General features: G+C 32.8%; 8 protein-coding genes and 1 pseudogene across 14 annotated transcripts; 3 read left to right on the top strand and 6 right to left on the bottom strand.

Annotated features, from left to right (window-relative positions):
* Positions 1-256: 256 nt before the first annotated feature.
* Positions 257-3,426, bottom strand: LOC129893865 (CASP-like protein 4A3). Its single transcript, XM_055969286.1, has 3 exons — positions 2,719-3,426; positions 2,441-2,576; positions 257-803 (listed from the first exon to the last, which is right to left on the bottom strand). The coding sequence occupies exons 1-3, from the start codon at positions 3,342-3,344 to the stop codon at positions 609-611; spliced, it is 957 nt and encodes a 318-aa protein (XP_055825261.1). The 5' UTR covers positions 3,345-3,426; the 3' UTR covers positions 257-608.
* Positions 3,427-5,898: 2,472 nt separating this feature from the next.
* LOC129896321 (E3 ubiquitin-protein ligase SIS3-like) lies at positions 5,899-11,307 on the bottom strand. The gene is made up of 10 exons (XM_055972182.1): positions 10,843-11,307; positions 10,713-10,751; positions 10,532-10,598; positions 10,374-10,447; positions 9,893-10,031; positions 9,721-9,813; positions 9,256-9,321; positions 7,670-7,789; positions 7,456-7,569; positions 5,899-6,548 (listed from the first exon to the last, which is right to left on the bottom strand). Exons 1-10 carry the CDS (start codon positions 10,869-10,871, stop codon positions 6,156-6,158), a joined length of 1,134 nt encoding a protein of 377 aa, XP_055828157.1. The 5' UTR covers positions 10,872-11,307; the 3' UTR covers positions 5,899-6,155.
* Positions 11,308-16,830: 5,523 nt separating this feature from the next.
* Positions 16,831-17,727, bottom strand: LOC129895846 (uncharacterized). The gene has a single exon (XM_055971619.1). It carries the CDS (start codon positions 17,648-17,650, stop codon positions 17,042-17,044), a length of 609 nt encoding a protein of 202 aa, XP_055827594.1. The 5' UTR covers positions 17,651-17,727; the 3' UTR covers positions 16,831-17,041.
* Positions 17,728-19,392: 1,665 nt separating this feature from the next.
* Positions 19,393-22,114, bottom strand: LOC129896667 (uncharacterized). 7 transcript variants are annotated; one of them, XR_008768015.1, is made up of 7 exons: positions 21,660-22,114; positions 21,334-21,579; positions 20,870-20,951; positions 20,164-20,378; positions 19,888-20,049; positions 19,693-19,740; positions 19,393-19,615 (listed from the first exon to the last, which is right to left on the bottom strand). XR_008768015.1 is itself a non-coding variant. In XM_055972603.1 (6 exons), exons 1-5 carry the CDS (start codon positions 21,908-21,910, stop codon positions 19,929-19,931), a joined length of 915 nt encoding a protein of 304 aa, XP_055828578.1. In that variant the 5' UTR covers positions 21,911-22,114; the 3' UTR covers positions 19,393-19,615; positions 19,888-19,928. The 7 variants fall into 7 exon arrangements, 2 of the variants coding, with proteins under 2 accessions (XP_055828578.1, XP_055828580.1); XR_008768018.1 differs by having other exon boundaries at positions 19,393-19,618; XR_008768016.1 differs by having other exon boundaries at positions 19,693-19,750.
* A 4,170-nt stretch (positions 22,115-26,284) lies between these two features.
* LOC129895039 (polygalacturonase 1 beta-like protein 3) lies at positions 26,285-28,599 on the top strand. Its single transcript, XM_055970667.1, has 2 exons — positions 26,285-26,399; positions 26,598-28,599. The coding sequence occupies exons 1-2, from the start codon at positions 26,328-26,330 to the stop codon at positions 28,440-28,442; spliced, it is 1,917 nt and encodes a 638-aa protein (XP_055826642.1). The 5' UTR covers positions 26,285-26,327; the 3' UTR covers positions 28,443-28,599.
* Positions 28,600-37,600: 9,001 nt separating this feature from the next.
* Positions 37,601-38,684, top strand: LOC129893991 (transcription factor bHLH168-like). The gene is made up of 3 exons (XM_055969466.1): positions 37,601-37,798; positions 38,001-38,312; positions 38,616-38,684. Exons 1-3 carry the CDS (start codon positions 37,601-37,603, stop codon positions 38,682-38,684), a joined length of 579 nt encoding a protein of 192 aa, XP_055825441.1.
* Positions 38,685-52,305: 13,621 nt separating this feature from the next.
* LOC129896246 (uncharacterized) lies at positions 52,306-56,307 on the bottom strand (annotated as a pseudogene).
* A 1,479-nt stretch (positions 56,308-57,786) lies between these two features.
* LOC129896268 (uncharacterized) lies at positions 57,787-61,396 on the bottom strand. The gene is made up of 2 exons (XM_055972123.1): positions 60,973-61,396; positions 57,787-57,873 (listed from the first exon to the last, which is right to left on the bottom strand). Exons 1-2 carry the CDS (start codon positions 61,213-61,215, stop codon positions 57,799-57,801), a joined length of 318 nt encoding a protein of 105 aa, XP_055828098.1. The 5' UTR covers positions 61,216-61,396; the 3' UTR covers positions 57,787-57,798.
* A 5,208-nt stretch (positions 61,397-66,604) lies between these two features.
* On the top strand, positions 66,605-68,133 carry LOC129896088 (transcription factor bHLH168-like). The gene is made up of 3 exons (XM_055971911.1): positions 66,605-66,832; positions 67,251-67,598; positions 67,927-68,133. The coding sequence occupies exons 1-3, from the start codon at positions 66,686-66,688 to the stop codon at positions 67,993-67,995; spliced, it is 564 nt and encodes a 187-aa protein (XP_055827886.1). The 5' UTR covers positions 66,605-66,685; the 3' UTR covers positions 67,996-68,133.
* Positions 68,134-71,718: the final 3,585 nt, after the last annotated feature.

Consider the following 71,718-nt stretch of genomic DNA (forward strand, 5'->3'; position numbering starts at 1 on the left):
TAACAGTATTATGAAATGTTGCAAGGACCTATATTTTGGATTTATATATATTTCATAAAAAGAATATTAATGTTATCATTTGAGAATAATAAAATATGGATAGTGTTAAATTGAAAGATGAAAAGGTGACAATCAACCAGTCAATTCGTTCATATTTATTGAACTAAATGACGAACCATGTAGAAAAAGGGTTACTAAACCGCTATTTCAATCGTCAAACTAAAAACAAAAAACTTTTACTTGCTAGGTAAGTATATTATAACCTTTATATATATATATATATATGTTCTAGGAATATATATCCGTTTGTTCATTTCACAATTCTGAATAGTGAATACAAAGATATGATCGGCTTCTCATTCTCTGCCAAACAAATACTGACGTTAACTGTGAATCCAGTTTTGGTAATTCCCTCACATTTTATACATACAAGAGAAGCACAGCTAACTACATTTGCACAACTTATTTATATGTAGTAGGGAGAAAAAGTTGTATAGTTCAATCGATTTGCTACTTCTGTACAGAATTTCTCAAGCTAGAAATAGGATGTTATGTGGCGATTCTCAAATATACTCTGACGAATAAATGGATACAAACTCATTGTTGGATCATGAGGCATTTCGGTTGCAGAGGTTGTAACCAGAAATGAGAGAGCTAAAGGCAAAGGCTATAAAAGCCAGGAAGGACACCCCAATAGATGCAGATGCCATCTCTGTAAACTCATCTTTTCCCCAATTTGATATCCAGTCATATGCCCTCGTTGCAGCTGAAGAAGATGCTGACATAATCAGATAAGCCAATATCTGCCAAGGTATATGCAAAAGCAAGAAAATTAAGATCAAACTATACACAGGAACAGTGCAAAGCAGAGTTGCGAACATGGTTAAAAGCTGAGAAAACAATTCTAAAGGCTAAGTGCATATTTTATTTTTGTAGCAGGGTTAGCACATGTATCTCCGTTTTCTTTCATATATGAAGAAAATAGCTTGCCCGTTTCTCCATTAAATCAAAAGTTGTTCAAAAACAATATTCGTCTCTCAAAACCAAAACATGCTAAAACAAGGTTTCTCCTAGTTGGAACAGGGAATATGAGGAATTTTGTTAGCTAGAACGTATGCTGGGAAATTCATACCATTCATAATGTGACACAGGGTTTATGATACGTATATGAAAATCTGAAACTCAACAAAATAAACAAACAAAGATCTGATACCCTGTTTGAAGTCTTTCCGATAATATGTTCACGAACATTCAGACATTTACAATTCCTATGGATAAATACATGCTATTTTGTGTTGGATTAAAACAAAGAACATAAAATGATGTAGGTTAACATAAACAAATTAAAAGGATCATCAATTTCAAGGAAGCAAAATAAGAAAACTGTCATATCTTATGCTTCTAGTTATCACACTCTATTAAGTAGTATAATTTGCTAAAAGTACAAATCTAAGTTAAAATACTGAAAAATTGTGCCCCTAAGCATGATGAGTCATTGATTTTTAAGTAGTTGATTGAAAGAAATCATTGATTTATAAGTACTTAAGGGTCGTTTGGTAGAGTATAAAAATAATGCTAAATAGAGTATATAAATCATTGTCAAAAGAGTCCCTGAAGACTGAAGGCAAACCTATCCTCGTGTACATCAGTGTAAAATCAAACTTCAAAATGAAAACTTCAATCATTAAGACGTGACCTAAATGACATCATTTGTGCTGTAGAGATTGCTCATTGATATATAGCACTCAGTTCATATCAAGATAGTTTCATACTTTAGCATACAACAGAGCTCTCGTGATAACTTAAATTGACCAGTGAATACTTAGGACAGTGAAGCATAGATCATCAGCCCCCCCCCCCCCCTCCCACTCGACAAATAAGGAAGTATAGTAGTTGAATGTCTACTGTTTCTTTCTATTACCATGTTCACGGACCGATGTCTCTTTTTAGCATGACTGGCATACTATGAATTTAAATTGATTGTAGCGCTGATCCCTGATAAAGGGTGGTTCCCCTATGCCATCCTATCTCATATAGTGCAACTGCGCATGGTCTTGATCTCTAATTGCTGACCGAGGTAGTGTAAAGTGTAAATGAGGCTTTGAAAATTTTTGTTCGGAAGTAAGAGCTGAATCTTATCTGCTAGCTCCTAATATCAGAAGTTTTTCTTCAGCAAAGCTACAGACAAAAACCTTGGCGGACAATCTATAATGTACTAAGATGCTCCTAAAAATTTAGACTATTTGAAAGGGTCAAGGAATGCCATACTTCTCCGAACAAGCAGTTTAAGACCTTTAGTAGAGCTTGACTTACACCCTCCTGTCTAGCGGCGTAGTAACAGCCAGTATGAAAAGTAACATCCAACCCAAGAACTAAAAACCAATAATAAAACCAGAAATATGTGTTACAAAAGTAGACAAGTTCAAAAGGCATTACTTGCCTGATCCATTGAGAGATCAAAATGATATCGTGTGTTGTGAGAGAGAAAGTGTTTCCGACTTGCCAAATTGTAAATTAGATCAAACACTTGAAATCCAGAATATGCAAATCCAATAGCATTAACAGCAACGCAATACCTGTGACATAATATAAAAGGTCTAGCATCAGAAGAATTTCAGAAACTAGAATTCATTTTTCCTAAATTCTAAATCAAAGCCATGAATTCAATTCATCCAAACCACACCGGGTATCAGATGCAGATACGAAATAAAATCGAACCTGTACTCTTTGTATCGATCAAAAGAATCACCACTCCAACCTTCAGTTTTATCAGATGCCATAACCGAGAACGAAATCAAGCACAAAACAAACTCACAAACCCTAAACCCTAACGCCGCCCTGGTCAGCGTCAATTCCCTCTTCGAGCGCAAAGTCCTCGGAGGCGTCTCCCTTCCCACTTCTCCACCTTCCACGTCACCACCACGAACCGGTCCCACTTTCATCACTCCGGTAGTTACATCCTCCCTAACCCCCCTACCAAAATACACTCGCGGAGAATTCCGATCCTTGTTTACGGCTTCCGACGGCGGAGTAGGTGTTGGAGGTAAGCTTATATTCTCCCAGGAAAGTTTATGGGGAGACCGAAGTGGAGAGTAGTACTTGTCTACAGAAACAAGGGCTTTTGAAGAGAGCGACTTCGTGGCGTGGTGTTCTGGGAAAGGGTCATCGGAGCGCAACGGCGAGTCGGAACGGAGAGGTGAGTGGAAAGAGTCCATTTGACTCACCTGTGAGTCTGTGTCCGACATTGATATGTGGCTGTTCTGCTTCTGAAAATTCCGGTAGTGATTGCTGTGATTGGAGTTGGAAGTTGAACTTGAATTGGAATTGGAATTTGATTTCTCCATTTTTGAGTTTCCCCGGCAAAACTTTGAGCTTTATTGTATTGACAGAAAAAAGACAAAAAAAAAGTAGGAAAATAATTGAAGTGCTTTTAGCTGTTTACTTTTTTTAAAATACAGTTTACTTCTTTCTGTTATTTTAGAAAATAGAGAGTGGGCGCCAGTTCTCTTCCTCCCAGTGTCTTATTTTATTTTTTAATTCGATTAAAATCAATTGTTTTTACAAATTTTTAATGAGTAGTAAATTTTCACGTAACATATTTAATATTATAAAATCAAATAATAGTTTAATATATTCTATTTTTTTTATAATATATTTTTCATTAAAATTTTGTTATTATTAATATTTTTACTTCTTAAGCTATAAATATGATGATCTTTTCAAAAAAATTATTTGGAATAAAATAAATTTATGGTTTAGATTGGATTTAGGTCTCTAATTTTATTGAACAAACCCTATCATTATGATTCCACATGGTCATATATATCATCCACATGCTAAAATAGATATTGTACGTAATTTTTGTGTGTGCAGATTAAATCACAATATCATTAGATTGCATCTCTTATTAACTTTTGATCTATCCAACAATTTAACTAAAAATAAATAGTTGATCTGATCTATTATAGTAGTATAAAAGATTTTATGTTTTTCTCCAACTTTTCCTGATGAAATCCTCTTTTCGAATAGGAATTGATTCGATCTTATTATTAGAATATTCAGATTCGAGCCGTTTGACCATAACATAGTTGAAGTTGAACCATAAAATTTTAGTTGTATAATTTGACATTGAATTAGAAAATTACGAGAATTAGATTTATTGCTAGTAATACTATCTTGGAACAACAAACTAAGCAGCCAATCATATATTTAAAGTTTTAACGAAACACGTGTGGTAAAGCTTTATTACACAAAGAAAACTACTTGGTTAAGAAACAAAGTTTCCACTTTTTTTACTAGAGTAAAAGAGATGGAGGATAGTGGTGAGTAGGTATATTTTGCCTCATTAAGCATAAAGTGAGAGACTTTACTTTTTTACTTTATAATTATCAACTCCAAACCTCTAATGATCTTTTTGATGAGCCAAAAAGAAAGAAAAACAAAAGCAAAAAGTTGTGTTCATATCCTCCACTTGCTTTAACTCACTTTCATCAAACGTATATTTACTAGTGATCAATTGATTAAAAGAGCTTTTTCAATGTAATAATAGGGAATACATGTACTCTTCTAATTTTTATTAGTAAAGTGCTCAGTAACTAAGTACGCGCATAGCAATAATTTGCTATGGAAATCCAATGTACACGTCTACAATTTAGGGTACGTAAGCTTAAAAATATGTATATATAATCTAGATAAATATTATGAAGATATGATGAAGGGTATGGGGTTTGGGGTGGGTAGGGGCTAAGGGATATGATAAAGATAAGGGGTGTTGAAGGATGGGAGGACACAATCAATATGAAAAGTCAGTTTCAAAACTTATTTTCCCTATGTCAGTCGATGAATACCAAATTCAACAAATTTTAGTATATTTTGTGGCTTACCATATTTCTCAAATGATTTTTTTTATACTAGTAAAGTTATTTGTACCTTAAAAAATACTGAGTTTGCCCATTTTGCTTTGGGATTCAATAACAAAAAGAAATTCCAAAAGCTGCCCTTTTTCTGAGTAGTGGACGTACAAAAAGAGAATGCACTTAAATCAAATAAATTAGTAGTGCCTTTATTAACTTTGAACACAATAACCAACGACCAAATTAAAAGGTGAGCCATTCTTCCTTCAGAAAGATTATTGCGGTGTCGTTTTCCACTTCAGCTATATATATAAAACTCCTGTTTACATGATATTATTGCTCGAGAAAACTCATTCTGACTCTTAATTTGAAGTTATTTGACTCCTTAAATAATTAGTACATCATATCTACCATGTATATCCTAATGTACTGTTATTAGAACTCCTATTCTTCGTTAAGTAAAATGTACACCTTGAAATGTTTTAATGATAGTTTAGGTAGGTAAAAGAAATACTGAGTAGTTAAAGTGTTAAATTCGTGAAAAACTGATGGTTCAAATTTGGTTTTAATCATTTTCATTTCTTTTTTCCATCCATTTTGTTTCTAAATAAAAGCAGTTTAGTGTGATTTGCTTCTGCCTTTACATCCGAACATTGCAGGAGTTTAAGAAACCTCAACCTCTATTTCAGCAAAGATATTCTCTTCTATCCTGAAAGAAAATAATCAGATACCTCAAATGCCGCAAGAGAATTAAATTCCTTAAAAACACAAATATGTGAACTCTCATATTTTCTGTCCGTGCATTACATTGTACAGATTTTATTTATACACAGATTCTGTTACGTTTCTGTTTCTACAAATTCTGTTAATTACTAGTTCCCAACACAGTGAATAGCAGTATCAACCCGTTCATCACTTGTGGTACCGAGATTCGCCGCTAATTACATTGACATTGCACAGACAACAACATACCCAGTATAGTTCGACCAGTGAGGTCGAGAACATTACCCAGACTGAATGCAAGATTCTGTAGGCAAATTAAATATCATCAAAACATTAACAACTATGCATCTAAGAGAGGGGTTAAAGAGATCAATGCCAAATTTACATCAAAACAAAGCAGGCCAAAAACTGATATCGTTGTAGCTGTTTTCTTCCATTCGGCTCACACACTAGTTTTGGCAATCTAATTACAGTTAGAAGCCACCACAACACTCAACATTGGCTAGAGGTTGACAAAAATTATCAGTGCCCGCAAAGTTAGAACATTTGAACCTAGAAAGAACCTCCCAGAACAAATAGTTACAGCTGTCTTGGAGAATGTTCCACCACTGCTTCCCCACACACGACATTTCCATCGCTATCAGGTGCTGATGTCCCCGCTCCGTTCTCAACTCTTGATTGAGCAGCTGCATTTTCCTCGCTGCTTGGACCAGCATCCTCTGTGCGCACAGGACGGAGAAAACCTTGCAATCTCAGAAGATAGCTCTGGCTAGAAGGTTGGGATCTCACATACCGGGCTGCTGTCACGGCGTTGGTTGATGGCCTTTCTAGATCAGCACGGACATTTGACAAAGCACTGAGATCAAGATTTGGAAAAACAGAACAACGGCATCTAGGGCATTTCACGTTTAGGCGAAGCCATTCATCAATGCATGCAACATGGAAGTTGTGAGCACAAGGGAGACCACGGACCTGCATAAAGGTTTTCTAATAAGAAAAATGGCAGCAGAGCCTGAATAAGGGCAGCACCGACAAAACTAGTGTGACGATCGGGGTGTAGGCTTCTAGCAAACCAACCTTCTCCAACATCAAAAGAAGAAGAGGAAAAATAGAGATAACAAATTGCAAACAGGCACAATGTCCTAATCCCGCTTAACTGAAATTAGCATGACTTTGATCTCCCCAACTATCTTTCAATAAGTTAAGAATCTTCAAGGATGCATCAAAAGAAGAAGAAGAAAAATAGAGATAACAAATTGCAAACAGGCACAATGTCCTAATCCCGCTTAACTGGAATTAGCATGACTTTGATCTCCCCAACTATCTTTCAATAAGTTAAGTATCTTCAAGGTTGCCAAGATGTTAAATTATTCTCTTCACTGAGCTGCAGAAACCTGAAGACTATAAAGAGCAACTACAACCTTAAATAGACACCAGAACAAGTTTTTATCATTTCTTTTAACCATCTTCCTCAGAATTTAAGCTCTTAATTTCTCTCGAATTGGGCAAGGATGGGGATCATTGCATGACAATAAATATGTCCACTAGTTAAGCATGCACCTTTAGACAATTATTGCCCCAGCAGTTCCATACTATTACCCTACAAGAACATTGGAAATTAATCTGACTTGCATATAGAAAACCGGCCATAAAAGAAATATTGAATCGTTGCTTGATGTTCACAAATTATTTTGCTGGAAGCTGTGTATAGCAGCATAGATTTGTGTTATTTAAGTAAAGTTGAGAATGGCATAAAAAATGTAATTATTATCTAAGAATGAGTCAAACATTTGAGAGCATCGAGCAAGAAAATGCCAAAGGGGAGTCCTAAATTTTGTCCAATAATACGGAGAAGCAAAGTTAACAACAGAACAAATACCTCATTTCCGACATCAAAGTCTTCCAAACAGATAGGGCACTCACTGCAGTCAGTTGGGACAGCCTTCATCCTGAACATTGGAAGTTCTTGAATGAGTGCCTCCACTGCTTCTCTCTATGTGCCAAAAAGAAATTCACCCGTTAAGAATTAATTGACCAGGTGTAGCAAAGGATTCATATTGAGGAGTGCCTAACAATAAATTTTCAGTCATTACCTGAGCTTGGCTCAAATAAAGTCCTGGATGGTATGAAGTAGCATCTTGCCCCATCCCTCTCATCTCCTGGCCAGCAGCTTCAAATGCCCAATCTGGCACTCTGATCATGTCAACAAACACCTGTAATAAGGAAAATTGTAAGCTTGTGGAGTACACCAAAATATCTTACCATGAAAACCAAATTACACCATACCATGAAGCACAGGACTCTAAAAACTAGAAGTCATGGTGTGTTTTCACATTAGTGGCCCAAGAAAGAACAACTAGTTGACCTTGTACATTAAATGAAGTGGCCATTCAAACCTAAAACCAGACTACTAGTTGAACTTGTACATGACATATTAAAAAAGAAAAATTTGTATATATATATATATATATATATATATATATATATATGTATGTATTTCTTATCAGTTTTATTCACTTGATTAAAACTTCTAGATCTAAAGACAATTTCTCCATAATCAAGGAAAATTATAGCCATCACAATAAAAGGTTAATAGTGGACTATAAGTTGGAAAGGAATGAATAATTCTTCTCTAATTGTAGAAAATAAAAGAAGAGAAATATCATTATGTTTTCTTAAAATCCGAACCAAACCGATTGATATGAATTATATTTGGTTTGGTTTGGTTTAAATAATTAAAAAAGACTAAATTGGTATGGTTTTGGTTTTACCCCAAAACGGAACCATGAACACCCCTATTAGTCAGGCTACATGTGAACTTGGATGTCCTTGACCAGTGCCAAGTATAAGTGGACAATATATGAGCATGAGCTCGTGTATATACACGCCATAAAACACACACATATCAGTGCATATTTGTGTGTCCATTTTTATAGGGTTTATTTCCAGTTATGATATCTTTCTTTAATTTGCACTTACAAGATATGTTTTTTCATGTCAATCAATTTCAGTGCACATTACTGTTTCTTATCTAAACCTAGGGGAGCAACCATGTGGCAGTAGCATCATATCTGTGGTGTGGGAGAATTTTGAGATGGTTCGTGCTACATTGGGCCATGCAGGGCAACATGAAGAATGCACTACTAGGCTGGGCCAGTAAAAGACAGAAAAGATGAAGTCATACGCAGGATACTGCTCCATTAGCACTAATGTGAGTTGTATGTAGGAAGAGAAATAAAAGATCTTTTGAAGAAAAAGAGTATTATTTGTACATCTCTGGAGTAGCTTCATCTTTTAATGTCCTTTTGATGCACACCTGACATTCCTACTTATTTAAAAAGATTGGGTATACTTCACAGAAAACCATATCTTTTTGTAGGATCTCTACCGTTTGATATATTTCTTGTATGTGGAAATTTCTTATTATTAATGAAGCTACACTTTACTTGATCAATAGAAATCTATAAAGAGCAACTTTCTGACTAGCAGTTTGAAAGCATAACTACCTTAACATGGAGTAATAGCAAAGATATCATCAATTTAATTTTTTTATACAATAAAAGGAAATAAAGTCAAAAGGTAAAAGAAATACATATATCAGAAACAACTTAATTCAAACATGTCATATGTGAAAGTCAAAATACATTAAATCGAGTATATTTTGGGTTCTAATGCTTACCCCAAATTCTGAAATGGGAATTCCTTGTTGAGCGTGTACTAAATGGGCTTGCCTTCTAGCTAACCACTGCAATAAGAAATTGAAAACTTAAGGAAAGTTGTAATATTGATGTCAATAAAATTGCATAATTGTCGATTTTTCATTTATTGGATTATATAAATCCATTTACATACAGACAAGACAAGGTAACGCCAAAACGACATCGGTATTTGGAATATTATCCCACCCTCCAAAATAGATAAAATAACATCACACCAGGCAAGAAAAGAATCAGGAGACCGAGATTCTATTTTCTGTCCGTTACAGGTAGGTATCCTTCTTTTAGTTCCTCTTTTCCGGATTTCGTTGCTTTTACTATCTTTTCCCCCTTTTTCAAGATGGGGACAGGATAACTGGGAAACAAAGCTGTCCGAGTTGAACTAGGGCGGTAAGTAGTTGAATATTTGGAAAGGTTTAGAAAATAACCTTCCCTGTCGATATGCAAGCTATGCACAGGAGTCCACAGTAGCTGAACAGCAACCAAATAAGGAAGCCCCATTTTTGGCCTTCTTCTGGAAGCTGAAAGAGTTTCCGCATAATGTCAATTCTAGGCTTTTAAACCAGAACAATGGAAGCAGCAAAGGACTACTAAACTTACACAGTTTCTTGCACTAGTGAACCATAAAGTCCCGATGATGGTCCAAGCCCAAAGAAAGGGGTAGAGAAGCAAGGTAAGAACTGAAAGAACAGCTATTCTTCCACAAAAACGACCATATCTCTGCTGCCAACCAAAATCCCTAAAATGCAATAACACCTAAACTTCAGTCTAGTCATCTAAGAACCCAATCCATATAAAGGCAAAGAAATGACCCTAAAAGAAAGATATCACTAAGAGTTACTAATTCATTCAATCTGTACATTGCTCCTGAAGTTTACCAAAACAATCCGAAAGCAAGAGAAAAGAGTGGAGATATGAACCGCCAAGACAAGATTATTTTTTCGAAGAGCATTACGCCCAATCAAGCAACAACTCGGGGAATCTCATGCAAGCTAGGTAATACAGCTAGCACAATAAATCTAGAAAGAGCACATCTTACACACTAAAATGTTACAAAAAGAAAAGAAGAATGAGGCCTTACAATCCCATTCCAGCGGCAAGTCCATTATCTACAAACATCAACAGCCGAAACACAAACACTGCTGTATAGTCAACCTATATTGAGAAAAGGGTAAAATTGAGATATACAACAACAAAAGAAAAACAGAAAACAACTCAAAAAAAATTGTTTATACCCACCACGATCCAGATATGCAATGGGTATATACAAAGATGGTATCGCTTCCAGTTGATAACCACAATGATTCTGATAAACAAACAGTTAAAGGAACAACCCAACTACACCATACAATTAAATCCGAGTTCATAGTAATCCCAATATGAAAAATGAACTTCCTAAATGGGATCATTTAAAGGATACATACTAGTAGCTAGCATTGACAGGAAGAACCCATCATACCTACAAGAAGAATAAAAAACTCAAAAAGAATTAAAAATTTGATACTCAAATATAAAGAAAAAAAAGAAAGATAAAAGATTTGAAGAGTTACCATTTAAAATCAACTCCTCTCATCGCCATTGAAGAAACTTACAAGAACCCTAGCAGAAAACCAAGAATTCAATTTTCATTCGAAGCAAAATTCTTCAAGTCAAATCTTTCTATTGGCTGATTCTGCTGCACACCCATCAACTAAGAATGTCGTAAGAGTGATATAAGTAGAAAATAGAGCAAGGGTATACTGTATATAAATTTGCTGTAGGGATTTGAAGGGACAAAAAAGAGAAGAAAACCAATGTGTTTTTTTTCCAGAAAGAAGTGGTGAAGCGAAGAAGAAATAAGACTATCTAGTTAGGTGGCGTTTGGCACGCTTTCCTTTTTTTGGTCCCCTGGAAAAATTTATTACTCCTGATTAGTAAAATTGTAACGTATGCATAATCAAATAAAAATAAAGCAGAAGGATAATGACGAAAGATAACGACGTCAAAATCCGTTAAAAGACACGGCGTTTATTTGGGAGAGTTGGACACGCCAAGTAGAGTAGAGTAGATAGGGTCTCTGTGTTATAAAAAGAGAAAGTGGGAGGGGCCCGATGCAAGTGGCTGCCACGTAGGAAATTTATGGAGCTGATATATCCTCCGTTTAAAAATTAACTCATCTATTATACCCTGATATTATTGAAATGACACATATATACTCCCCCTCACCGTTACAATGATTTTTTACTAAATTAAAAATTCATTTTTTTATTAACCTATATATAATCTTTTTCACAAATAAATTATTTTTGAAATAATATATATACCCATATATATACCCTTTTCTTTTAACGAAACTGAAAAAATTATTTTTAAAACTATTTTTTAAAGTTTTTTATTAAAAAAAATAATATATATAAGGGTATACTTGATTTTTCTCACACATAATTTATTTTTTTGATTCAACGGATAATTTGAATTTATTATTTCGATGGTCAAAATTATTTTTCTCACTACTTTTATTATAAAATTTATTATACATGCCCCATTTTTTTTATAGATACAAAAATTAAATTAAAATATAGCATCAAAAAAAATAGTTTTAAATTACAATATAGCTGCAAAATAGTTTTAAATTTTTTCTTATTTTTTTTTATCTTTTTTCCATTCACACTTTTTTTTATTTCTCTTATATTTACACCAAAGAATGAAAAAATAAAAATAAAATAAGAATTAGAAACTCAAATAATAATAATTAAAGAAGTCAAAAAAAATTATGTGTGAAAAAGATTATATATACCCCTAAACTTTGCTAAAAAATTTTTATATGTATGGGTATATAAATTTTAATTTTTTATTTTTTTACTTTCTCAAAAAAGATATATATCCATACATGAATTTTTTAAAAATTAAAAATCAAAATAATATTTTTTTCACTTTCTCAAGATGAAAGAGGTATATGTGAGCTATTTTTAATTTATAACGGTTGGGATATATATGTGTCATTTCAATAACAGCAGGAATATATATGAGCTAATTTTTAAACGGAGGGTATATCAACTCCATATCATAAGGTTCAGGGGTAAATCAGGCATTTTGCCCTAACATAAACTAGATAAAAGAAAAGTGATGTAACATCTCTCTTTGGTCAAGGATCCTATTTATTTTTTTTCTCATTTTTTTGACCTTTTTTCTATTTATTTATTTCTTATTATTGTACAAAAATGAATATGTCAATTACTACTTTATTTATTCATATTCTTTAATCTAAAAATTTAATTGTCTTTATTTTCATTACTCTCATGACTTTTTATAATCATAACTCCTAAATCATATTAATAGATGATTTGGTATTTCATATTTTTGTTAGGAACGAAAATAATTAGGTGTCATGCGGAAGCTAGCAAAGCAAATCTCGAATGACCATGAATAAGAAGACAAACAAGAAATATACCAAAAGAGACACAAGCATTTAGTGTGGTTCGATCAACCAACCTACATCCACAAGAGGAGATGAACAATCTACTGTAAATATGAGTCAAAGAATTAATGACGCATTATAAGATATGATTAAAAAAGGTCACTTTCAACGTTAAAAGACAAAAGAAAGTTTATAGTTCCAGATTCCTCCAGAATGAACTGCTGGAGACATAATCATAGTTTGGATTTTGCTTATGTAAGCTTTTGCTAGACAGCTATTGTGCCATGTGTATGATTGATTAATCACAATTTCATTCACACAATTAGATATTACAACACTTAAAAAGGGGACCCATAGGTGATTTAACTTAATTAGTAAAATTAATTATGCAGCTAAACTAATCTTTAATCACGAAATATCCTACACTGAAAATTCGGAGATAATCTATTTGATCAAGTATCGTTTCATGTGAAAGTCATTTTAATTGAGAAACAATGAAAAATTAGAAATTTGTTTCATGTTAAAACTTTGTGGTAGAAGGTATATACAACTTAAAATTGTGCCAGAACTAGTATTTAGATTTCAGACACAGGATATAGAAAAAGTATTTGAGGTGGTGACCAAACCCTCCACGTGTTGTTGATATTACAAGATTATAAATAATAATTTAAAAAAATAAAATGAAGAAAATAAATTCACTTTTTGACTGAGACGCGGATATATCACTCTCTTTAAGAGATTCAAATCCACTGCAGCAAATTTTTTCACCGATCCAGCAATAGTCCTCTTGATTTGTCCCCTCCAAAATACAACAGTCTTATCACAAAATGTAACTCAACAAACTCTGAACAACAGTTGAGTTTAAAGCTCCACAAATAAGAATACCTCCCTTCAACTTATAAGAACTCTTTTTTTTAACTAACTTAATGCACTTAATTTTTTTCTTATCTTCTTTTTTCAAAAACAAAGAAACCTCTCTATTTATAGGATAAAAGATCATTCAAAGATGAAAAAATAATGAAATGTCATCATTATCATTTAGTGCACCATTATGATTTAGTGCACCACTTATAAGTGATAATTAGGTTAAAAATACATAATAGAATGAATAATCTTACACTAACTACAGATGATAATGAAAGGCATTTTTATGCACTAAAGAGAGAATTATAACATATGCCACTTATGCAAATTAATATCACTCAATATTGATATTAAAATGCTAAAACTAACAATCCCCCACTCATTTTAACATTATATAAGAGAGTTTATCAGCTGAAGGAAGACTACTATACATAATAAAGGTGTGCTCTGCATTGAACCTCTACTTAGTGAAATAATAACATTTACTCCAGAGTCGTAGTGGTCTCAGATTTGAACTACGACTGCTTAAGGGACATAAAGTATTATTGATCATACATAGTAATCAAGGTGTTGTCACGAGCTTTATAAGCTTGCACATTACGGCCTTGTGCTATCCCAGTTTTATGAGTACTTTTGAGAATAAACTCAATTCTCATAAAAAGCGGTCTATTTCCACACTCACATAGATGAAATCTGTCGAGAGTGCTCCTGTAAGTTTAACATTCCACCCATACGGGCTACAGATTTTCACTAAGAGTTTTATAAACTCAACCTCCATAATTCACTACAGGAAATAATGCACTCACATCATAGAAAGAGAATAAAAAACAGTGCATTTTTTCACAACAAGTCATCATATGATTTATTTTTCCCATTAAACCTGGTTATAGGATCTCCAGTCTCCTAGTGGGTTTCCTCATATATGACTCGTGAATTTATAGGCTTCAATCCCATCCCCCTCGATGTATTCCAGACCTTTTCTCTTGTTAAAACCTTAGTAAGAGAATCTGCAAGATTTTTACAAGATTTGACATAATCAACATTAATGGTACCACTTGTCAAATACGATCTTACATTACTGTGTTTCCTCCTTGTAGGTCTGGATTTATCGTTGTAATAACGATTTTGAACTCTACCAATTGCTGCAGTGCTATCACAATGAATTAAAATTGGAGGAATTGATTTTTCAAAATAAGGTATTTGAAATAATAAATCTCTTAACCAATTCGTCTTCTCATTAGCTGAAGCTAAAGCAATTAGTTCAGTCTCCATGGTAGATTTAACAATTATACTTTGCTTTTTTAATTTCCAACAAACAGCACCACCACCCAATGTAAAAATGTAACCAGTGATAAAACAGAAATCACCTGCTAGAGTGTTTCAATCTACATCAGAAAAACCTTCAAATATAGCAGGATATTTTTTATAGAACAAACCACAAGTTTTTGTTCCAATTAAATATCTAATAACTCTTGTTATAGCATGCCAATGTTCATTACCTGGCTTGCTTGTAAACCTGTTAAGTACTCCTACTGCATATGCAATATCAGGCCTAGTGCAATCAGTTACATATCTCAAACTTCCAATTAAGCTAGCATACCCATTTTGATTTATCACATCATTTTCACTTTGAACAGAAAACAAGTGTACACTTGAATCAAAAGGTGTTAAAACATGCTTGCAATCAAGAAAGTTATATTTTTTCAAAATTTTCTCAACATAATGTGACTGGTCAAGGAAAAAATTCATTCACATGTTCTAGTAATTTTTATTCTAAAAATAAAATTTGCCTCACCAAGTTCTTTCATATCAAAATGGCTTTTAAAAATGTTCTTAGTATCATCAATAGCATTCATATTCGAGCCAAAGATCAATAAATCATCAATATATAGGCAAATAATAACATGTGTATTATTCCAAGACTTATGATATATCCATTTATCACACTCATTTGTTTTAAAATTATTTTCAATCATGCGGGAATCAAACTTTTCATGCCATTGCTTTGGTGCCTGTTTCAAGCCATATAGGAATTTAGTAAGTTTACATACTTTGCTTTTTTGACCTGCTTCAACAAACCCCCCAGGTTGTTCCATATAAATTTCTTTATTAAGGTCTCCATTTAAAAAATCAGTTTTTACATCAATTTGATGAATATGCAAATAAAAAATTGCAGTCATATCAATTAAAAGTCTAATGGATGTAATTTTAGTAACAGGAGAAAAAGTACCAAAAAACTCTAGGCCTTCTAGTTGCTTAAATTCTTTAGCAACTAGTCTAGCCTTATATTTATCGATAGATCCATCCGGTTTTAACTTTTTTCGTAAGACCCATTTGCAACCAATTGTTTTACAACATGGTGGTAAATCAACTAACTTTCAAGTTTTATTAGAAATTAGTGATTTTATTTCATCATTTACAGCCTCTTTCCAAAAAATAGAATCATGTGAAGATAAAGCTTTTTGTAAAGTGAAAGGGTGATCTCCAACATTAAAAACATAAAAATCAGGACCAAAATCTTTTTCTACTCTAGCTCTTTTACTTCTTCTTAACTCAAAACCATCAAGTTCTTTATTTTTTAAAATGGAAGAAGAAGAACTAGGTAGTGATAAAATATTTTGTTCAATCCTTTAACCCCCACTATTTTTAGAATCAAAAGGAAATTTATTTTCATGAAAAATAACATCACCTGATTCTATTACAATATTGTCTTCACGATTAAAAATTTTATAGAATATACTATTTGAAGCATAACCAAGAAAAACACAAGTAGTAACTTTCTTACCCAATCCTTTGCCAATGTTCATCTATAGGCTGTACTATAAAACTCTTTTTTTTTAACTAACTTAATGCACTTGATCTTTTTCTTATTTTTTTTTTCAAAAACAAAGAAGACCTCTCTATTTATAGGAGAGAAAATCATTTAAAGATGAAAAAATAATGGAATGTCATCATTATCATTTAGTGCACCACTTATAAGTGATAATTATGTTTAAAATACATAATGGAATGAATAATCTTACACTTACTAAAGATGATAATGAAAGACATTTTTATGCACTGGAGAGAGAATTATAACATATGTCACTTATGCAAATTAATATCACTCAATATTGATATTAAAATGCTAAAACTAACACTTTGAGAATGAAGAAAAACTATACAGCAGGAGACACGCTATGGTTTGACAATCTCCATATCATAGAACACTTCAAAAATCTGCATATTGATAGGTAATACAAAGTGCCGATAAGAACTCCCAAACCAGAAAAAGATATAATTTGAGGATACCACATTGAAATCAAATATCATAATAGAAATCAAATGAAAGAGAGGCATTAACAGTAAGCTAGATTCAGTTGAATGTATAATTTCAATATCCGAGCATTCAAAAATAGAGTGAAGTAGTAAGATGCCAGCAGACACACAAGAGAAAAACAAAAACAAAAACCTTACATAGCATTGTTTTAGAATTACAACTACTTAAGCTAATCATCAAGGGTATCACAGTCATCGGAGCCTCCTTTCACTAAATGTATCCTGTTTCTCCCTGTATCGTTACCCGAAGTATCAGAAACAAACTGATGATCTTGGTTGTCGAGCAGATTCTGAAGCCTATCCAAACCTTGTGCAGCTTCAGCCTTAGCTGACAGAGCTTCCTTAACCCTAATATCAGCATTAATCCTCGCCATAACGGCAGCATTGTGGATTGATTCAGAAGCAATTGTAGCAGCAGCAACCAACTGTTTCGCCAAATGGGTGTTGATTTCAATAGCGTTATTAGCGGGAGTAACATAGAAGAAAGTAAAATTAGGGTTAGAACAAAGAGGGCATAAGTAACCGGGAGGAGCATCAGGGACACAAGAGAGGTGTGAGATAGAGGGGCATTTTAGGCATAAGAGACGTAGGCTAGGGGGAGGAGGGTTGTGCAGGAAGACATCGAAGCAGATGGGACAGAAGGAACCGGGATGGGAGTCAAGTACGCAGGCGGTGCAAAGATGACGGTGGAGACCTCTGTAAGGAAGAGGGTGGAGGATAAAGGGGCGAGTGGCGGAGCAAACCGCGCATCGTTGGCCGGAAACAATTTGCTGAAGCATCAGAACCAACAATTTGGTCTATCTCTATGCCCTATCTGTCGTAATCTCACATTTATTTATATATATATATATATAGGAAAATTGTTGAGATTCAAAGTATCCCATCTCCTCTTATGTTCATTGCATGCATTCATGATTGATTGAAATAGATATATTTCCTTTTTTACATGGAAATTGTGAAATATCACATGAACAATGATTTGTGAAAAGAAAAAGTAAATTAAAAATGAAAAATTTATCCCAATATGAAAAAATTAAACTTTCTAGGTGGGATTTTTGAGGATACATACTCGTAGCTAGCAATTGACAGGAAGAACCCATCGTGTACCTACAAGATTTAAAAAACTCAAGACAGTTTAAAATTGATACTCCATTACAGAGGATGAAATTTAAATTGGAAAAAAGAAGCAGCATGATTTGCGATGGTAAATTATGATTTGAAATTGTTTTAAATGTAAAACTTTGACTCATAATTAATTTTTGGTTCTTAATGGTTCGATTTTCAATTTAACCAATAAGAAAATATTTGTAAAATAAATATATGATTTCTCTAATAATTGAACAGCAAATCACGAAATAGTTTCAAAGGTAAACTATAAAGAGTAGAAAGTTTTTTTTAAAGGAAATCTGAATATTAATGAAAGGGAAAATAGTTTCTTAAGGAAAATAATCAAATGTTCATCAGATTTAACCTTAATTAGGGTGTCTAATTCGGCTCAATTACACTATTTACTGGCGATTTTGGATTTTTTGAGTAATTGGGTAAGGAAAAGAGGAGAAATAAAAAAAGAGTAGAGATTAGAGAAGAAGAGAAACCAGGAAATGGAGCAATCAAATTACTCATTTAGCATAATATTTCCATTTAGTGTAATAAAAGCATAGTAAATACTCACGATTCACAACCCTAGCCATCGCCTAATTCTTGTCGCCGTCGTTGTCCCACATAAATAAGTTTACTGGTTTACTAAAGGGAAATTAAGAGGAATAGGGTTCATATTTTAGGTTTTGACGTTGAAGTATGAATTTAAGGTTAAAGGACAAATGTAGTAATCAGTAAAATACAACTATTAATATTTTATATTTACGTAGGGGTAAAATATTAAATTACTACCGTCTTAATGGTTATTGGTTTATCTAGTAACCTAATATTAAAAAATCAAAATAGAATCAATAACCTGATAATATTTTTTATAGAACCATTAAAAGTCAATTAACCCAATAACAATAAATCAATTACTTTTTTTTATTCAATTTATTAGTTGATTCGATTTTTGCACACCCACATAACAATTGGAGATATTTTTTTTTTTATAATTTTCACAACTTGTGGAATTTGTATGATAAAAAAATACAACTTAAAAAATTCAAATCATATGTCCAAACAAACTTTCAAATCATGATTTTATATCGCATGTTCAAATGGGACCAAGAATATTGTACGTGTGAGATAAGTAAAAAATTAAATTCCAAAGACGGAAATAGAAAATTTGATTAGAACTGATGAGCGCTCGTAACATGTTAAAACATGTTTTACATAGTCCATTTTCCATGTTCTGCATTAAAGCTTGTTTTATATTTACTAAGGGAGGAAAAACAAAAATTCCCGAGAGTTCTTAAAGCATCAGTTTTATTTTTATCAATAAACTGAGGTTCGATGCATTTTAAGGGATTTTTGTGTCTAGTGAATATTTAAACGCACTGTTGGGAAATTCAAAGAGTTTAAGTTATATACACAATCAGCGTAAAAAGAAATTGATACGATCGGATCATCTTGTGTCTAAAATTCAAAAAACATCTCAAGCACATTTGGCAACAATAAGACATTCAAATTGACATGGTCCTGGATACACTATGGTCACTTGTTCCAACAGAAAATATTATGATCCCATGAAGCTTTTAAGCTTGGTGAAGAAAAACTATACAGCAGCCTCAGCCCATCTTCACCAACAATGATAAGAAATGATCCTGCTGAAGGTCAAATATTAAGCTTTTCTGATTGAAATGATGATGATGATTTATATACAAGTAAATCAACGACTCACATTTACATGTTTCAGTGGAAAATTCTACTATAGCAATTAGCAGCAACTCTACAAAGAACTTTTCAATTAAAGCTTCAGCTAGAGTTCAGAGAATGAAAACATCAGAAGACGAACATCGATACTTTGTTCATCAATGATATATAAAAATGATGTCGAATCCAAAAGTATATAGCTGATAAAGTTCACGTATATCACCTGCATTCTTGTTGGTGAAATCCAAGCTTAGGAGTATAATGTCATGTACAGCTAGGGGGGTTTAAGCATTTATAAACTGTGGATGCCGGTTGCTTATAGGTAGGTATGCTGCTAGCGTCAACAAATCTAACTTCACCTGGTCCAAAAGAAAGATCCCTGTGCCTGCAAAATAGATAAGACCGACATTGGTCAACAAATAATTGTAAGAAACAAAACCATTTAAATGTCGGAATGACCTAAACTGCAAGCAAGAGTATAGCTGTCAGAGTCACTTGCCTTCGAAGATCAAGCCCTGTTAAACCAGCTTGCAGAACTGTTAAGTTGTCAGAATCTGGTGAGACTATGATGACTGTGTCTTCAGAGTATTGAGTTTCAAGAATCGACATAAGTTGTGTTACACGAACAAAGACATCCGAAACACTCTCATTAGGTGTCCCATCATCAATAGGGGGTGGCTTTATATTCGGAGAAACACCATCTGATTCATACACCTGCAGCAGTATATCACGAACTTATATGAACAGGGCACATTTTTTGGATGATGTGGTTCTTGATTGCTTTTTCATTCTCGCTCTCTCTTGTTCCTTTTACTTTTCATGTTCAAATTCTTGAATCATTTTAGTATATAAGAGTACAGTTAGTTTAGAGGCAAAGTTGTGCCGACAGAGTAAAATTCAAGTCCTTTGAGGAAAGAATTACTCATGGTTGATCCTTTGGAAGGAAAATACTACAGTATGGATCCCCAAATATTCAAAAATTTCTTCTTGCCTCCCTCATATGATTATCAGTAGGATTAAAAGTTTATTTCAGGTGCAAATTATTATCCTTTCCCACCACCGGCACTTATAAAAGGGCAATCCGGTGCACTAAAACTTCACTATGCGCAGGATCCGGAGAAAAGTCCGACCATAAAGGCTCATAACTATATACAATTCATGCACATATATTTGGTAATACTTATTCAACAAATTAAGCATCTTACTTCAGATAAAGTATCCAAACTTTTCCCCTCATATGCTCCCAGTCCACGAGCATCCAAAAAACTATATTCAGGGACTATATGGCTGCAATGAGACCAAATCAAGTATCAACTACTGAAGTAGTTACAACAAGCGAAGAGTTTACGCAGAGCTTATCCACAATGTTTATCAATAAAATATTTTTGTTACTTCATTTTTTTTTCCAGTGAAGAGTTTACGCAGAGCTTAACCCCTATCTCTCAAAAGAGATAGACAATTTCTAATAAACGGCTCAAGAAAAAACAATTTAAAACAGTTCAGAAAGAGAATAAATGGAACTGAAACTGAAACATAACAACGCATTCTGAATAGTAACTGCAACAAAATAATATGAAATTTTTAAGATCATGTCCTAGGAAAAGAGACCAAGTTAGTGTCCCAATTGAAGCAATTTCTACTGTTACTCCTTGTAGGGAGAGTTGAATACCTTCGATTAACACCATTAACAGCAGCGATTACCTCAGCAGCCTGATAAGCTCTCTGAGTGATTGAAGGCCAAATCCAACAATTCCCTTCACAAGCCCTCATTTCCTTCAAATCAAACGCCGCCCTAACTGTCTGTTTCTTCCCTTTCTCAGACAGCCCATTATCTACCGAGGTTTTGGCTACTGGGTTAGTATTAATCACCCCCAGACTCTCATATTCCGATTCCCCTGCTCTCACCAAAAAGTACCTGCTCAACAATTGCTCATCACAAAAATCACAACATTCGAGCAGATTCAGAAGAAAAAAAGGAAAGCATTCAAGAATTACCGGTTAGTGAGGCGAAAAGGGGGCATTTGAAAAAGCCCACGAGCATGGGACACTGGTAAGGGAAAGGGGCTAAATGGGTCATTGAGGTTTGGAGAAGCCAAAAATGGAGTTAATAGGATGGAAATTGAGGTGATTAGGTGACGGCGGGTAGTGGGTTTGAAGTGGAATTGGGAATGAGAGGGGATTAGTGGTGGCTCAGAGGAATTCCATGGCGGAAGACTAGTGTTGAAGGCAAAAAAAGCTTTTGACATTGTTGTTTATTTGCTGGAAATTTAACTGATTTCTGATTTCATAACAGAAACTGGGAAAGAAAGAGCTACAGCAAATGTATAAATGAGAGTGACGAGAAAGATCAAATTTTTACGATGCTAACACCCACACAACAAAAATATCTCTACTACAGTCTTGAAATCCCTCCATCTGCTTCTCTGTTTTTCTTTTTTATTATTTTTTATATGGCTCCATTTTTCCATATTACTAAATTTTAAACTACGCTTTTTCGATTTGCTCTAAAAGGTGATAAATTTCAAGAGAAATAAAAAGAAAACTATTTACTAAATAATTGTCCCTAAAAGGGACGTACAACCGGGGAAAATTCATGAGAAAAAAGGTGATCTTTTGAAGCATCTGGGCTTTTTGCTAACTAGGCTAATATCTATAATGGGCCAGAATGTTAAAAGACTTTCAGAAGTCCATTATTTTAGGCCCAAAAGAATCTTCCATATTTTTCCCTTTTCAAATGTTGTCAAACATGTCATGACTAATCCTTGTCGAAAGAAAAAAAAAAATACTTTAAACAGAACAAAAAAACAATTGCAAGCAGTAAGATATTATGTCAGTGAATGTCTCTATGGTTGTGTGTATATTTTATGTGCAATAATGTAAATAAAATGAGCAAGTTGTCATTTACTGACAAGCTTTGCGTATAATCAAGACGATTAACCAATTATTAAATTAGTGAAGTATTCAGAAGTCGTCACGCGTGGATCCATGAATTAACAAACACCATTCAGCTATCAACTTCATCGAGATAATATCTCAGATAATCACTTTTATTTTATAACTGATTCATTCAACTAAAGATAATTTAGTAAGAAAGTTGCTCAACTTTATTTTATAATTCAAAGTCTATTTATGATTACCAACAGATTTTTCTTACCAAAGAATATTTATATAAATATTATGTCTAGTTACACAGGATTACCTACTTATGATTTCTTAATTTTGGCATGAGTGAGATCACTAGGTTAAGGTGAAAGTCCAGTATTTGGAGTTCACATAATTCTATCTTTTTCAACAAATTCTTGGTATGTTGAAGATATAAAACATATGTATTATAAAAATACCATAATTATGAAAATATTTAAAACAAATTATGTGTGTATGTAAATTGGTTACAATAAAAATTTCTTTAAAATGGTTATCTTATTATTTCTTAAGAATTTAGTTTAAAATAAAATTTTAATTTCAACAAAATTTAATTAAAAATTATTTAGATTGATTGATTGAATTTCTAGGTGAAATATCAAAAGTTGAGTGACTTTTAGTTTATAAAACAAAGTTGATGTCTTTCTTAGTGTATTAACCTCATTTGAGTGACCATTGAGATATTATCTCCAGTTTCATGATAATTGTGACAATCATGGATGGATTTAAGGTTCTGGACATAGATTTTCGAGACCTAATAATTTTTATTTAAATTTAATATTTATATTAAAAAATCTATTAAATATATAAAGATATATGGCCGATTAACAAAGTTATCTGTTGATTCAATTACTGAAAGTTCGAATCCCCGAGATACTTATAAAAACATTTCAATTTTTTTTTTAGATCAATAAGAACTCATAAATTCTAAAAATCTAAATTTGTATTGAAATGATAAGGGAGATTGAATGTAGAACACCATGTTCAATTTTGTGACACAATGTTATTTTATACTCCTATATTTTAAACACAAACTCGGTAGAATATTTAGGAAAAAACAAAATTAAATACTTCTTCTTTTCCTTTGACTTGACGACAAAATAATTAGTCGATGATTGCTCTTAAAGAACGATCCCTGATTAAAGAAGTCATACTACTGGCGCCCACTGTTCTTATATAGGGAAATTAAACCAAAGAAAAAAAATACTAAGGATAGTGCTCAACCATATAGTGAATAAATATATATATAGGGATATATCAAAAGGCACAAATATAACGTGGTTCGATCAATCTGTATACGTTCATAAAAGGAGATGAACAATTCACTATATAAAAGAGAGTACATAATACTGAAAGAAATAACTTCACACGATTCACTTACAATAAAAAAAGGATCACAGAAGTGTCAACGTAACACTTGTGTCTCGCAAATTTCCCCCCAAAACAAAACTCTCTAAGTCTCTAGGAGTAAGTTGTGAATGTTATCATATTAGAAGAAATAAACCTTTATTTACAAAGTCATAAAATTTTTCTAAAAAAAAAAAGATTAAACAAATATAAAAACTTTATATTTTTTTAATAAATAAATAAAAATTAATTATACTAAAAAAGTCGGATAAACGTCAACCGTCTGAATAGTAGTAGCTGCATCAAACGACGACACAGCAAAGATTCCCAGATTTAATGTGGTGTCACTGACACCCATTATAAAAGAAAAGGATTCCACAATTGGTCAAAAACGAAGCATATCTGAGATTGTTCCTTGTAATCTTGTTAAGTAATTTTTTTTTACTTTAATTTATATATATTGATAGTATAAAAAATTATTACAGTAATTACCAGTGTGTTTTAACATATTGTTCCAAGTTAGTACTGGTTTTATTTTTTAGATCATTATTTTTATTTTTATGATCCATCCACGTTAAGAAATTAAAACTCTCTCGAGTGTAATGACTTCGGAAATTTTTCTACGATGGTAAAATTAACTCATTAAAATTTAATTTTTGCGACATGCTTAGACCAACTCGCTTAGTTGAGAGAGACTCTTACCTTGATGAATTTAGATTAAGTTCAAGGTAAAAACTTAATGGCATCTATTCAGTATTTATATTAAATCACTATAGGCATGACATGTGTATCTTCTCGCTTATGATCAACCAATATATTCATATGGGAAAATATAATGTTTTGTAGATCGAGGTCCTTGCCCTTAGTACTTAAACAAGATTAACTATTATCCCCTTACTAAATTAAATAATTAGAGAAATTTCATATGATTTGGTATAAACATCATAAGCACGGCGTAGAGCATTTCTTTGTTAAAAGCCTAGATGTTCGCGTCCTATCGGAATCTGCTCAGTGGTCAGTTAGTAGTACTGCACTGTTATGCCTGCGCTTTATCTTGTTTTCCGTGCACGACACTAATGCTTTGATAACGTGGTCCAAAAATATTATCTCCAACTTGCTCAGTTGCTAAGTTTAGCTAAGCCTTGGATAAATTTTCAATGCAAATAGCAAAAGCATGCTGTGGACAACCTCCAAGTAACCTATCCCACGTCCACGATTGCCAGTTTATTTTTGGAGTACTGGATGGAGCAGATCATGTTGGAGTATAAAATGCTTTTATCAACAGAGTTTATTTCTTCTTTTTCCAAGATGGTATATATTCTTTGTATTTGGGATGTTCTCGAACCGAGTATAGCAAAGATAGATTTGCGATCTAACTTCTTGTGTTCGCCCTTTAAGGTATTTAATATTATATTTATTAAAAAATATCGGGTTCAGATAAACTTAAAACTTATGAATTGCATCACTCCTTAGCTTGTGGAGTAACCTACTAGCTACTAGAGAAGAATGTGGGCGAATTATTTGATTCAATTGATCCAATTACTTTTAGTTCGAAATATTTTTATGTATACTAAAAACATTCAAAATATAATTAATAAAACTACACTTATTTTGAATTCACTAGCTATGGATCCTCGATTTGCCTATATATGCCTGTCCTTATGTTACATTAGCTAAACGTTCTTTTAAGAAGATGATTGGTACTTAAAAGAACTTTAAAAATTTGCTGAGGAAGATTGCTGAAGGTTCTTTAATGATTTGCTGGGATTATGAACAAAAAGGGAGCTGCTTTAATTTTTGTTAAAGTTCCTTCTCTCATAATTTGGCCTATCTGTTGTTTAATTTAACCAAATTACGATAGAAGAACTTTTACAAAAAATAAAGCAACTCCCCTTTCCCCCATAGTTTGACTTGAAGTAATTAGTAAAACTGTTGTCATGTAATTAGAAAATTACATGTTCGATCTATAAAAAATAATCTAATCTCTTGCAAAAATACAAATTAAAATGGTGTACAATAAATTTTTGTGATCAAACTCTTTACGAATCCTGTGCATAGCGCGAAAGATTAATGTATCAACCTTCCCCCCCCCCCCCCCCCCCCCCCGATCTTCTGTGGTTTAATTACTGAAATCCCCTATTTAGATCTGAGTCAGAACTGTGTTATTTTCTTTTGTTAAAAGAATATGGACAATGAGAATCTCTGTCTCTTTGTTAAATAAGTTACACAAATTAATATTATACGCCGAAAGTAAAAAATAAATAAAATGAACATGGGTCAAAAAAATAATGTCAGTAAAATAGGGAAGTACAGAAAAACACTTCATATCTTCTATTTATGTCGTTATAAGTTTGACTCAAAACATAGAAGAGGCCAATAGCCAAGCAGGTGAAAATGGACAGAAGAAATGTCAAGCTCAACATTTCTCTTCTTTTGTTCTTCTCCTTCTTGTCTTCTTCCTACACTGTAAGTATAACTAACTAGCTTATACTTACACTTTTATCTTTTTTAATATCGTCAATTAAAAAGTATTAGTGATAAGTTGGTATTTTTGCGAACTTATGTACTTTTTACTGATAAATTCATACATTTGTCCCTTTGATTGTAAAATTTTCTACATTTTAATTTCTATTTTGTCTCTTGCCATTACATTTTTTTTTGTAGGCTTATTCATTGGCTCAAACAAATGCACAAATTAGGAGGGATTCATTAATACCCAAAGAAAATCCATTTACAGTAAAAGCTTCAGTTGTTCGATATTGGAACAAACAAATTTCTAACAAACTCCCTAAACCAGATTTCCTTTTCTCAAAAGCCTCGCCGCTCTCCGCCGTGGACGCCGCCTTCTTCACAAATCTCGCCGCCCAAAAGTCACTTTCCGCCCACATTTCCACCTTCTGCTCCTCCGCCAAATTGTTCTGTTTTTCCGAATCGAACACATACCTTGACAAAACCCCTAGTAAGGACGCAAATTTTGCTGTCTACAACAAAAAATTCGGAAACTATGGATCCGGTCGGCTCGGCGGAGGGGACACTTTCACGAATTATTCCGACGGCGTCAATTTCGCCACCGGAGAATTCACTAAATACAGCCGGAGCTCCACCGGCCATCATGAGGATTTCACGAGTTATGCCGCGGACGGGAATGTAGCTTCTGGAAATTTCACATCCTACGCCGCAGGTGCTACCGGCGGCGGAGGAACTTTCCAGAACTACATGCCACGTGTCAATGTCCCGGATCTTCGATTCGCTTCTTACGATTCGGATGGTAACAATCATAAACTTTCATTTAATAGTTATGTGGGTGATACGAATTCCGGAAGGGAATTTTTTATCAGTTACGCGAAAAATGGAAATGGGGTTCCAGCTGAATTTGCTACCTATGGTGACACATCAAATGTTATTGGATCATCGTTCAACGGCTATGGTGAATCGGGCAATGCTGCAAATGACTCGTTTAAGGCTTATTCGTCGAATTCTAACAACCCGAATAATAATTTCAAGAATTATGGGTCGGGTGGAAACAGTGGAATTGATAGTTTCGCAAGTTATAGGGATGCAGCAAATGCAGGTAGTGACACATTTACATCTTATGCACGGGGTTCAAATTCAGGCAAGGTGAATTTTTTGAATTATGGAAAATCATTTAACGAAGGACAGGACTCTTTTAAAGGATATGGTACTCAAGGAGCAAAATTTCCTTCTGTTGGGTTTAAGGTTTATGGTGTCAACAATTCCTTCAAAGAGTACTCTCCAAAGGGTGTCAATTTTGCTGGATACACAAAAAAACCCAGTCCGACAGCCGGTTCTTTGAAGACCAGTGGCAAAACCGTGAATAAATGGGTAGAAGAGGGTAAATTTTTCCGAGAATCCATGTTGAAGGAAGGTACCGTGATGAAAATGCCTGACATTCGGGATAAAATGCCCGGAAGGTCATTTTTGCCCCGGGCAATTTCGTCTAAATTACCATTTTCTACCAAGGAATTGACCGAGCTCAAGTCGATTTTCCTCGCGAAGGAGAACTCCACCATGGAACATGTGATCGTGAACGCGCTCGCCGAGTGCGAGCGCGCTCCAAGTCCAGGCGAGACCAAGCGATGCGTGGGGTCCATCGAGGACATGATCGACTTTGCGGTCTCGGTTTTAGGACACAATGTGGTAGTAAGGACTACGGATAACGTAGCCGGGTCAATGGGAGAAGTAATGATAGGAAAGGTCAACGGAATCAACGGCGGAAGAGTGACCAAATCAGTGTCGTGCCATCAGAGCCTGTACCCTTACCTACTGTATTACTGCCACTCCGTTCCCAAAGTGAGGGTCTACCAAGCAGACATTCTTAACGTAGAGACAAAGGCTAAGATAAATCACGGTGTTGCCATCTGTCATGTCAACACGTCGTCATGGAGTTCGGATCACGGTGCATTCATAGCATTAGGGTCGGGGCCTGGTCTTATTGAAGTTTGCCATTGGATCTTTGAGAATGATATGACTTGGGCCATGGCTGACTAGGGAGTTGATTGGAATGACGTGGCTATTTACTAATCCAATATTTACTTTTATTTGAATTTTAGTTTATATGTTGCCACAACTCCAAAATATATTTTGTAGTCCCACTATTTGTTGACGAGGTTTCGTATTGAAGGCATTTAATGATTCGATTTTCTCGTATCATATAATGAGTGAAGTTGATCAATTATTTAAGCAAGTGATATCGTTCATTTCAATTACTAGTCATGTCGACTAACTGAATCTGTTTAAATTGTTGATGTTTTAAAAAATAAAAACGGCATGTTACTTTTAATTTTTTTTCCTTATTAATTCAATTTGGGAATAAACTGGTAATCTAGACAAATACTTATATAATTAAGGGTTAAGTGTCATTCTTATGATTGCGAAAACCTTTTATAAAAAAGGCAATATCAATGGAGAGTACTCTCTTGGTTTCTTTATATCACAATGTCTAACTCCACATAGAATTCTAAAAAGAAAGAAATATAACTGAACTTGTGATATTTAACTTGCCACGATATAATATATAACTGAACTTGTGATATTTAACTTGCCACGACATTATTATAGCTATAAGAAATTAAGAATTAATCAAGAAGGATCTGAAATTTGAAGTTTATGAGTTCTTAATAATTTCAAATTAAAAAAAAATAATCTTTATATGTACCTAAGTGGAATTGGGCCCCCATACAAAAGGTCAACCGAGCTTAAATGAGTTCCTTCACTATAATTGAACCCAGTACTCTCGATACCCTAGATCCGCCCCTGGAATTAACCCAAAAAAAAAAATGCATTCGGGATGGAGAGTGGAGACCTTAAATCAGTTGAGAAATAGCAATACCATAGCTTGTAAGATATTTTTCATGGAACAAAAATGAAAAAAAAAAAAAAAAAGTAACCCATAAAATGAAACAGTAGTATTTTTTCACAAAACAAAGGGCGAAGAAATTGATGAGAAAGTAACAAAGGGTGTTGTGTACAGGGACCTCTTTGTCTATTCATCACTTAGGAACAGTATGTTTTTTTAGCTAAAATATGATGGCGTGAAGCCATAAGAACTCTGATGATTGAATATATATGCACGCCTTTGGGCAAATAACAGTAAAAAGGGGAAAGCATGCAGACAATGAAATTTTTGCAGCTTTGAGTACACTCAAAGGAATATAATGCATCATAATGTGATGTATAGTAATAAAAAAATTATAACAGAACCGCACTATGCAATTATTTTTCGTTAACAGAAGTACATGTATGATGAAACATAAATTCGACATTCATTGATGCTATAATTACTAGTGAGAAATCATGGATCATGATCTCATGTATGAAAACTAGTTGATGAATTTTTCTATATATAGCGATAGTTCGATCTTGATTACGAAATATAGTGATAGTTTGTCTATTTATGAAACGTAACAACATTTTATTTCAAAATGCATGTAACGGAATAAATTGTATTCCCGCACAAGTAAAATATGGTTTGAACGCTATTGAAATACATTGTATCCATGCCATTCACTACTTAAAAATCATTATTTTCTCATTAAAATTTCCCACTGATAAATGTTCAGTGGCTATTCCATAGATATTTTGATTGAATGATCAGTGAGAAAAGAAAAAATATCTAGTGGCTATTTCTAGTATTTCCATGAGAATTTATTTTCGGCCTGTGTTTTTCCTATGAACTAGTTCGGTGGAAATGGGGTAAGAAAATTATATTTTGTAACACAAATTTCTCATTGATTCATGGTTGGAAAAATCTCTATTTATATTTACACTATACGACATTTGTATTTTATGAAATACACTTGGAAAATCTGACTCAAATTAAACGGACCATATATCTCAGGCCCAAATTCATTGAATGATGATTCTTTATTTTGGGCCTTACGTCATTTGACTACTTGATCAGTCTCTCAAAAGTTTCGTAAACATTAGATTTGATGGTCAGTTTTGGGACATATTAATACTTGGAAAAACTATTTAAAAAAATACATTTAATTGTGAAATTATTAATCAAAAAAGGATTCAACCTAATTTATTTGGTAATTTTTTTAAAATTCCACAGTGAAAAAGTCCAATTACAATTTATCCTGAATTTTTTGATAATTACCCGAATTCAAGCCTGGAAACAGCCTCTGGCAGAAATGCAAGGTAAGGCTGCGTACAATAGACCCTTGTGGTCGGGCCCTTCCCCGGACCCTGCGCATAGCGGGAGCTTTAGTGCACCGGACTGCCCTTTTTTCCAGATTTTTGATACATACGAATGACGCTGATACATCGCGATTTGATACATAAGTCCTTTTTAAGATACATCGTTAGTTGATACAAACCAAACATTGTAATATCAATAAAACTTATGAATCAACTTATAACACCTAATATATCATGAACAAAACAAAAATAGCATTAAAACTTATGTTTTACTCATACATTGTGTGCTTGGTTTGTATCAACTAGCGATGTATCATGAAAATGACTTATGTATCAAATCGCGATGTATCAGTGTCATTCCTATGTATCAGAAGATGGATTTTTGAAATTTTTACAAATGGTAGGGAATAATTGAAAATATAAGAATATAAGATGTATAATTTGGTAATTTTTTCAATTTATTTAGACTTAATGGATCAGCGGCCCAAACTACATAATATATCAGCTGCCCAAACTACAGACTTTATATTTTGGGAAAACTAAGCTTATGCCCCGTAAAAGCAAATTAATTACAAACAAATACCCATTTACAATTCAATTCCCCCCTCCAAAGCATGAGATTCGCGAGCAACATACCGTCGCATTATCAATATACTGACATGGTATTATTGAGGTTGCTTCAGTCCTTAATGATACCACCACAGTATATCTATATACCGTCATAGTATCATTGATGTCTACTTCAATCCTTTAGCTACATCTCCATGAAACAATCATATACTTGCATGGTATCATTAATGATCATTTCATATAATCATTATGGATCGTTTCATACAAATGTTAAATGATACCATCACAGTATATAGTGTATATATATACTGTGATGGTATCATAAAGGGTTTCCTAAGTCATTCGATATTACATGAATGATACTACCACAGTATATCGTATATTATAATGATGGTGAAAACCCTTAATGAGACACTTTTAAAATCCTCAATTATATCATAAAAATATTTTGATAACTTATCGGTATCAAGTAGGACTGAGCTTAATCCTCTGTGATACTCGATCGGTATTTGATATTCTATCGGTATCATGTAGGGTGGACGCTTACGTCAGCATGACGTCAGTGCGCGAATTTAAAAATAATTAAAGGGGGTATAAGGGTAATTAGTTTGGCCGAAGAAGTATATAAATGAATTATTTAGGAAAGGGGTATGGAGTGGTAAATAGTTTGTTTAAAGGGTACATTTTGTGTAGTTTTCCCTTATATTTATTTGAAATAACAATATTTTAAATAGGGAAGTTTTTACAAATAGCAAATTTAAGGCTTAAATAAGACTCCATAGCTATACTTTCAATATTTGCAAAACACAACTATACTTTTATTTGATATGCCTCTAAATTATGTATTTTTCTCGTGATGGATACAAAAAAAATATATACAATCTAACTGAATGTAGTAAATTTCGGATTATATTTGGTAACCTCCCTTAATTTACTCTCTCATTATTCCTGTTACGTACATGACTCTTTATTCTTCATTATCTCTCATCAATCCTGAAATTCAAAAACTCATCAATTTCTTTCGTTTGTTTTTCTAAAAAAATCAAAAATATTGATACATCTTGCAAGGAAATTTGGAGCAGTTCATAAACGTTCTTCCACCATACTCTTACAATACATGGCTCGTTTGGAGACATCATAGTTGTTAAAAAAATTAAAACTGTTTAGGTAATTGACCCCCTATTTAGATCCAAATATAGTCTAAATTAAATTCAAAATCATAGTTGAATTTGCGTTGATCATCATTTATTTTTGCAATTTGCAATAATTTGGAATACATAATTATGAGATTTATATGTCGAATAAGTTGTGATACAATTTTGATATATCATTCGAATTGTATAAAGAATATTCGAAGATTTGAATACACATGTGTACATTATATAAATTTGAATTTGGATACAATTTGAATGCTTTGGTGGTGAATTAAGTTCGAAATACACCAAAAAATATATTTTTATGTAGTTGAATTTAAATACAACTTTGATGTTGTTGGTGATGAATACACTTATGTAGTTTAACTAAGAATGTAATACAAAATAAGAATAAAATACAAATTGAGACTGAACTGAAAAAATTTAATTATTATACAAATAAATCTTGGATAAAAATAATTTTAGAATACAAGTAAATTTGGGATACAAATAAATTTTGGATACAAAAAAGGTATTTATAATACAAATAAACATATAATACAAGTAAGTTGAGGATGTAGATTATTTTGTAATTCAAATGAATTTTTTTATACAAGTTGTGGAATATAAAGTGTAAGGCTGAAATACAAAAAGGTTTTATGTGCGATGCAAGGTGGTAATACAAGAAAAAATTTAGAATATAAGATACTTCGGCTCAAATTGATGAATAATTTGAAAAATAAAGATACATAAGAGACTAAAAAAATACAAAATAGCACTAAAAATGGCAAATAAATATGAAAAAATACATAGTTACCTGGTTCGGCGGGATTCTGATGGAAAATCGTTTAGAGGATTTTTCGTTTTGAGAAAAAAAATGAGCAAAAATCTGTAATGAGAGAGAATTGGTTGGAATATAAATAGATAAGGAAGAATTAGAAGAGAGAGTGTATTTGATTGGGAGGGAAAGAATGATGTATTTTAGGATTATAATTAAAATCAAATATTTTGCTATAAAAACAATATGTAGTCTTTTTTTATAATATTTTTAAATTATAGCTATTATAAATAAATAAGTTGATAATTTTGACTAGTTCCATATATGACATATAATGAGAGTTTGAGTTTAGTAGTAAATATTGCAGGCTAAGTGTGAATCGGTAAACATTTACACTATATAATACTCAAAATATACTAGTTAATAGTTTATCGTATATTGTGTTTTGTTTATTTACGTATTTATGTCTATTTATCATAAAAATGACGAGATTTACAATCTCTAAAATATAATACGATGTATATTAAGAAAATATTGCAGGCTAAGTGTGAATCAGTAAACATATACACTATATAATACTCAATATATATTAGTTAATAGTTTATCGTATATTGCGTTTTGTTTATTTACGTATGTATGCCTATTTATCATAAAAATGACGAGATTTACAATCTCTAAAATATAACAAATCTAAAGATGTCTTCCTCTTATTCACCTCCTCACGAACATAGATTCAAAGGCTCAATCAAGAGCCTAATCTTCAACTTGATCAACTTTTGATTTGTTGTGTGTCATGAGCAACAATCCGTGCATTTTGCATTCATTCTCAATTGTTATAACAGTGCTAAAGTTTTAGACTAGAACTCATATTTGATCTATATATCTATATTTTTGTCACTGCTCCGATACAACACTATCCTTTAATTGTCATTAATAATTTCGCTAGCATCTATATGTCAAAACAATGGTATCCCGTATCCATGCTGGCCTTCAGGCTCACCTCTATAGCCTGTTTGGATTAGCTTAAAAAAGTAACTTTATATATGAAGTGCTTTTAGAACTTTGAAGTGCTGAAAGTTATTTTTATAAATAAGCAGTTGAGTGTTTGGATAAAAGTGCTTATGTTGAAAATAAGTGTTTGAATTTTAGGGTTAAAAGAATAAAAAGGGTAATTTGGGAATTTAGTTAAAATATAATGGATATAAAAGTAATTTTCATGGTCAAACAAAATGGCTTTAAGCACTTAGAAAAAAAATAATTAGAAATCCTAACTTTTCATTTTTGACCGACTTTAAGAACTTTATGACTTAAAGTTAGCATTAGACAAACACGTCCAAAAATTAAAAAGGGGCTTTAAGTTGGTTTTGACCAACTTAAAGCCCATCCAAACGGGCTCCTAATACTATGAGAATTTAGTATCTATACTTATATTCTTCTGGGCAACTTGCCATGCGTAGCCAAGTACAGTAGATAATTTATGCTTATAAATCATAAATTATAAGCCTATTCAAATAGGCTCTAATTAACGTTATTCATCATTTACTATACGAGATAAAAAGGTACCATCGCAACACAAACAACCTAATACTCACATAAATTTATATTATTATTATGAGATAATTTCAAAGACTCATATTCCTATGGTTTACGATATTACCTCTGTCTCCCTTTTTTTCATTTTCTTGTAACCGTTTCTTAAACCTATTTAAAATAAATATAAATTAATTCAAATTTAAAAAATTTTATCATTCTTTTTATTAGTTTCTTCATATTAATGAATATTGTCAAAAAATTTTGTTTAATAAATACTTTGACAATAAATCGACACAAATAATTTTTCTTAAAAAGAAAGTAACACAAATAAATTTCCTTGCAGCACGAGCTTACCATCACTTTCAATTTATTTATTTTTATATTTTCTTTTCTGATTTTGCTCCTATTCTTTCTCAGTTGCCAAATCAAATACGTTGGAAATCAAGACTTTAATGACCAACAAATTATGTCTCAACTTTTCGGGCATGCTTAATTTCTCAAAAACTAGTTTTCATTCGTAACAGAATTAATTAATTTCGTAGATGAAAAAGTTGGTTATTATCTCTAACAAAATATGGATAATAATGAAATTTTAATCAAACAAGCCGATGAATTATCTCAATTTATCCAACCAGAATATTGTATGTTTTGGGTACGTAGGGGTGTACATTGATCGGGTTGATTCGAATTTTTTAAATATTAAATCAAATTATTTGTACAAGATTTTTAAATCTATAAATCAATTCAAACTAACAAAACTCAGGTTTTTCAACCTTGGGTTGTTTCGGGTTTTTTTTTGAATTTTTTGGGTTTTCAATTTTTTTTTTGGGATTTTTCTTGTAACATATTCATACCAACATATAATTAACTTGTGTTTCAAATATTTCTTTAGTCCTATCAAAATACAACTAACCTAAGGTGATTCTTAAGAAAATAACATAAACTATGAGATGAATGATGACACTAAAATATTCAACTAAAAAATAATAATGAAATCTCATAAAATAAATATTGGCAAATTAATATGTCATAATGAAAATGATCATAATTTGAAAGTATTAAATCATGCTAAAATAAGTCTAATAAGTATTAATTACATGACTAAACATTAAAGAAACACTGAAATTATGTTATATATTTTAATTGTCAAATTAAACCAATGTAAACTAAAGAACAAATATTCAACACTATTGTCACTCTTAGTGTTGAATGGCTTCTTTTTGTTAGCATTAGTATTGATTTGATTTTGAGCTTTATTAAAGTTAATTAGTAATATTTATGGACTATAACCTTCGTTGGACCACTCAAAATTCTAAGTTTCAAATTTGAAATAATATACTCCCTACGTTCCTTTTTACTTGTCAAATTTTGACTTGACACACTTATTAAGAAAACAATGATTGATATATGAGTTTACCATTTTACCCCTATTAATTGATAGAGTCTTAAATATATTTATTCATTACACGTTTCAAAGACATAAACTCCATGTTAATAAATTCAGGGTATAATAGGAAGAATTTTTTTTGTTTTTGCTTGATTTGTCAAAAATGACAAGTAAAAAAGGAAATCAAATTAGAAAATATTTGACAAGTAAATAGAAACGGAGAGAGTATTAAAAGATAAAAAGTATGAAGAAAGTATAAGAAATATTTATAAATTATATCAAAGTAAATACTTTTATGTATAAAATAAATTTTTTTTATATATATATATATATATAATGTCGGGTTGATTTGATCTCGGATTAATTTTTTTTAATTAAAATCAAACCAACATAAGTATAATTGATTTTTTTCTGATACCAAATTAAATCAAACTGTTAGTGTGTGAACATTTTAACATTTTATTAAATTGCAATTTTAGCAATTGTCCATTGATGACATTTAATGTCATCTTTATTATTCTTTCTTTAGTGCATAAAAATGTCTTTCATTATCATCTTTATTTAGTGCAAGACTAAATCATTCCATTATGTATTTTTAATCTAATTATCACTAATAAGTGGTGCACTAAATCATATTATTATGTATTTTTAATCTAATTATCACTAATAAGTGGTGCACTAAATCATAATGGTGCACTAAATCATAATGGTACACTAAATGATGATAATGATGGCATTCTATTATTTTTTCATCTTTGAATGATTTTCTCTCCTATAAATAGAGAGGTCTTCTTTGTTTTGAAAGGGAAGAAAAGGATAAGAAAAAATTGAGAGAGTTAAGTTTATATAAAAAAGAGAGTTCTTATTAGTTGAAGGGAGGTATTCTTTGTGAAGAGCTTTAAACTCAACTCTTGTCCAGAGTTTGTTGAGTTACATTTTTGTGATAAGGCTGTTGTATCCTGGAGGGGACAAGTCAAGAGGACTACTGCTGGACCAGTGAAAAGATTTACTGCAGTGGGCTTGAATCTCCTTAAAGAGAGCGAGATATCCGCGCCTCAGCCAAGAAGTGAAGTTAATTTCTTCATTTTATTTTTCAATTGTAATTTGTAATCTTATAATTTCACCAACACAAACTAAATCACTAATCAAATATTTTTTTCCAATTTAACTTGATTTTCAATTTGATTCGATTTTGTTCACCTTTAATACATTCTTTGAATTTTCACAGAGGTAAGGAACATCTTTGCCATTATACGTTTTGACAAATTTAATGAACTGGTAGGGGTCGGTCCTACCCGGCAGCATGGAGGCAGAGCGTATCTAGGAGGTTGGGAGGGTGTCATTTGAATCTTTCAATAAAAAATTATAATATATATAAGATTATTTTTTAATTATATAGAGAGAGATATTTTGAATCCTCTAAACATAAGATATGAGGTTAGTCTAGTAGTTTAGACGTTCTAAGTTCAAATCTTAAATACTATATTTTTATTTTTTAAACTCTTTGAGTAAAAATCCTAAAAAAAAAAAGACATAAAAGATATAAACATATTTCCTACCTCTTTACTAATTTATTACTCCTATCTATTATAAAAAACGACACATGCTTCAAATTACTTTAGCAGCTCTCCAAATAGCCAACAGCACAGTGATCACTTGTTCATCTGAAATGGAAAACAGGAACATTATTAATGCTTCAGAAAAGTTAGACAGGAAAACACAGGAAAAAAACAGAAGAATCAAAATGAAGTATCTTTGTTCCAAGCTCTTTTCTCTCATTCCTCTCCACCACTACTCCAAGGTACTATTATAAACTCTATTTCTCTCTCTCACACACACATTGACACACAAGAGATCAAGACGAATTCAGGATTTGAAGTTTATAGATTCTGAATAATTTTACTCCTTTTATGTAACATGTAATCTTATTTTCATGATTACAAATTTACGTATGTAGGATTAGGTTGTTACTTTTCCTTGACTTGCTAGTGAAACAATTTCAGGCGATGCTGGCACGACAAGATCAAGTTGATCAAGCCATTAGTTACATTGAGGAATTAAAAGAAAGAGTAGAGGTATTAAAGAGAAGGAAGGATGAGATGGTAGCACAAGGCACAACTCGTTGTACTATAAAAACACCTATGGTTGAAGTTAAGGAGTTGGATTCAACTCTAGAGGTGATTTTAACTAGTGGTTTGCAAAAGAACTTCACATTGCAAGAGGTTATTAAAACCATAGAAGACGAAGGAGCTCAAGTTGTTACCGCTAATTATTCGACAATTGATGATGCGATTTTATATACGATCAGTACTCAGGTGATATTCATATATCCTCCGTCCTAAATCTCAATTTATGAGATATTCTTTTCTTTTGAGTGAATTCAAAAAAATGATATTTTTCTATATTTAATTTCAACTACATCCTACCTGACATGTTGAAAATTCTTAAGATTTAAGCGACAATTTAGTACAAATTAATATTTAATTAGTTTCAGACAATAAGATTCTAAAGTTTCTCATATACTTTCACTATTGGGATATATGAAATTAAGAAGATGGAAAATAATGTACACAGCTAGTTAAATTAAAAATGCTTATCTTGTTATCTAATATTTGCAGGTGAAAATTACGAGATTAGGGGTTGATGCATCAAGGGTCAATTTGAGATTACAAAAGCTGGTTTGCTAAATTTAACTACTTACTAGTTACCAGCAAGGATCAATATGGAGACACATCATGTCTGTCAAATGATCGATTGGGATGAATTTGGGCATATCAATATAGATTGAGACAAAAAAAAATGTACTAAAAGTTGAATCATAACTCAACCTGTCCATTTTTATCTTCATTACTTTCTCCAATTTCAAAAAGGAGACTTGACGTCAACGGTTTCGTTCCCGTCACCTTTCAACAAAACCTAAGATTATTCCGTTTTTTTTTTTTTTTGGTTAACAAGATAATCATATTACTTAATATGCGCAGAGTGGCAATGCTGAGGGACTGCTACCATTGTTTGGGGGAGGGGATAAGCTACTAGAGTTTTCCATACATTTGTACAAGACTAGTCTTGATGTACGCGCTTTGCGCATGATCAAAGCTTATCTGATAACAAATATTACAGAGAAAAATTAAATTAAATTATGAACTTCATCATTAATTCATCGACAAATTGCTTGTAAATAGAAAAAAAATTATATTGAAATCTAATGGCTATAATTCTCGTACAATTGAATTTCTCACATAAATTGAGATAAACAATTACTTCAAATTAAATCAAATTAAGACACCTGAGTTTCTTGATTTTTGGTTGGGTTACGTTGGGGTTGGGGTGGGGTTAGGGGGGGACTTATGATAAATTTATCGAAGAAGTCAATGTTATTGGACTTTGCTAATTAGTGACGAAAAAAATTTAATTATCAATTGCGTACTGACTCTTCATAATGAACGCTTATTAATTGTTTAATCTAGCTACAACTTAATGACCTTACTACTTTTTGCATACATAACATATAATTTTTTTCGAATTTGTTGAAAGAAAAAGCCTATGGATGATTAATAAAATGGGTGTATGGTCTCCTTATAAAATTTGAATAATTCTTTATTTTTGAGCTAATTTTTAGAATGTAAATTATACACAAAATCTAATTTTACAGTTTTTCTGGGTGAAACTTTCATTAACATGAATTATGGTATGATAGAAAAAATTCTATGGGTATGTTAATACTCAATGACACAAAGTTCCTCATCAATACTCAACAGCCCTATATTCATATATTATTCTTTGTTACATAGTGTATTAAAGTTTAAAAATTCTAGATCTATTAATAATCTCAAAGATTATATTTCTACAAAATAATTAATTATTATATCATCAAAACGAAAGATGGTTATTATAAAAAGGTAAATAATTCACTACAAAAGTAATTTGATAAATTGTTATTTTCATGTTTGTCAAATTAAAATTAGTTCTATATTTGATTCTACAATATACTCTAAACAGTAAGGTACATGAAAATAAATTACATTATACACGACCACAATAATATAACATAATTACTTGTTACAAATTAACAATAACATAAAAGATAATTGGTAATGCAGATGCCAACCTTAAAAATGCAACAAAAGAAAACTGAAAGTTATTTACCGGGAGGCTTTACATTATACGTAATGTATATATAAAATCATTTTTCAGTAAGTTTTGTTTTCAAGAAGTAGATCTCTCAAATGTTGATAAAAAAATAAATCACACAATCTTTTTCATGATAAAGTAAATTATCTACTCCATCTTTTAAACAATATAATTTCAAAAAAGAATTAATTTTGTTTTCTTCCTTGTGAAAATAAAGTTTTGAGATCAAACGTAAAAGGCATGGACCTAGTCATCAAAGAACCGTTGAACAACAATTTCAACTAATAAGAATAGATTAACTCACAATTAGTAGAAAATTTTCAAAAAACTTGGATGAAAGTACATGAAAAGAAATTGACAATAATTGACATATATATAAATAATTAGAAGGGTACATGAAAATTTGTGTTATGTAAATTGAAGTTAAATAATTCTAAGAATATTCTAAATGTGAGAAGTAGATTCTAACATGAAATTTTTATATATTTTATTCAGTTTTAATTTTAAGAAGGAATAAAATTATTTAAAGTAATACATTTCTTCCTCTACTCACGTTAATTAGGATCCAATATTAGTTAGGATTTCTATTTTAGGTAGTATATTTCCCCTCCTTCTCACGTTAATTAGGATACAGCATTAGTTTTTTATGCATATTTGATTTCTTAACCTAAGTAGGAGTTTCTATTTTTGTACACAATGTTTTCCTTTTTCACCCTATATATATTCTGGGGTTAATATATAAATGCAATTTTATAATTAAATAATAATTTTTTAAAAATGGTGAAAAGAAGATTTTGTTTAAAACAGAATTTTTTAATAAAAGGTAAAAAATTCAAACAACATTATCTAAGGACCTTCGTGTTTTTAATATAGTATAGATTATTCTGTGTTACATGATGTTAAAAAGTCCCACAATGACTACAGATGAAATAATTAGTTCCGTTTTCTCCATTTTATTTTTAATTGTCTGTAACAATCTATCCCCATAGTTACGAATAGGCCAATGGGGAAGGATTTTCGGTGGAAAAACTTCGAGTAGTAATTTCGAAAAAATGTAGCCTAGGCCAGATTTGGACGAATTCTGAATTAGGTGAGGTCTAGGGTGATGTTTTGAATGGTGGGAGATCGAATCTCTGATTTAATTGGATAAACTGATATCCAAGGCGATACAGAGCATTTTCGACTTCGCGGAATCGCATTCGGGCGAGTAAAACTCCCGGAATCGAATTTGGAGTGAATGATATATTTTAATACGTCTTGGGAAGGGGGTGTGTTGTGAAATGATGGCTTAGAGCTCAAACTCCAAACTCTCTATTTCTGTGCAACCCGTAAGAGCGAGGCCTCCATAGTAGAATAGTCGCAATTTAAGTTGGGGAAAAACTCCAGAAATAGTCTTTTCTGCAAAACCAGTTCCTAAGACTTCAGGAGGCGACGTAGGGTGAATTTCATCAATTTTCCACAGATTTCCACGCTTAAGGTAAGGATTTTACTCCCTAAATTCATTCTTTGATTCCTAGAACCTAGAAATTATGGTTGGTAATCATTAGGGGGAGGGTTTGAACTGAAAACTAATGTGGAAAATAGCCTTAGGGTGGGGTTAGGATCATAGGTTTGGCCTAGTATGAGAATTGTGTTATTTTTCATGATAGTTAGGCCATTGTGTTGATCATTTATATGTATTCACTTCTTTTAGACCAAGAATGAAAGAAATGATCCGGAAAGGGAAGGCTCTTGCAATGTAAGGCTGTTGAAGCTTGAATTTGAGGTAGGTGATGGTTTTGTTTCCCATATGTATTTTATATACTTGTTAAATTGCTTCACGATATGCGTATATGTATATGAATAGAGAAACATGTTAGATTATATTTGAAATGGTCACTTGCTGGCCTGTTTTGTGATGAACCTATTCTTGGTAATATAATGATGATTAATGAATGAAATTCTGTTTGTTGGTATGTTGGGATCGGGTGTCACATTTCGACATATAAATTGAATTGTGTGTCACGTTCTGACACATATTTGGAGCGGGTGTCACATTCCGATACAAACCTTGGACCAGGTGTCACGTTTTACCACAACTTGAGTGTTTATAGGTACAATGAGAGGACACTTATGTGAAATTGCATGATATGGACTTTGATGAATTGTGATCTTGTTGTGTATTGGATTGGGTTGGAATGGTTAACTTATTATATATCGAGTTTACTTGTCTATGATCCGCTTACTGGCTAACCACGTGATCCTACCTGTACACTATTGATTTTGTGTATTGATACTATACTTGCTCTGTCTTTGTTTAGTATAGGGTATATTCAGCTAGTTGTGGAGAGACCTCGCTTAGAGGAGTAGAAATCTTGTTCAAGTCCAAGGGTGGGCTATTCTGTCATGCTGTCGTGGACTTTTTCATTTGTCTTAGTCCCTCGTCCGGAACTCAGATGTTCAAACATTGTTATTTTCATTATGAATTCTTTTGGGGTTGTATTTCCCTTTTTTTTGACTTGTTCATTTTTAGAGTTTTGGTACGATAACTTTCAGTTCTTATGGTGTGCTTACTTTCGCATATTTTGGGTTGATAAGTAGATGGTTTTTGAGTTTATGGGAACTCAACATTTATTCTCGATTTAAACCTATTTTGAAATCTTTAAACTTACTATACTTCACGATTATTGATTGTGGGCTGTTGAAAATGGTTCTCCCACAGAAGGATTAGTGTGGATGCAAATCACGGCGGGTCGGAATCGTGAATCTGTCGTTTTAATCTTTCATTCGTTAAGAAAAATAATAAATATAATATATAGTTGTTATGTTATTCCTATTGAATATTTCCTTTATTCCAATTTATATAATGTTTTTTATTGGGAGCAAAATTTAAAAAATATTGAAAGATTTTTCAAAGTATCTTTTATTTTTAAACGATATAAATATAAATATGTCATTTAATTTGACTTCAGCTGACATCGATGCCCTTCATTTTTGGGTATGCATAAATAGGTATGTGTGCATAAATATATATAGGTAATTATATACGACATATTAATGGTGCAGATCGTTTATAAGTATTTTGATATAGGTATGCATATTCAATTGTATACACGGTATATTAAGAAAATATTGTAGGTTTCTATTTGTTTATAAAGTGTGTATCGCTAAATATATAAATTACTATATAATAATAGTACTGTTTGTTTACGTATGTATATCTAAGTTACGTTATAGTAACGGTATAAAATGTAGCCTTTAGGTTTGTGTTTGTTATTTAATTGTGCATATCATAAGGCATAATAAGCCAAGGAGAACAACACAACAAATATAACTAAATATTATGTTTGTATAATTATAACTGGTTACACATTATATTATACACGGGAAACTGTCCTCTACTTTTTGTTCTTGCAAAACGGCTACAGTTCTTGGTCATTGTTTAGTTCAGAACTTACGTACTATGTGTTCTTTTGGAGAAAAAAAATGGGGGTAGGGGAAGGGAAAATGTGGGAGGGGTTTACATGGTTCAGAATCCAACTCTCATTAATAAGGTAAAGTTCATATAACCAAAAAAATGTTTGTATTAGTATAACATAATAATACTATTCTCTCCGTCCCTTTTTAGTTGTCATGATAAGGTTTTGCACAACATCTTTAGAAAACATTAATTAGGAGTGTTATTTGATTAATATACCCCTTATTAATTCTTTAATCTTTATCTATTTACGTGCCTATTAATTCTAGAATAATTAATATTAAGAGTAAAATTAGAAAAAGATAATTAATTCTATCTTGATTGTTTAAATTGATAATTATTTTAGAACATATATTTTTAGTTTACATGAAAACTAATATGACACGGAGAAGGTTACTTTAGAGATTTTAACTTTCACCAAAAAAAAACCAAGTGCACGTGCATATAAAAAGCCGAAATTAATAAAAGATCATAGGCTTTCCATACTGTAATTCCAAACATAGTGACAAAAAAGAAGGTTCCAAGGCCACTCAACATATTTCCTTCAACTTTCAATTAAGAGAAATGGTATTAATGGAGTTTCGTATATTAGTATTTGTTGATATATGTGTATATATTCAGTTGTATAAACGGTATATAATTAAGAAAATATTGTTGGTTTGTGTTTGTTAATAAAGTGTGTAACGCTAAGTATTTATATACACTATATAATAATAGTAGATCGTATATTGTGTTATGTTTACTTATGTATGCATATCTAAGTTATAGTAACCAACACAATAGAAATCTAGGCTGACCGATGCATGGTCAATAATCAACACATTCTTTTTTTTTTTTGTTGTTGTTTAGTTATTCACTTTACCAACACATGTTGCACATTTAGTAGTTAGATCAATTAATTTTGGTATGACATGACCGTTGACTATTAGAGGTGAGACCATAATTTCAACTTTATAAATTTTAAATTTTAAAATGATATTTTTAAATGTTAATAATTAATTTTTAAATTTTCTAAATATAAACACAATATTTAAGCAAAAGCTATAAAATTCACTAGGTAATTGGATTTCTACCTCCGCCCCAACACGTGGTTCCCTATCTTGGAACTAACTAACATGTGGATTGTTGAATAAGCTGAAATTTAATAAAAGATGATGGCCTTTCCATAGTGTAGCCGAAATATAGTAAAAAGGAAAAAATATGTGAATAAGTAAATATATATTAGTTAATTAGTTAATATAGCTATAGTTTAAATTAGTTATGGCTCGCAGTAAATATTTAATTGCAATTACAGTTTGAGTTTTGTATAATTCACGCGATTATACAGTTGAGTTTTGTATAGTTTGTGCGATTTATACAAAGGTTGTGCATAAATGGAATTGTATAGTGAAATATACAAACATTACAAATTGTATAGCGAATTATACAAATGTTGTGCATGAACTATATAGTGAAATATACAAACGTTATACAAAAAATGCGAATTGTATATCGAATTATACAAACGTATACAAATAATACGCGAATTATACAAACACTACTATAACTATAGTACAAATTGTAATTAGCGAACTATAGTTATGGAGCATAATTAAGATATTTTTGAGTGGGTATATGCAAAAATTCCCCTACTAAAATTTAGAGCTGTTAAAATGGGTTTGGCCCGTGATGTCGGCCCAATCCAACTCTTGAATTAAATGGGGTTGGGTTAAAAATTTGGGCCCATTTAGGAACGAGACTTTTTAGCCCAGCCTCATTTGGCTTGCCAGTCTCATGAGCTCAATCCGCGAGCTTCAGAGGCCAGCCCGTGGGTTATGAATTTTAAAAATATTTATTATATATATTTGAAGTAGTGTTTTATTTTTGCCAAATCTTTAGCAACTAGACAATTGAAATTATTATAACTATGAATTTTTTACTTCTTTTACTTTTGTATTTTATGCCTAATTTCTCGTTTCTCCTTTTTTGTCTAGTTTATGAAAAATGATCATGTAGTGTATGTTGTTTATGATGAATCTTATGATTGTTGTCTGTTGTATCTTGCATGTTCTACTGTTTTGTAAGTATTCCACTAAAGTGTATGGAACTAATGGACATGTGAATTTTTATTAGTGTGGTATTGATCAATGTTCAATAGTCTTTCTAAAAGGCCAATGTTGTCCATTTTTTGATTGAAGGGTCAATCCGTCTCAACCCGTAACTCGCTTGGGGTGGTTTGTACAGCTATTTTATAGGCCATTTAGTTAAAAGGGTCAGTCTGTCCTAATCCATTTAACTCGCTAGCCCTTTAGGATTAGGTTGGGTTGGGGTTGGGCCAGCTCATTTTGAAAGCTCTAATAAAAATTATGGGGTTTTGAATTTGATATGACTATACAAATGTCATTTGACTTCTATACTGCTGAATTATTGGCAAACACTACTAAAAATAGGTGAAAAAAAACGTAAAAAAAATTGTTTTTTGGTCAAACTCGACGGAAAAGCGATGTAGTCAATTCCGTCGCTTTTTGCTTGACTCTTTTAAAAAAGCGATTGATAGGATCGTAAAAAGTGACAGACTGCATCGCCCCTAAATTTTTTAATTAAAAATATATATATAAAAAATGACGGACTTCGTCTTTTTATTTTTTTTAAAAAGTAAATATTTAATATAAAGCGACGGATAAATGGTCGCCATCCATCGCTTTTGTACTTGGTGTTCATAAAAATTTCCAGAAAAGCGAAGGACATAGAGTCCAAGTCTGTCGCCTTTCTGAAAATTTTTGATAGCCGAAACCTGCAGTTTCTGCTGCCTACCTGCAATCAAAATTCAATTAATTTCATAGCAATTCAGCCCATTCAAACACAAATAACAAACAAAATACACAAAATACATAATAATAAACATAATTAAACACTTAAAACGAATACAGTTATAATTTAGAACGATTTAAGGTGTTTCAAAGTTAACAAAAATTTTCAAAATTTTATAAACTAACATAGGGAACCTAAAGACTATTTGTTATGTATTCATCACTACCGTCGGATTTAGAGTGGACCCTCTTGAACAACGGGGCGGAGGCTGACGGGCGAGGTTGAGTACTTGTTCTTTAATTTGCTCAACTTGTTCATTCATATGTTTTATCTCCTCAACCCTTTTTCTAATATTCTGCCAATGCGCGTGTAAGTTCTGCAATTTGCTGAGACATTACAGCTATCTGAACCCCGTCAATGGCCTCGGCTTAACTCGACGATCCAATACCTTTTAAACCTGATTGGAGTCGTCGTACATTATTTCTATTGCCCATTTCATATATTCGGCCCGTGTGGCTGCCTCCAACCACTTTTTCTATCCAAATTTGAGTGGACACTTCAGGCGTTAGCTGGATCGAATCTCCCATATCACGTATGTACTGCTCATAATCTTGCTGCATATTAAAAAATAGATGTTATAATCAATATATATATATATATATATATATATATGTATGTATTAAAAATAAAAGTTAGAATCAAAATATATTATACATTATGTTAAATAACTTACATAGGCTCTTTCAGCTCTTTCCTCCACTCACTCATCCGGATCCGACACATTAGTCATTTTCTTCACATGAGTCTTTTTAAAGACTTCATGACGATAGGGAGTGCATCCCAATTCTTTTTCCTAAAAAAAATTATAATTAATGAAATAATATTTTGTCAAATAATTTATTAAAGAAAAATGAATTTAAACTTAAAATTTAGAAACCTTACTATCTCTCTTTCAATCGTACCCACACTCTTTGCACCTTCGGTGTGCAACGAGCCACCCTTTAAGCTGGCTCTTCCTTTTCTTTCTTGTTCGGACAAAGCCTTGAATTCTTCGGTATTCCAATATCGGCATAATTCTTCAAATATATGAGGCAACATCCAACTCAAAGGTGCCCGATCACCCCTAACTTTCTTTAGCCTACTAGACAGTCTGACGCTCGCTTTTCTTTCAAAAGTGGTCGCAATGACCATATTGTACCTTGGCTACTAGGTACATAAAGTCTAACTTCTAATTAACTTCTATTGTTACTTCTTAAATCTAACTTTTAACTTCAACAACACTTCAATTCAAACTAAAAAAATACCCAAATTTACAATCTAATTTAAAAAACCTAATTCAACTAAAACGAAAAAATCTTCATTCACTAATTCACAATTAAATATCCAAACTAACAATGTTAATAACATTATAACTTCAAAAAACACTTCAATTCCAACTAAAAAAAACAAATCACAAACTAATTCACAATAGAAGAAGAATTAATTCATTTAGAATTCAAGATTTGGGTAAAACTCAACTATAACTTCATTATGATGAATTCAACTATTGGGCGCATTGACGAACTCAATCCAATGCTATGAATAGCCTTACATACCTGGAATTCGAAGCTTTACTCCGAATTGAAGAACTCAATGACCACTCTTGAACCCCTAGCCTTTTTCTCCTCGCCGGAGCGTTTGTGTACTACCTTGAGTATAAGAATCACCGGAATAGAATTTCTACACTATTTAAAACTAAAACTATATTTGAGAATGAGTAAAGAAGTGTATAGAGAGAAGAGTTGCTTGAGAAAGCTTGATGAATAAAATGAGGAAATAAGGTGGGTATTTATAGGTGTGGAGGAGGGACCTAACAATAAATAAAAATAATTACAAAGGATGATCTTAAAAATTCAGTGGAGGATTGTGATCTTATGGATGATGTCAAATGGAGGACTATTGATGTCATGGGTGATATCAAATGGATCTAGATATTTTCATGATTGGTGAGATGAACTTTCTTTTAACGAAATGCCTTTTTTTGGAGATGCGTTTGAACAAGATAACTTTCTAATTAAGATTTGGTGTCTTCATATAAATTGTAGATCTAGAAGTATACTTTCATGTCGTTTATGAATCAACCGATTTGGAGAATCCTACTGTGATATATGATTTTTCTTCTACAAATACTCCATTTCATCACAGCACCATGTCTTGCAAAAATTAATTTATTTGGTCTACGTATCCTCTGAATCTTAAGATATGGTCTTCATGAAAATTATAGTTAATGCCGTTGGGGTTATTTAGAAATTTGAATCACCTAATTTGGACTATTTTATGAAAATATATGGCCAAAAAAAAGAAGCTGTATCATTTTCGTTGAGAATTGAAACACCACATACAACGTTTTAGGGGGTGTTACAGTTCCGACACAATATTATTGGATCGGGTGTCACATTTTGACATGATAATATTAAATAATAACATATTTAAATGATTTAATACTACCAAAGCTCAAATAACTCATTTCTCAAAAGATCATAGTGTGGAGGCCTGAGTCCTCACATATACTTTTGATATTGTTGACCGATTGTGTATTGGTTCATTGTATTCTTACTTGATCTTGATCTTGTTGGTTGCCACCTGTTAAGTGCTATGATTGATTTTCCGCTATAAGTTTATGCATATTGATTTCTATTTTGAGTCGATCGATGATACCTACTCAGTACATATTGTCCTTTACTGATCCCTACTTGTATTTTTCTTTATTTTATTTTGTGGAGTGCAGCGGGTGTTCTATCGACTTCGACTCGACCTCAGTCCAGCACATCAAGTTCTAGGGTGAGCCATTCCTTCTACTAGTGTTGAATTCTCTCGGATATGGCATGATGTCCTTAGTTTTCGGACATATTAAGTTATTTATTTATTCTGGTGTTTGATATTTTCAAACTTAGTATTTTAGAATTAGATGTCCTTGAAGTGATGACTTTCAGATTTTGGGGAACGTATGTAATAAACTTTAGTAATTTTGTTAGTTCTTACTTTTATAAGTTGAGATTCCGCATTATTGTTATATTTTATAAGTTAGGGTTTGTATCGTTGGTTCTCCCACATAAGAGGTTAAGTGTGGGTGTCACTAATGACCCATTTTGGATCGTGACATATTCAGTCTATTTTTTGTCTTTTGTTTCTTTGATTCCATAACACTACGTAGCTAAAATATGATATATCTTTTTACAGTTTTTAAATTTATTGGACTTCCCATTTTGGATAGTGACATATTCAGTCTATTTTTTGTCTTTTGTTTCCTTGATTCCATAACACTACGTAGCTAAAATATGATATATCTTTTTACACTTTTAAATTTATTGGACTTACTTAGAGAAAATAAATTGAAAAAAAATGTAATTTAACACAATTAATATATCATATATTAGAAAGAAATTCATAAAAAGTTGAAACTTGACCGACAATAAATTTTGTTGCTTTGAGTTCACTCAAAGGAATGCATCATAATGTGATGCTATAATCTTTGTAAACTTTACCTAAATCCCATAATGAAAAAGTCTAATTACTATACATCTCTCATTGTACCAAAATTACCCGATTTCCCCCTTTTTTCCAACTTTTCTGATACATTAGTGATGTATCTGATACATCAATTATCTATAGAGTAATTAATGAAGATCATCTATTTATGGATAGTATCTTAATATAAGGTATGATTGGTTCTTTAAATCAATTTGTCACGACCCAAATTCGGGTGTGATGGCACTCATCTCAACCCACCGAGACAAGTCAGCCTAAAACTCAATGAAAAGTAAATGCGGAAGTAATTGAGATAAAATAAGGTTTAAATTAGTCAAAAACAAATAAATAATCTCCAAAATCCCCCAAGACTGGTTGTCACGTATACAAGCCACTAATAAATTATCGAAGTACGAAAGAAAATACAGTCACAATGTCTTTGTCACTAGAGTAGGACTAAAACATAATAAAAAAGTAAGAGGTTTCCGCTAGATGGATGTAACAGCTACCTCAACACTCGAAATGATAACCTCAGATGTGGTGGAAACACTAGGAGATCAAACAAGTCCGGCCTCACAACCTACACAAGTGTGGAAGCAAGGGGTGAGTACCAAACAACACGGTACTCAGCAAGTGGATAACTAAAACTAAGCAAAGCTTAATAGATACAAGTACTCTTGTCCTCCCAACCGAACCTCCTTAACTACAACCTGCATAAAATCAGTCCAACTCTACACTTGTGCGATAACAACAGTAATACAGTCCATAAATTCTCATCAATGAATCATACCAAGTCAAGTTCAACATACACAGAGCAATATAGGGGTAAACACAAATTCACAAATGTCAGAAAGGTGCAATGCAATGCAATGAAATGATGCATGTCTGTCCTATCGGTACACATCCGCTGAATCACAGTCCGGAACCCATGGGGGACATTTCTGTCCATGTAACCTGCCACGGAACGTGTGGCCCGTCCCCTCAACATATATATCTTGCCACGGAGCGTGTGGCCCGACCCCTTTATTTCATAATACTTGCCACGGAGCGTGTGGCCCGACCCCTTTGTTTCATATACCTGCCACGGAGCGTGTGGCCTGACCCCTTTTGTTTTATATCATTTTCAGTCTCAACACAATATGTCAGAACCAATGCAATCAATTCATGTTCATATAATTCACGATAATAACATGACAACAACAATAATTTTTCCTATCTCACATCAACATGGTCATTTCACATGCCCAAAATCACAACATATCAATTCCACCAATACATGTCATTAGATCACCATTTTATACCCCTCATCTCCATTTTTTTAAGGTCAATTATACAGTCAATAATCCAGTCCAATTCTCATTACTTCCTAGTATATATGACACGGAAATACAAGCATCTATAAGCTTAAACTGAGGTTTAGAAATTCACTTGCCTTAATTAATCAAGCAATCACTCCGGGACTTGAGTCTTCCCTTTTCGTTGGGCCTCCAAATCAACGTAATCTAATTAAATAAATAACCATCATAAGATTTCGAAACTAGCAACACCCTTATTACAATATGCCTAGCCTAAACCCAAAAGCTCACCCCAAATCTATAATCAATTACCTAAATCTCAAGCCTAGGGTTAAGTTTCAATTTCCCCAAATAACATAGATCTAATGATATTCCTATAATATAATACCCTAAAATATTTAAATATATACCAATATATCAAAACCAACCTAATTAGTAAATTATAAATAGCGTTATATATTTTCCTCGTATTGTTTTCCCCTACAGTAAAAAAAACTAGTAATGAAAAGAACATTAAACTTCTTTTTTTTTGTCTTTCCCCTAATCGCTGCAGGTAAGCAAAGATTGAAATTTTTGGCATATAGCTAGAATTCATAAAGTAGATTTGTTTTCTTGTTCAGGGGATAACTAACCATACTTATCATCATTACACCATCCTTTCCACTAATTCTTTTAAAAATAATAATAACTTTTCCCAAGCACTAAAGTGAATTAAGCACACAGTTTTTCAAAGTAATATACATTGAAGTTAAAGGTTACCTGAAACACACAACTGGTTCTCTCCACGCCGCAGGTATTTTTTCTAGTTCTCTCCACGTTTGTTTTCTTTTGCAAATTAGGGTAGTTAAATCATGAATTAATAATTAAATAAAAGCTAAATCCCACTAATATATTTTTATATGTATTGAACAAGTGGTATAGTATATTAACTAAACTATCACTTTAGTCCATTAACTACATGATTTATCTAAATTCATTCCTCAATTAAATAGCCATAGTTATGGAAAAGTCCAATAACCCATTAAAAATTTAATTTTTTTTTCTTCCGGATAGAGTATTTTATGAAAGAGAGATGACTCATTCTCAAAATGACCAAACGGGTCATTACATTATCCACCACAAAAAATCATGTTCGTCCTCGAACATAAAGTAAAAGAAAGTACCTGAAGCTTCGAAAAGCTGGGGATATCTAGCGCGCATATCAGCCTCTGTTTCCCAAGTCGCTTCTCTGACTGAACGGTGCTTCCATTGTACCTTCACTGAAGCTATCTCCTTGGTTCTAAGCTTACGAACTTGCCTATCTAGAATAGCTATCGGCTCCTCCTAAAATGTCAGGTCTGGACCCAACTCCACTGAATCGAGTGACAACACATGAGACTCATCTGGAACATACTTCCGAAGCATGGAAACATGAAACACGTTATGCACAGCTGATAAGCTAGGTGGCAAGGCCAATCTATAAGCCACCTCTCCAATTCGTGCCAAAATCTCAAATGGGCCAATGAATCGAGGGCTGAGCTTGCCCTTTCTCCCGAACCGCATCACGCCTTTCATGGGCGACACTCGAAGCCAAATATGATCGCCCACCATGAACTCCAATGGTCGAACTCTTCGGTCTGCATAACTCTTCTGCCTACTCTAGGCTGTCAAGAGTCTACCCTAAATTCTACGAACTTGCTCTATTGCATCTCTAAGCAAGTCTGTGTCTAAGGAGTCCATCTCAGCTAAGTCAAACCAGCCAATAGGAGATCGACACCGCCTACCATACAAAGCCTCAAATGGAGCCATCTGGATACTGGAGTGATAAATGTTGTTGTAGGCAAACTCCGCTAGGGGCAAGTGCTGATCCCATCTAGCACCAAAATCAATAACACAAGCTCGGAGCATATCCTCCAACACTTGGATCGTCCGCTCGGACTGACCATCAGTCTGTGGGTGAAAAGCAGTACTCATATCAAGTCTAGTGCCCAAACCATGCTGTAATGACTGCCAAAAGTGCGAAGTAAATACTGAACCTCGATCCGAAATGATGGATACTGGGACACCATGAAGCCGAACGATCTGACTAATATACAATTGGGCTAGTTTATCCGCCGTGTACCTTACCTTGACTGGAATAAAATGGGCAGACTTGGTTAGTCTGTCAACCACCACCCATATAGAGTCGTAGCCACCCACGGTGGGAGGTAAACCCACAATGAAGTCCATGGTGATCATTTCCCACTTCCAAGTGGGAATAGGCATCCTCTGACTCACACCCCCAGGCCGTTGGTGCTCACACTTTACCTGCTGGCAAGTCAAACACTTGGATACGAACTCTGCGATGTCCTTCTTCATCCCACACCACCAATAGTGCTGGCACAGATCATGATACATCTTGGCCGCTCCCGGATGGATGGAATACCTTGAACAATGAGCCTCTTCCAAAATCAATCTAGTCAGGTCACCCACCTTAGGCACACAAATTCTGCCGTCAATCCTCAATACACCTTCCGAATCAAGTATCGCCTCCTTAGCTTCACCTCTTAATACCTTGTCTCGAATGATACATAACTTCTCATCCTGAAACTGTCTCTCCCGAATCTGGTCAATCAAGGAAGAACGTGCCTCCATAAAGGCAAGAACACCACCATCCTCTGAAATCTGCAACCGGACAAGGCTATTAGCTAGCCTCTGAACATCTCTAGCTAATGGTCGCTCCTCAACTCGGATCGCGGCAAGACTCCCCATACTAGAGGACTTCCTACTCAAGGCATCCGCCACCACATTGGCTTTTCCTGGGTGGTACAAAATAGTCATGTCATAGTCCTTCAGTAACTCGAGCCATCTACGTTGCCTTAAGTTCAGATCCCTCTGACTGAATATATACTGAAGACTCCTATGATCGGTGAAGACCTCGCAATGCACACCGTATAGGTAATGACGCCATAACTTAAGCACGAAAACCACAGCCGCTAACTCCAAATCATGAGTAGGATAGTTTTTCTCATGGGCCTTCAACTGTCTCGATGCATAGGCAACCACTTTCCCCTTTTGCATCAACACTCCACCTAAACCAACACCGGAAGCATCACAATATACAGTAAATCCCACACCTTCCTCGGGTAGTGTAAAAACAGGAGCCGAAGTCAATAAAGTCTTAAGCTTTTGAAAGCTTGCTTCACACTCGTCGGACCAATGAAAATCCACAGCTTTTTGAGTCAATCTAGTCAATGGAGCTGCAATAGTGGAGAAGCCCTGCACGAACCGTCTATAATAACCGGCTAAACCCACAAAACTACGAATCTCAGTAGGAGAAGTAGGCCTTGTCCAACCTCTAACTGCCTCAATCTTAGCTGGATCCACTCTAATCCCCTCTTTGGACACCACGTGTCCTAAAAATATAACAGAATCAAGCCAAAATTCACACTTGGAGAACTTTGCATACAACTTTTCTTCCCTCAATTTCTGAAGTACCAACCTCAAATGGCGGATATGATCTGCCTCAGTCTTGGAATACACCAGGATGTCATCAATGAATACTATCACAAAAGAATCTAAGTACGGGCGGAACACTCCATTCATCAACTCCATGAATGCTGCGGGGGCATTCGTCAACCCAAATGACATCACCAAAAACTCGTAGTGACCATAACGAGTCCGAAAAGCTGTCTTAGGAATATCTGATGCCCTAATCTTCAACTGATGATAATCGGACCTCAAGTCTATTTTGGAAAACAATGCCGCTCTCTGTAGCTGATCAAATAAATCATCAATACGGGGAAGAGGATATTTATTTTTAATAGTTACCTTGTTCAACTGCCTGTAATCGATACACATCCTCATAGTCCCATCCTTCTTCTTTACAAACAGAACCGGTGCACCCCAAGGAGACACACTAGGGCGAATAAACCCCTTACTCAACAAGTCTTGCAACTGATCCTTCAACTCTTTCAATTCAATTGGAGCCATGCGATATGGAGGAATAGAAATGGGTTTAGTGCCAGGCTCTAAGTCAATAGCAAAATCAATATCCCTATCCGAAGGAATACCAGGAAGATCAGTAGGAAATACATCAGAAAACTCCTTAACCACTGGAACAGTATCTATAGGAGGTGACTCAATACTGGTATCCCGAATAAAGGCCAAATAAGACATACACCCTCTATCAATTAACCTCTGAGCACGAATATATGAGATAACCTTACCGGGATAGGAGCCACTAGTACCCTTCCACTCAATCCTCGGGGCACCAGGTATCGCTAAGGTAACAGTTTTAGCTTAACAATCGAGAATAGCACGATGGGGAGAAAGCCAATTCATACCCAATATCACATCAAAATCTACCATCCCTAGAATAATCATATCTACCCAAGTATCATACCCGGCCAAGGAAATAAGACATGATCGATATACTCGATCCACCACTAAGGGTTCACCCACGGGTGTAGAAACATGAACGGGCACGGACATACGATCACATGTCAAATCAAAGTTAGATGCAAAATAGGCTGACACATAAGAAAATGTAGATCCTGGATCAAATAATACAGATGCAGGTCGATGACAGACTGGGACAATACCTGTGATAACGGCGTTGGAAGCCTCAGCCTCGGGTCTCCTTGGAAAAGCATAACACTGAGCTCCCCTACCACCTCCGACCTGCCCAACACCTCTACCTCCTCCCTGAGGGACTATAGCACCACTAGCACCCCTACCAAGAGTGTGACCACCTCTACTAGTCTGGGCTCTACCTCGACCTCTGACCGACGGCGCTGGTCCTCTAATTGAAACTGAAGAACTAGGCTGGGTTCCTCCTCGACCCTGAGATGTACACTGCCATGAAAGATGATTTGGATCACCACAAGTATAACATACTCTCCCGTGCGAAAACCTCTGCGATGAACCTGCAGAACTTGTATAACTACTCTGGCTCATCGGCCTCTGTTGTGACCCCTGGTAACTCTGACCTGTACTGTAGGACCCACGAGGTGTCTGACCATCCTCAGAAGCTGGCATAAATGCATGAACTGGTCCTCTACGCTGAAAGGAACCACCTCCTCTATAGGACCCTCTACCTCCAGATGAGGTACCCGAAAACTGACCAGAAGCACGGGCCCTCTTGGGGTCCCCGAACTCCTCTCTCTCCATCAACTCTGCCTCCTTGGCAGCACCCACAATGGACTGGAAAGAGGCGCCCTCACGGGCCGGTCGAAAAACTGCTGTACGAATAGTATAGTTCAGTCCTCGCACAAATCTGCGAATCCGCTCTGTCTCATCAGGAAGGACAGCTATGGCATGTCTGGACAACTGGTAGAAACGAGTCTCATATTCAGCAACTGTAAGTCCTTCCTGCCTCAAATTCTCAAACCGTAATCGGCTCTCTTCCTTCACACTCCAGGGGATGAAACGGTCATAAAAGGCACTAGCAAACTCATCCCAAGTCATCTGGGGTGATCCAACTAGTCTGGAACTCGTATACACTCTCCACCACTCTCTGGCTGGTCCACGTAACTGTAGTGTAGTATAACGAACTCCATGAGTCTCAGCTAACCCTACTGTCTCCAACAACTCTCGACACATGGTCAAGCACTCGTGTGCATCCTCAGTCTTCCCACCCTGAAATTGTGGAGGGTCCATTTTTCGGAACCTCTCATATCGGCGTTGCTCGTCGTCAGTCAACATGAGCACAGGTGCAACCTGGGCTCCTCCTACCTGTACTCCATCCTCATCCGCTCTAGGGCCCGTAGGTGGCTGGTCCACCGGACCCTGAACAATTGGAATCTAATGCTGCCGTGGGGTCTGAGCTCCTGCTCTAGTCTGAGAACCCTCAGGTGTACCATTCACCCTCACACTCTGATTAAATCCTTCGAGCGCATCCAATACTCGTATCAAAGTGGCCTGAAGCAATGGTGCAGTAGCAGACTCTTGAGGGACATGTTCCTCTCTACCATCAATCTGTGGCTCAAGAGAAGCCTCTCTAGCACGACCTCTAGCTGGCGCCGCCCCTCGGGCACGACCTCTGTCTGCCGCCACACCCCGACCACGGCCTCTAGTTCGGCCTCTATCCCTACCCCTAGTTGGGGTCCCAACATCAACCTCGGGAAGTGCCTCCCTTCCTCTACCTCTAGTCGTAATTCTGGTCCTGGCCATCTGTCAGAAGGGACACGCAAAAATTCAGTACCAACACAACACGCATGATACAAGTGAAAGAATAAAGGGAAAATTTCCTAAAAGTCCTCATAGCCTCTCGAAGATAAGTACAGACGTCTCCGTACCGATCTGCAAGACTCTACTTAAACTTGGCTTGTATACACGTGAGACCTATGAACCTGGGGCTCTGATACCATCTTTGTCACGACCCAAATTCGGGTGTGATGGCACTCATCTCAACCCACCGAGACAAGTCAGCCTAAAACTCAATGAAAAGTAAATGCGGAAGTAATTGAGATAAAATAAGGTTTAAATTAGTCAAAAACAAATAAATAATCTCCAAAATCCCCCAAGACTGGTTGTCACGTATACAAGCCACTAATAAATTACCGAAGTACGAAAGAAAATACAGTCACAATGTCTTTGTCACTAGAGTAGGACTAAAACATAATAAAAAAGTAAGAGGTTTCCGCTAGATGGATGTAACAGCTACCTCAACACTCGAAATGATAGCCTCAGATGTGGTGGAAACACTAGGAGATCAAACAAGTCCGGCCTCACAACCTACACAAGTGTGGAAGCAAGGGGTGAGTACCAAACAACACGGTACTCAGCAAGTGGATAACTAAAACTAAGCAAAGCTTAATAGATACAAGTACTCTTGTCCTCCCAACCGAACCTCCTTAACTACAACCTGCATAAAATCAGTCCAACTCTACACTTGTGCGATAACAACAGTAATACAGTCCATAAATTCTCATCAATGAATCATACCAAGTCAAGTTCAACATACACAGAGCAATATAGGGGTAAACACAAATTCACAAATGTCAGAAAGGTGCAATGCAATGCAATGAAATGATGCATGTCTGTCCTATCGGTACACATCCGCTGAATCACAGTCCGGAACCCATGGGGGACATTTCTGTCCATGTAACCTGCCACGGAACGTGTGGCCCGTCCCCTCAACATATATATCTTGCCACGGAGCGTGTGGCCCGACCCCTTTATTTCATAATACTTGCCACGGAGCGTGTGGCCCGACCCCTTTGTTTCATATACCTGCCACGGAGCGTGTGGCCCGACCCCTTTTGTTTTATATCATTTTCAGTCTCAACACAATATGTCAGAACCAATGCAATCAATTCATGTTCATATAATTCACGATAATAACATGACAACAACAATAATTTTTCCTATCTCACATCAACATGGTCATTTCACATGCCCAAAATCACAACATATCAATTCCACCAATACATGTCATTAGATCACCATTTTATACCCCTCATCTCCATTTTTTTAAGGTCAATTATACAGTCAATAATCCAGTCCAATTCTCATTACTTCCTAGTATATATGACACGGAAATACAAGCATCTATAAGCTTAAACTGAGGTTTAGAAATTCACTTGCCTTAATTAATCAAGCAATCACTCCGGGACTTGAGCCTTCCCTTTTCGTTGGGCCTCCAAATCAACGTAATCTAATTAAATAAATAACCATCATAAGATTTCGAAACTAGCAACACCCTTATTACAATATGCCTAGCCTAAACCCAAAAACTCACCCCAAATCTATAATCAATTACCTAAATCTCAAGCCTAGGGTTAAGTTTCAATTTCCCCAAATAACATAGATCTAATGATATTCCTATAATATAATACCCTAAAATATTTAAATATATACCAATATATCAAAACCAACCTAATTAGTAAATTATAAATAGCGTTATATATTTTCCTCGTATTGTTTTCCCCTACAGTAAAAAAAACTAGTAATGAAAAGAACATTAAACTTCTTTTTTTTTGTCTTCCCCCTAATCGCTGCAGGTAAGCAAAGATTGAAATTTTTGGCATATAGCTAGAATTCATAAAGTAGATTTGTTTTCTTGTTCAGGGGATAACTAACCATACTTATCATCATTACACCATCCTTTCCACTAATTCTTTCAAAAATAATAATAACTTTTCCCAAGCACTAAAGTGAATTAAGCACACAGTTTTTCAAAGTAATATACATTGAAGTTAAAGGTTACCTGAAACACACAACTGGTTCTCTCCACGCCGCAGGTATTTTTTCTAGTTCTCTCCACGTTTGTTTTCTTTTGCAAATTAGGGTAGTTAAATCATGAATTAATAATTAAATAAAAGCTAAATCCCACTAATATATTTTTATATGTATTGAACAAGTGGTATAGTATATTAACTAAACTATCACTTTAGTCCATTAACTACATGATTTATCTAAATTCATTCCTCAATTAAATAGCCATAGTTATGGAAAAGTCCAATAACCCATTAAAAATTTAATTTTTTTTTCTTCCGGATAGAGTATTTTATGAAAGAGAGATGACTCATTCTCAAAATGACCAAACGGGTCACTACACAATTACTGATCTAATTAATGGGATTAATTTGGTTTAAAAAATAACGGTTGTGTACGTGAAGATTCAAGCCAAAAAACAGAGCATAAATTCAAATCAAATTCGATTTCAATTTTTTTCCAGTTTTGGTGATACATAAGTTATGTATCTGATACATCAACTTTAGATGTAGAATACTTAATGCATATCAGCTATTTATGGTTAATATTTTAATGTAAGTTTTGATTGGTTATTTAATTGAATCACTGGTCTAATTAATGAGATTAATTTGTTTAAAAAAGCAACTGTGATGTTCATGAAGATTCAAGCCAAAAAACAGAGCATCGTCTCGAATGGAAAAAATAGAGCATCAATTCAAACCGAAGTTGATTTCAATTATTTTTTCACTTTTGCTGATACATAAGTTATGTATCTGATATATAACTTTAGCTATAGAATAGTTAATGCACATCAGCTATTTATGGATAGAAGATTGAGATAAGGTATGATTGGCTCTTATATTTCCGAATCTCAATGGGTGGGACGGGATCTTCTTGATGATGTATTTTATTCCCTGCATTGATATGAAAATGGTTAAATACAACTTGAACTTTATACATAAATACGATGTATCATATGCATTAAAATATCTGATGCATGAGATGAGATTCTGATACATACAGAAGATGTATCAGAAGCAGTTATATATTATATTCTGATACATAAATGTAGATGTATCAGAATCATTAAAACTTGAAACAACAGAAAATGACACTTAAACATGATGTATCAGAAATAGTAAATCTCCAAAAAATTGCATTTGAAAAAGACATTATGTATCTGATACATAAATGTAGATGTATCAGAATCATTAAAACTTGAAATAACAGAAACTGACACTTAAACATGATGTATCAGAAATAGTAAATCTCCAAAAAATTACATTTGAAAAAGACATTATGTATCTGATACATAAATGATATGTATCAGAATCATTAAAACTTGAAACAACAGAAAATGACACTTAAACATGATGTATCAGAAATAGTAAATCTCCAAAAAAATTGCATTTGAAAAAGACATTATGTATCTGATACATAAATGATATGTATCATAATCATTAAAACTTGAAACAACAGAAACTAACACTTAAACATGATGTATCAGAAATAGTAAATCTCCAAAAAATTGCATTTGAAAAAGACATTATGTATCTGATACATAAATGATATGTATCAGAATCATTAAAACCTTCACAAAATTTTCATTCTAAAAAAAAAACTTAATTGAACCCATACCTTTGGGAGATTAGGGCGTGTTGTAACCCCTTCAATCTTGTTGTCTATTTCTTTGGGTGCATGTTTAACTGTAGCTTTCGACTTCAATTTCTCACGTAGCTTATTCATCACTGCTGGATCGTTACGATGTTTGGATCTAACCTCGTCGTAACCTTCCCAAGACGAATCAGAACCAGGTGAAACAAGAATTCCTTGATTTTTATTGGACTGTTTGAGACCATGAACGGATTCCATATGTATCATTGAAGGTATGAGAAACAAAAATAGAAAGATTTACAGAAGAAAGCAAATGATAAAAATTTTAGAAGATTTTTCAAAGATTTACAGAAGAAATCAAAAGATACAAATTTTAGGAGAAATCAGATTGAATGAGGATGAAGTGAAATTCCATATAAGGAAAGATTAAAATATACCTTAGTTGAAACCTTGAAATTGATTAACGGTTGAAGAGGATCAAATTAACTAGAGCAAATTAGAGCGAGGATGAAGGAGGAGGCGGATGTATCAGTGAGGGAGAGAGAGAGAAAGGAAAAAGAGGGATTTTGGAAATTTTTGGGTATAGTAGGAAATAAAAATAAATATAGCATCTTAATATGTGTAAAAGGGTAATTTTCCCATAATCTTTTATAACATGTCTAAGAGGAGAAACGGGTTTATTAGCCCGTTTAAAGACTTTGAAATAATAAAAAGGATAGGTCGCATTAGTGATGGAATCAAAATAATTTTTACTAATTAATTGTTATTTTTTTATTAGCAATATTAAAATGTATTATACCTAAATTTTAAATATTTAAAATTCATTTATGTGTCGCTAATTAAAATTGATATATATATAGATATAGCTATTTTAATTTTGATAAGAAAAATAAGGATAATATATGGAAAAGTAAAATATATAGTATATTATCTATGTAAATTCAGTCTTTCAATCATAAAATCAAGGAATATCTATGTTTGGTGAATGGCCAGTTTTGGAATCTCTCATGAGTATTAATATAAATGAGAAATAGTCATTTTTAAGACAGATAAAATTTGAATAAAAATATTCTTTGTTGATGCACCCAAAAAGTCATTCATACAGAGCTGGAATTCAAACTTTTCACAAGTGGAACTCAATTATTTTTTTTAAAAAAATATTCCATTCTAGAATATGTATAACATAACACATCGATTGGTGTATTAAATGACACAAAAGATATTTGTTATACAGAATTTAAAATACAAACCAAAACACCATTTTTTTTAATATCACGATTGTTTGACCTAATACTTCAAATCGAACAATTTATGTGTTTATATCTTCTTCACATTTTAAATCATTTAATAAAAATTTTGGTGAAAAGTTTATCTGAATTATTTTTGATAAAAAATTATATTATTTATATTTATTTATAATTAAAATTATTTTTTATGTATATAATAAATATTGACCCCTCTTTAGCTAATTCATGTGTTTATATCTTCTTCACATTTTACACCATTTAATAAAAAAAATTGCTCCACCCACTACGCGTTGGATATATTTTCAGGTTGATATTGACTCCAGCTACTGTGCAGCTAAGTTCAAATTAAATGATTCCAAACTTTACTGAAGGAATAAAAATATTTGTGATGGTAACAAGAATCCGATTAGTGAGAATGCATGGCTGGCGTCATTGCAATGAAGTAAGTATCTTATGCACGCCCTATGAAAAAAATAAATAATTATATTATTAATTGGGTGTGAGACACACACTCAAATATTGAGAATACAAGTTATGCAAAAGGTGTGTATTTATTGTGCTTTGGGATGTTTCATCGGTAATAGGACATCCACAAAATTAAAGTGTTTTGTTAAAAGTTTGGGGCAGCTTCAAATATTATTTTATGTTTTTTCGCTTAGTTTTTTTTTTTTTTTAAAAAAAGTATCACTATTTTAAAGTTGTGCTTACCATCCGATCAAGCAACTCCCTTCCACATGCATGTTCAGGAATCACAAAAAAATCTTAAGATTAATGAATATTTTAATATATTATATATATATTTAATTAGTTTCAAATTAAAAAATATTTTAACATATTTTACATATTTTCAACTTTAGACGCATGATATAAAACTCTCTTTTATTTTGTTAAAATTCATTTCAACGTTAAAAGCGGACCACATATTATTGAATTTGAGAGAGTAATTATCAGTCTAAGAATCTTGACTATATAGATATCTAGGCTGATGCATATGGCTGCATATATAAGTCAATAGTCTAAGTCAACAGTCAATACAATTTTTATTTCATTTTTTGGTTTAATTATTTAGTTTACTAACTTATGTAGCACGTTTTAGTAGTTAGATAATACCAATTGTTTAGCAGAAACGGAACCAACATTTTCATTTTATGAATTCTCAATTTTAACTTAGTTTTTGGACATGCAATAAGAATTGAAATTTCAAATCAATATTTGAATATGTGATTTGGAATCATGATTCATTAAAAAAAATTTAAAAATATAATTTGGGATTTTAAATCTTTTTAAATATAAAACTTGGCCCATAATTTTATATTTTTGTCAAACAGAAAAAAAGGACCCATTTTAAATTTACAAAAAAAATAAAAAATTCATGCAGAGATTGTTTGTATCATGTAAATTGATTATATTAAAGAATAACTAGTTACTACTACTTTTGAATAGTAGATCTTTATAAAATTATGTGTATTTAAAAATTTATAATCGCAAATATCTATTTATAAAAGGAACATGAAAATATGGATATATTAATGTGGCGTCGTAAGATATTTCGCTATCTTGTTTATGAACTATAATTTGCTCATTTGATAAAATTGTATAAGAATTTGGAAAATTTTGACAGTTTTCACATTTTGTAGGTTTACATATTTATGAAAAAAAAATATTACTAAAAAAAAAATATCAATTGCATGTCTAAACAAAATTTCAACTTTAAATCAATCTAATTTTAAATTATGATTCGTATCGCATATCCAAATTAGCATTTTTAGATGCCTAACTGACTTGTAAATTTAATACGTGTACATATTTGATTAATTTTTTTAAAAATAAATATATTATTTGAGCAAAAATTACTGAATTCAGCTAAATCGATATGCAATTGGACCTCTAACTCCGCCCCCGAAACGTAGCTAGCATTTGACCCAAAATTCTCAAATATTCTTGGCAAGTTATTTTTAGGTGAAGTTTCACCATGCGTAATGTTTTCAAGAATATTTGACAATTTCAAAAATATTATTTTGTACCCCTTAAGTTCTATATTATTAAAAATACCTATAAGTTTGTTTTATCATTTTATAATGAACATGTTCCGTTAAAAAAATCTTATAACATAACTGATAACAATCAACAACAATTGTAACGACCAATTCCTGTCACTATGGATAAGTCAATGAGGAAGAAAATTGGGCCAGAAAACTTGGGGATAATAACTTGGAAATATTAAGGGTATTTAACTTAAATCTCATAGTGAAAAAGCCAATTACAATTTATCTCGATTTTTTTGGTAATTATCCGAATTCCCTTTTTTTTCCAGATTTCTGATACATACGAATGACGCTGATAAATCGCGATTTGATACATAAGTCCTTTTCATGATACATCGCTAGTTGATACAAACCAAACATTGTAATATCAATAAAACTTATGAATCAACTTATAACACCTAATATATCATGAACACAACAAAAATAGCAGCAAAACTTATGTTTTACTAATACATTTTGTGTTTGATTTGTATCAACTAGCGATGTATCAGCATCATTTCTATGTATTAGAAGAAGGATTTTTGATTTTTTTACAAATGGTAAGGAATAATTGAAAATATAGGAATATAAGAGGTGTAATTTGATAATTTTTTCAAATATTAAACCTAGGCCCAAATATTAGAACTTGACCCAAGTCAGTTTTTTCTTGAACTTGGGATATTATCAAATATATTTGTCAAATAATGTTAAATTATATGGCCGAATACCAATTTTCAAGTTCGTTTTCAAATTTTTTCCAAAAATTATTTGGAATCTAATGGCACCATAGTATCGTCTGGTTTCTTACATAAAAAAGGTTAATCACATGTCTAAAGTCTATAGAGACTAGCTGTAGTCTCTCTCGAAATGAAATAGACAGCACGACGTTACGTTCTTCAAAGCTTGGGTTATGGTGGATTATTTGACCCGACTTCCATCAGATAAAACAAGTGCATGCATTTGGACTAAGCCGAAATTATACATATACACACGGTATAATACGAATATACAATATTTGTATTTGTTTATTTATGTATGTATATATCTAAGTATTTACACGATATTTATAATAAAGGTGGAATGTAGGTTTGTATTAGTTATTTAACTGAAGCTCTCAAAATCATTACTTTTGCGGTGATGCTGCTAGATGACTACACTGTTGTTTTTGTCTCGTCAATTATTTCATTGTTTACTGCTTCCAACTCATTACTTTGATGATTAACTGAAACAAGCAATTTTAGCTTCAAGAATCTTATTATTGAGTCATTAAAAAATGCATGTGTGTTTTTGAATCATTTAAACAAATTCAATTGTTATTCTAAGTAACGATTTTGATTTAGAGATTAAACAAGAAAAGAGTAGTGTGTGTAAGTGAGAGGATAGGCAGGCTGCTATTTACTCCAACTCTCCGTTAGACAAAATACTGTTCAAATGATTCTTAACTTAAACGGAAGGATTAAAAATAATTGTGATAGTAACAATAATCCGATTACTGGTGAGAAAGAATGGATGCCGTCATTGGAATGAAGTAAGCATCTTATGTAATTATTCAATGAAAAGTGACCACTCACAATTCCAGTCTACGTTGTTGGCTGCATATATAAGACAAATAGTCAAAAGACTCAAAACACCGAGAGGATTTCATATCTAAATTTTGAAAATGTTTAGAGGTGATTTTGAGTTGATTGAGATTGAATCGTCATTGTATACTTCATGTATAGTCATTGTACAATTCATAAATAGTTATGCTATATTCCGGGTTTTTGAATGTATCATAATAATTAGTCAGTGTATAACCCATGTATATGTAAGTTATATTGTATAGTCATTATATTTTTTCTACGACTTTTGACAAGCTATATTATATAGTCGGGGTACATTTCCTATGATTTTTGGCTATTTTTTATGTAAATAAAATATGATTATATTTTTTGTGAACTAATTATTTTATTGTATATATTTGAAACTAGCTCAAATATTTCCTTTTACTCGTGCAAGCTCGGTGTATATGTTGAAAGTCAAGATATACATTAAGGGGTCTTTTCATAGCTAATTAGAGTTATACAAGTATTAATAATGTAAGGATTAGTTATGAGTGAATCTATTTATTTTTGTGCAAGTATTAGTTATTCATATATTGATTATTCCACATTTATCACACATAAAATAATATATAAATTTCTTTATATAAGTTATGCAGATTTTAATACAAACTTGTTTCTTTTTACATGATGACGCATATACAATGACATAACATAGACACGTACGCATACAACGTTTTGGGCCATAGCTGGATGGCTACCATAATATTGACTTAATTCACATCGCCCTTCCCTTAAATATATATCTTCTTTATATAAATGAACATGTATGCTTCAAACTTTACAAGATCGATCGATCGATCCCTTTATTCTACTTCGTTTCGTGTCGTATCATATCATATCCCCTAAAGTATATACAAGTGAAATGGAAAGCAGCAAAATTAATACTGCTAGCACTAGTTCAGAAAAGCTAGACAGGAAAACACAAGAAAAGAATAGAAGAATCCAAATGAAGTATCTTTCTTCTAAACTTTCTTCTCTCATTCCTCCCCACCACCACAACTTAACTAAGGTATAAACCGTATTTCTCTCTTTCTCTCCATCTTGAATTAGTACTATGTTCCCTGTTTTTTTTCTTGTTTATTTTAGTTAAAAGTGAAAATATTATATATGATTAATGTATATGAATCATTACAAAATAAAGTGCTTATAGGAGCTAGCACTTCGTTGAATAGTAGTTATCAGAAGTCCGTCTATGTAGTCGGGTGTGGAGCTAATAGGGTTTTAATTACGGATTCGATAGTCAAGTAATTAACTTTAGTTCAAACAAATTTGTATTTATATTAAACAATTCATGTATTATTTACCTTTCATGAATGTCCTTTGCAAGCACGTGTCTAATTAATTTCATTTAATATTTAGCTATCTATAGCCTTGTTAGATTGTTACGTACTTTTCCTTGACTTGCTAGTGAAACAATATAATTTCAGGAGATGCTGACACAACAAGACCAAGTTGATCAAGCCATTACTTACATTGAGAAATTGAAAGAAAGAGTAGAGGTATTAAAGAGAAGGAAGGATAAAGTGGCAGCACAAGGCACAAGTGATGATTCAAAGAAATTCATGCCTACAAGAGCTTGTTCTACTATAAATATACCTATGATTGAAGTTAGAGAGTTGGATTCAACTTTAGAGGTCATTTTAGTCAGTGTCTTGCAAAAGAAGCTGATCACCATGCAAGAGGTTATAAACATCATAGAGGAAGAAGGAGCTCAAGTTGTTACTGCTAATTATTCAACAATTGGCGATAAGGTTTATTATACGATCCACGCTCAGGTAATTCACCATAAGTTTCAATTTATATGTGTCTTACTTTTCTCTATAGTCTGTTTTATAAAAATAATGTCCCATTTTATGTAACACGTTAAAAGCTATAATATTTAAGGGGCATTTTGATATTGTATACAAATCTTTAGTTTAAGACCAATAGATAGATTCGAAAGTTTCTTGTATACTTTGTAAATACCGTGCTAGTGATCAGTAGGTGAAATATACTAAGTAGTTGTAGTACGAAAAATGATGGAAAATAATGTATGTACAGGTATAGCTAGTTAATTTTGACAACTAAATTGACAATGCTTTTCTTGTTATCTAATGTTTGCAGGTGAAAATTACGAGATTAGGGGTTGATTCTTCAAAAGTCTATTTGAGATTGCAAAAGCTGGTTTGCTAATTTTATTAATTATGATGACAGGTTCAGAGATTTTAGGACTCTCACTTCTCTATCATTATATTATCTTATTATTATTATTCACAGGACAATTGAAAATTATACAATTATTCTCTGTACAACGATGGTTCATCTCTACTCTTTAGCAAATTTTTATCATTTAATCAATAAGAATCTCTCTTTGACTATTTTATTATTTATTTATTATTGATTACTTAATTTATTATTCTATTATTCATTCATTGCTTCATTGACAATATTAAGGGATTAATATCATCTACATTAATTATATTGCTTTAAAACTTATTCAAACAAATTCAACGAATAGACCTAATAATAAATTTTAAACTAAACACTTATGATGTACATAATATATAGAAACCATTACTTCCCAAAGACTTAAAATAGAATAATTATTTTATCTTTTCATTAATAATTCTTACTATTGGGAGAGAGGTAAGGTAACCAAGAGGTACTATGCCTTAATTTTACATAAAGTCCATTTTGAGTGTGCTGAAACGCAATTATCTTATCCACTAAACTAGCTAGAAGCTATTGCTTCGGATCGAAGCCTAACGGAATTCCATAGACCATGTTACTCTTGTGGACTGTGGGGAATGCTTCATTTCCAAGTACCTACAATGAAAACTATGCATCAATCTCAAATAATTTGGGTTAGTTATATGATGTATATTGATTATGTTATTTTATTTAAATTCATCTCAAACTAATATAATACTGAGTAAAACTATATAGTACTAAAAATAAAAGCAAAAAGTATTAAGAGTACGTCTATCGAATTTTTTTTAATATTACCCACCAATGTGTAAACTTTGAAACCTTAATTAAATAACTCCTAAAAAGCATATATATATATGATGTAATGTAAAAGTACTAACATGACTAGATTATTAAGTATCGCCAAGGGCAGAACCACCTTAAGGAAAGTGGTATCATAAGACAATGCTTTATTAGAATTTTTTAAATATCAATACTGTTCATTAAAAAATGTGACATATATCGCTTATATATTAATCTTTTTTGTTAATTTATTGTGTGTCTTATCTTTAATTCCAGAGTACATGCTATATATGAATGTAATGTTGATGTATAACAAATGTGTTCATTTTAATTTTTAATATATTTCACTTGATTGTAATGGTTCTTAATGTATAATAAAAGGTATTTATTTTGGTCATTTATCTTAAATTTAATAGATTTATCCAAAAATAAGTGGTAAATTTAACTGTGGACACTACGTGGCTAACAAAATCCACCATTGTTGTTTTTTCTTCGTTAGCTTCAAAGAAAAACTCCATGAAATCTAACAATATTGTCTTTATTTTCTTTAACAAAAAAATGATGAATTTTGTTAACTATGTAAGGTCCACTAGATAAATTTAACACTTAGGTTTAGGGTAAAGGACCAAAATGAACATCTTTTGTTATATTTTAAGGACCATTTCAATCGAATGAAATATATTAAGGACCAAAATGAACATCTTTAATATATATTAAGGATCATTTCAATCAAGTGAAATATAAAAGACCAAAATAAATTATTATTCATACATTATCATTTTGGTCATTTTCTCTATCTATCTATGATTATGATTGATTATTTTAGTCAAAAAATTGGTCGAAAATAGCTGCTCCCAAAACCACAAGCTAAACAGGTTGTTTTTCTACGATTTCGAAAGAGGTGGGGAACCACCAATGTTAAATTATAATAATGACCAAAAAAAGAAACAAAAGGTATAAGACTTGACGTCAACGGTTTCTCTACTATCAAGTACCCTTCAACAAAATCAAGACACATTAGTTTATAATTTGTAAAAAAGAATTCATAATTTTATATTATATATATATTAAAAAGGTTAATTTGGTAAGATTATAAGAGTTAGCGAAGTTTTGATAATTTTCACAAATTATGAAGATTTTATGTTTATAAGATAGTATCACTTTTTAAATTCAAATTGCATGTCCAAATAAAATTTCAACTTCAAATCAACAAATGGATTGTCAAAGTCTCATATTGGCTATGGATGAGGTAATTAGTCACTTTATATAGATTTTGAGAAAAATTTAACCTCATAAACTAGTTTTTTTAGTTGCGTTAGACATATTTTTTCCTTAATATGATATTAAAGTAGCATACATAACTCAATTCTTGATTTACCCTATATTGAACACATTATTTATATAGTCACATTTCATTTCGAAGGACATGGTCAGTGGCGGATCAGAAATTTTCACCAAGTGGATTCAAGATATAAAAAAAGAAAAGAGGCTTATGTGTTGTTAGCCAGTTTCGAACTCGAAACCCTTGAGAAAGTTTTAAACCACTTCACTGTTGGGCTAACGTTATACTTATTTAAGTGTTGTCAGAACTTAATTTAATATATAGCTATAAATTTATTAAAAATGATCAAAGATATATACGGTGTTATTTTTCGACGATATGAATTCATATGAATCCTCTTGACCCTCTATATATAGGTCCGCCTGTGGACAAGGTATGTGTGGCTACGTAGTTAAATTTGTCTCATATCAGTTATAGAATGAGAATTTGATATTTATATATGATCTTAATCATCATATTTTAAATTAGTTTATAGTATTAAGTTTGGAACAATTCACTTTTTTATCGAAACTCTCAAATTATATTATCTACGCTCGAAAAAGTCTCACGTCAGCTAGGAATTACTCCCTCAGTTTCTATTTATTTGTTAAATATTTTTTAATTTGATTTGTTTTTACGTTATTTTTGACAAATCAAGAAAGGACAATTTTTTCCTTCTTATTATATCCTCATGCTGAGATGGATGTGTGGGCATACCAGGAGCGACAGGATTAGAAATGAGGCTATTCGGGACAAGGTAGGAGTGGCCTCAGTGGAAGACAAGATGCGGAAAATGCGACTGAGATGGTTTGGGCATGTGAAGAGGAGAGACACAGATGCCCCAGTGTGGAAGTGTGAGGGGTTAGCCATGGATGGTTTTAGAAGAGGTAGGGGTAGGCCGAAGAAATATTGGGGAGAGGTGATTAGACAGGACATGACACAGTTACAGCTTACCGATGACGTGACCTTAGATAGGAGGGTGTGGAGGACCCACATTAGGGTAGAAGGCTAGTACATAGCCTCGTTATTCTTCCTTATTAGTAGGCGTATTAGCGCACTATAATTTCTTGTGCTATGATTTCTGTTATTATCTATTACTTTCTGTACTTTGATTAACCTATTTTATTTGTGTCGCTTTGTTATTTGCTTTTCCATATCGCTTTGAACTTTTTAGCCTCATCTGACCTCTTTTTATGCTTTTATTGATCCGATGGTCTTTCGGAAAAAGCTATTCTACCTTGATAGGAGTAAGATTTGCGTACACTTTATCCTTTCCAAATTTCACATTGTGGAATTTCATTGGGTTGTTGTTGTTGTTGTATATCCTCAATTTATTAACATGAAGTTAGTGTATTTAAAAAATATAGTAAATAAATGTGTCAAGTCAAAATTTAATAAGTAAAATGGAAGTAAGGGAGTAATGAATTTCCTTATATGGTGTTGACCCGCCTTTCTCTTTATAAATAGCGCACGTGAAAATTGAGACATGTGAATCTCAAATTTCAAATAGGACTTGAAGAGTTGAATATTTCTAGATGCCCACGTTAAGGAATTAGACTGAAACGGCATCTTTTTATGTTTGCGGTACACATTAATACTTGTTA

The sequence above is a fragment of the Solanum dulcamara genome, chromosome 7, assembly GCF_947179165.1.
Source record: "Solanum dulcamara chromosome 7, daSolDulc1.2, whole genome shotgun sequence".
Taxonomy (NCBI): domain Eukaryota; kingdom Viridiplantae; phylum Streptophyta; class Magnoliopsida; order Solanales; family Solanaceae; genus Solanum; species Solanum dulcamara.

What these genes read in the sequence shown, in the direction of transcription:
- LOC129893865 (XM_055969286.1), bottom strand. Translation starts at nt 3,344, where the DNA reads ATGGAGAAATCAAATTCCAATTCCAATTCAAGTTCAACTTCCAACTCC. An exon ending in GATCGATACAAAGAGTACAG is followed by an intron (nt 2,577 to 2,718) that starts GTTCGATTTTAT and finishes ATTATGTCACAG; the next exon opens with GTATTGCGTTGCTGTTAATG. An exon ending in TTGATCTCTCAATGGATCAG is followed by an intron (nt 804 to 2,440) that starts GCAAGTAATGCC and finishes ATACCTTGGCAG; the next exon opens with ATATTGGCTTATCTGATTAT.
- LOC129896321 (XM_055972182.1), bottom strand. Translation starts at nt 10,871, where the DNA reads ATGGCGATGAGAGGAGTTGATTTTAAATG. An exon ending in TCACTAGTGCAAGAAACTGT is followed by an intron (nt 9,814 to 9,892) that starts GTAAGTTTAGTA and finishes AAACTCTTTCAG; the next exon opens with CTTCCAGAAGAAGGCCAAAA. An exon ending in CTTGCATATCGACAGGGAAG is followed by an intron (nt 9,322 to 9,720) that starts GTTATTTTCTAA and finishes TTCTTATTGCAG; the next exon opens with TGGTTAGCTAGAAGGCAAGC.
- LOC129895846 (XM_055971619.1), bottom strand. Translation starts at nt 17,650, where the DNA reads ATGCTTCAGCAAATTGTTTCCGGCCAACGATGCGCGGTTTGCTCCGCC.
- LOC129896667 (XM_055972603.1), bottom strand. Translation starts at nt 21,910, where the DNA reads ATGTCAAAAGCTTTTTTTGCCTTCAACACTAGTCTTCCGCCATGGAAT. An exon ending in GTTAATGGTGTTAATCGAAG is followed by an intron (nt 20,952 to 21,333) that starts GTATTCAACTCT and finishes GTCTCATTGCAG; the next exon opens with CCATATAGTCCCTGAATATA. An exon ending in GTTTGGATACTTTATCTGAA is followed by an intron (nt 20,379 to 20,869) that starts GTAAGATGCTTA and finishes ATACTGCTGCAG; the next exon opens with GTGTATGAATCAGATGGTGT.
- LOC129895039 (XM_055970667.1), top strand. Translation starts at nt 26,328, where the DNA reads ATGGACAGAAGAAATGTCAAGCTCAACATTTCTCTTCTTTTGTTCTTC. An exon ending in TCTTGTCTTCTTCCTACACT is followed by an intron (nt 26,400 to 26,597) that starts GTAAGTATAACT and finishes TTTTTTTTGTAG; the next exon opens with GCTTATTCATTGGCTCAAAC.
- LOC129893991 (XM_055969466.1), top strand. Translation starts at nt 37,601, where the DNA reads ATGCTTCAAATTACTTTAGCAGCTCTCCAAATAGCCAACAGCACAGTG. An exon ending in CTCTCCACCACTACTCCAAG is followed by an intron (nt 37,799 to 38,000) that starts GTACTATTATAA and finishes AAACAATTTCAG; the next exon opens with GCGATGCTGGCACGACAAGA. An exon ending in TATATACGATCAGTACTCAG is followed by an intron (nt 38,313 to 38,615) that starts GTGATATTCATA and finishes TAATATTTGCAG; the next exon opens with GTGAAAATTACGAGATTAGG.
- LOC129896268 (XM_055972123.1), bottom strand. Translation starts at nt 61,215, where the DNA reads ATGATACATATGGAATCCGTTCATGGTCTCAAACAGTCCAATAAAAAT. An exon ending in CACGCCCTAATCTCCCAAAG is followed by an intron (nt 57,874 to 60,972) that starts GTATGGGTTCAA and finishes ACACTTGTGTAG; the next exon opens with GTTGTGAGGCCGGACTTGTT.
- LOC129896088 (XM_055971911.1), top strand. Translation starts at nt 66,686, where the DNA reads ATGGAAAGCAGCAAAATTAATACTGCTAGCACTAGTTCAGAAAAGCTA. An exon ending in ACCACCACAACTTAACTAAG is followed by an intron (nt 66,833 to 67,250) that starts GTATAAACCGTA and finishes ATATAATTTCAG; the next exon opens with GAGATGCTGACACAACAAGA. An exon ending in ATTATACGATCCACGCTCAG is followed by an intron (nt 67,599 to 67,926) that starts GTAATTCACCAT and finishes TAATGTTTGCAG; the next exon opens with GTGAAAATTACGAGATTAGG.